The following is a 72089-nucleotide window of genomic DNA, read 5'->3' on the forward strand; positions in this document are numbered from 1 at the left end:
AGTGCAATATTTTATAGAGGGCTTCATTACCCACAGACCTGGAAGTGGTTCCCAAAGATCTGAGTTTTAGGCGAGGCTGATCCAGCCATGGAACGTTCCTGTTATGGCCTGATGAGCCCTCCTTAAAGAAGAGTGAAACTGTTGGAACATCTTTCTGCACAAGAAAATGTTCCAATACCAAATTTATGAATGTTTAAACTGGGGAATTGAATTGGTAGCTCCGTGTTTAGCATACAGTGGTCATGGCCCCCTATCACCTGCTCTATGGCATATGCAAATTAGGGTTCAGATGTGGTTACACATGCAGTGAAATCTATGGTGAGGGTTCCTCCCAAAACATTTTCCTTTCATTAAGCATCATGGTGTAGAAGCCGTTTAAGGATACAATTTAATCGTACTTCAGGTGTTATACTATTGATCTATTATACTTGAATAGTGCACCTCACACTCCATGCACAAGAGCATGAAATACGACTATATTGAGACATTGCTGGTGACAATGATTCCCTGGGATACACATTAATGACTCTGCAGCAGGTCTATGTACTGGGGATGACATGTAAGTCTTTGGTGGATCTAAGGAAATCTCAGTTGGAAAGGAAGTTAAAATACGTTGGAGGGACAGGGCAATATTTAAAGAAAATGAAGTGGCCCCTACAAAAGTAAATACTTATAGGGCAATGCTCCACATTAGGCACTGAAGTGAGTCTATGCAAAATAAGGTACACAGGTCTTCTAAAAGTAGCCATACATGATCAGATTTGGTCCCAGCTCTGCTGCTCCTCATGACTTCTTGTTACTGCAGTAAGCCTAAATTAACAAACCAATACACAATTGACTATAAACATATATGGTCTGCCATATGGTATCCATCCATTCATTCATCCATTCAGCATGTGGATCAATAAGCTGATGTACCATAGAGGTTGGTCCATGTATGGCTCCCTTTAAAGTATTTAGCCTAGTGTACATACCTTGAGAAAAAGTTTAAAAGCTTTAGCTACAGATTAGACAGAGCCATGGAGTAGTTTGCTGGCTTTTACTGTTGCATTGCTAAAATCACCTTTAATAAGTGTAGCACTGAACTTCAGCAGGGTAATGCCAATCTGAATCATATTTGCTTGAATTACCACTGTACTATATAGTATAGTATATTACCACTGTACTAACTATATATTCAGGTGATCCCATTGGTATCTAATAAAAGGGCAGCCAAGTTTGGGAGTTTTACTTTGAAAGCAGCTAGTAAGTTGCAGGTAAAACTTAGTCCCTTTGTAAAATGTATAATGAAGCAATAGAATTCTTAATGAATGAGATGAAAATTGAGCATAGGACTGGCCAGATATGGGATGACTTTGACGTAGTTGGCCAGTTTAAATATATTGCAATATATGGACAAACAATCCCTGTGTTGTTTAAAGGGTAAGGCATTTTTCAGTAGCAGTATGCACAAAATGTCTCTGTCTTAAATATATTGATATGGGTTGAATGCAGAGGACTCTTGTATTTGTATATATATATATATATATATATATATATATATATATATAATATCAAAACAGGGGGGTTGTGGGAGCACTCTAAAGGCTTTAAAGTATATATAAGTATAATAAATGCTATTGCATATGTACCCAAAACAGGGGTTATTTTGTTACAAAGTTATGATCATAAAATTGATAAGCCACCATACCACGTCAAGGTAAACCCCGAATGGCGGTCCCTAACTTGTTTTATATTTTATGTGCATTTTAGCATTACCTGTAATCAATGTCCGTTGAACGCTGTTTTATCACTAAGGGCTAAATCCTCCCCAGCCAGCAATCAGGCTTTTAAAGGAGAGATATTCCCAAAACAAACGCCCAATTTTAAAAGCATAGGATCACCACTAGTTTAAAGGGGGGGTATGGGGTGCTACAACCACTGAAGCTATGCCACAGCTCCTGGCTAAATATACAATATCAAAACAGGGGGGTTGTGGGAGCACTCTAAAGGCTTTAAAGTATATATAAGTATGATAAATGCTATTGCATATGTACCCAAAACAGGGGTTATTTTGTTACAAAGTTATGATCATAAAATTGATAAGCCACCATACCACGTCAAGGTAAACCCCGAATGGCGGTCCCTAACTTGTTTTATATTTTATGTGCATTTTAGCATTACCTGTAATCAATGTCCGTTGAACGCTGTTTTATCACTAAGGGCTAAATCCTCCCCAGCCAGCAATCAGGCTTTTAAAGGAGAGATATTCCCAAAACAAACACCCAATTTTAAAAGCATAGGATCACCACTAGTTTAAAGGGGCATAGCTTCAGTGGTTGTAGCACCCCATACCCCCCCTTTAAACTAGTGGTGATCCTATGCTTTTAAAATTGGGCGTTTGTTTTGGGAATATCTCTCCTTTAAAAGCCTGATTGCTGGCTGGGGAGGATTTAGCCCTTAGTGAAAAAAAATTTTAAAAGCATAGGATCACCACTAGTTTAAAGGGGCATAGCTTCAGTGGTTGTAGCACCCCATACCCCCCCTTTAAACTAGTGGTGATCCTATGCTTTTAAAATTGGGCGTTTGTTTTGGGAATATCTCTCCTTTAAAAGCCTGATTGCTGGCTGGGGAGGATTTAGCCCTTAGTGAAAAAACAGCGTTCAACGGACATTGATTACAGGTAATGCTAAAATGCACATAAAATATAAAACAAGTTAGGGACCGCCATTCGGGGTTTACCTTGACGTGGTATGGTGGCTTATCAATTTTATGATCATAACTTTGTAACAAAATAACCCCTGTTTTGGGTACATATGCAATAGCATTTATTATACTTATATATACTTTAAAGCCTTTAGAGTGCTCCCACAACCCCCCTGTTTTGATATTATATATATATATATATATATATATATACTCTGCACACAGCTGCTGACTCATTGCAGTCATGTTCTAGTCCACTGCGGCAGGGGCGATCCTACCCAATTTGCCGCCCGAGGCCGCCTTAGTTTTTGCCGCCCCTGGCAACAAGGGGGGGGGCGCTGCCAACTCACCTCATTGGCGGAGCGCCCCTGCACTGCGGTAAAGTGGTAGTTCAACTTTTACCATGTTACAGAATATCATATTCAAACCCTTTCAAATTCAAACCATTTCATCACACAGTCTCTCATTTAAACCACTGCCTGTTTGTAAAGACAAACAGGACCCTAGCAACCAAATAGCTGCTAAAATCCCAAACTGGAGAGCTGCCAAACATAAAGCTAAATAATTGTAAAAGCACCAAAAACTATAAAGTGATGACCAATTGTAAACTGTCTCAAAAAAATCACTCATCATACTAAAGTTAACTGTACTTACCTTTTTTTAGTCCTTTTTCTGATCACGCCTACTTCCGATGATGTCACTTCCGGTTTACAATGACAGCACTTCCTGATTCTTGAAGGTTTTGGTTGTGGATAACGTACTTGCGAGTCGGGTAGCGGGTCCTAGCGAGTAAGAATGCGGGTTGCAGGTCCGGGTTGCGTATTGCAGGTTGTGGGTACGGGTTCTAAAAACTGGACCTGCGCAGGACTGTACCCCAAGGGGAGAAATTGCAGTTAAATGAGAAGTAAAGGACATGCTCTGAAATGTACCTGTTTTCAGTGGAGCAACAATAACACTCCAGCCCCCCCCCCAAAAAATCTTTGAAGGTGTATAAAAAAACTCCCACCATGGCACTCCCTCCACCTTCTTGTCCAATGGTGTCCTCTGCTCCCAGCCCACTCGCATTGGTGTAGGTGAGAGGGGCTGGGAAGGGAGTTTCTAATGACCGTAGGGAAGCCCCCACAACCGTGTTGTCTTCTTCCTTTATAGTTACATCACTGTCTGTTTTACTATATATTTAATATATATTTACTATATAGTTAATATAATTAATATATATTTACTATATAATTAATATATATTGATCATTTGGCCCTGTTATTCCTTTTACACTCATGAGGCCCCTTCAGGGTCTGCATTCTCTATAGTTATGTCCCTCTTACAGTGTTTTAGCTCTTTATTAGAAGATTCTGCCAAGAATAATCAACCAAGAGTTGCAAGGAAATAAAGGCCCCTCCATGCAAACATGTCAAGTAGGGAACTTGCTGTTGCTGTATAACATTGTCTTCTTTAGACTAGAATTAGAACTGGCATTAGACTAGAATGTAATAAAATGATTATTGTTCTGACAGGACCTGAAAAACACCTCAACATAATAAATATGGGGAGACACATGTACTTTAATGTTAGACACATAAAACTGTAACCTCTTTAACTGTTGTATGGATTGTATTTTTATGTATTCTGTATGTTTAATATATTCTACAGAATTGTGGAATATGTTGCTTTATGAATATGAATGCTAATATCACAGCGAATATGACATTGCTCTGCTCATGGTATTCCCTAAATAGTGCCATGGGAAGCTTGTATTATATAGTGACTGACAGATCACATGGAGATGGAGAGATCACACTTCCCCCTTTCTTTAAAATCATGTGATTTTTTCTCTATTTCGTATTATGAAGTGAATAGAAAGTTTCCCACTTAACGTGGTAGCATTTTCTTCGTCAAGCGTAAAGCTTTAAGGTGTATTTTAGAATGTAATTAAATATTTGGAACATACAGTATATACTAACACTGCTTTGCTTTTCTTATGTTAATATAGGTGGGTATGTACAATATGTTCTGTGCATAATAGGTACAACAACTGATTTGTATGTAATACAGGCACACACCTTACTGCTTTGTGTATAATACATATGCATCACTACTCTGTGGATAATACAGATATACATCCTTCTCTAAGCATAATACAACTAAAAAGACCATTTAAAGGAGTAGTCTACTTTAAGTGAACTTTTAGTATGTTATAGAATGGTCTATTCTTAGCAACTTTTCAGATGGTCTTAATTTGTACCTTTTAATAGTTTCTGAATTATTTGCCTCACCCTTCTGGCTTTTCCAGCTGCCAATTTAAAATCCTTTCTGGTTTTTAGGGGAGGTCACTGACCCCTGCAGCCAAAGAAAATATTGCTCCATGAGGCTTCAATTGTTAGACTTCATTGTTACTTTTATTGACATGTCTGTCTATCTAGGACCCCCCACTTTGTCTTTCCACCCACTTTTAAACCCAAAAATGGGATCTCTTATCCAGAAACCTGTTATCCAGAAAGCTCCGAATTACAGGAAGGCCATCTCCCAAAGAGATAATTCTAACCTTAATTTCATTTTTCTCTTTAATATTAAAAAACAATACTTTGAACTTGATCCAAACTAAGATAACCCCAGGTCCCGAGCATTCTGGATAACAGCTCCCATACCTGCACCTCTTGGTATACTGGGGCCCCTGACTTGAGTGCCTTCTGTACTCCCCTGATGGCAGCCCTGCTTGTAACTTTGATTCATAACGTTGTACCTGTGTATAACCTTGATTGATGTAATTCTCTGAATAGCACACTGTTAGTTTAAATAGGCAGTGTATTCCCTGTTCAAGGTAAGATTAATATACAGGCTTGTGATAAATATAATTGTTTCTTATTGTTTAAATTAATGATTATTTATGTTACTGTCCCTCAGCACCACACCACCTGTCCTGATCAACCATATTTGTACTAAAATGAGCATTATGTGCCAGTCATATATGATATAGTTATTGGTCATTTTGTTTTATACCCTCGACAGAGGTGAGAGAGGGGGCATTAAAAATTGATTTCTGGTCACAAGCTCATGATACTCATCTGGAGGGGACATTTATGCTGAACAAATACCCAGGGATTGAGAAAGAAACCCAAATGAGCTTCAGATTCTGTTCACTGTTTATGCTAATACAGGTCATTTTCCATGTATCCATCTTCTGCAGATTAGTACAGGCTTCGTACATTGGTTTTTCACAGTCACATATTAAAGTTGTGTACAGTTTAAATATGAATGGCTGCATACATAGAAAGCACAATAGCTGTGGTGCCGATAAAAGTTAAAGATAATTACTAAAATTGCACTTCTGTACAGCAGAGGGCAGTAACGTGACTCCCAGTGTCGTAAGTGTGACTTTCCTGAGTGGAATCTCCCTTCACATCTGCTACCTTATAAAAGAGGGGGAGATGTGTCTCAGTAGATACAGGCATTTCTGTTAGCTGAGCTCTCACAGGCTAGACAGAACATAACTGGGACTTACAACCACAATTTTTATTTCATCTTGGAAGCTGGGCACCAAGAAGAAGATTTTTCTTTGCACTGAACACTTCATTACGATACAGCCACCTCTCACCTACACCAAGGATTCCAAATGGAGCCCATGACTGTCTTTGTGATGGCACTCTTCATTTCAAGTAAGGGAAGCTATTTCTGTGTAATTATTTTGGCTATTGTTGTTGTCTGTAGGGAACGTGTACATAACTGTAATAGCATCTACACAAGTTCTTATAAATTTCATTCGAATAAACAATTTAGAACATTATTCACATTTATGTTCACCATTTATAGCATTATTTCACGTATCTATAGATCGCAACATATTATTCTGGACTGTATTCAACATACAGGCTGTTATATTGAATTGTTAGATATTTTACCTGTTAATTCATTACATACTATGGGCAGATTCAGTTGTGGCAATGACATTGTTTGGGTTGCATCTTAAAGAATAATGCTATAAACAGAGGCACTTCTTTATAGGCTGCTTCAGAGTGTAATAGCAATAGAAACAAACTCTAATGCAGCTTGCTAGATTTTTTTTTCTAGGTTTTTGTTTTTAGCAATTTGTAGTTGTCATTTTCAAAAAATGCAAATTTACAATTCTTGAATACAGAAGCAATGGATCATATCTTTATCTTTGGATTTGAGCATTTAATACTATATAGGAGTGCCTCATTTTTAAGTTATTTCTATAGTTTCTATGAAATGTATAGAATGAGGCTATAGCCAATATAGCCAGTGGCTTTGCATATTTAGATTTATACCTAGAGACGGGAGTTGCATTACTGGAAACTTTAGCAGAGGCATTCCTCGCTGACTGACTGGTAAAGCAGCACCTCCTCTAATATGGTACAGTTGAAGTCTATGGAAAAAGTCTCATGTGGGGCAAGATATATGGCAACTCACATATAAGTGAAAATTTGCAAAGGAAGATTGTCCTGTGGCTGCAATAACCTATACTTCACTTTAATGCAATGTAAATGTAGAAGGTGTAGGTATAATTTCCCTAAATTGAGAAGGTGCAATTAATGAGTAACTGAATAAAAAAATGAAGCTATATTTACACAAAATATAATGTTTATATAAAATGTCCCTGGTTTTTATATCTGACCAATTGCAATGATCATATAGCCAGAATGGGTTCTACATATATGATCAGTGAGTTCCCTTATTCCCTATTGTATTCATTTTCTTAGTAACAAAGTTTCCGATGTCAGTGATTAAATTTTTGCCAATTATAATCAGGTAAATAAGTGCAATACACCTCCCAGTATTCACCAATGGCAAATGTGGGAGCAATGGAATGAATGTTTTCCCTGTTATAATGTTTCTAATTAGTCTTTCTTGTTTTTTTTTCTCTCCAAAAGTCTCCCAGGCTGATTTTCACATGTCCCTGAAACCCCCACAGAGGGTGATCTCTCTCCAGATTGGGGAGACATTTGAATTCTTATGTGAAGCATTTGACTGTCCCAATCCCACTTTTACTTGGGCTAGCCTGATGGATAAAACATTGAGTGGCACTGTAAACACAGAAGGCAGCAGGTCTATCCTAACCATGCAGGTCAGCGCTGAGAGTGAAGGCAGTTACCTGTGTAAAGTCTTCTGCAATCAACACAAAGAAGAAAAAAGTTTCACAATCAGCGTCTACTGTAAGTCTGTACCATCATGTACAAACCATACATTGATTAGTGACTAATCATTTAAAGTATTTTTTTTTTATTTCTATTGATCCAGATATTACACCATCATTAATCTTCATGTTTAAATAGGTGATTTAGATCTATATTCAATATAAGTACAATAGGTATGGATTATGTTAAAAAAAACATGTTCTGCATATATTGCTTTATGTTCTTGACACATGTAAGCTTGAAATCATGTCAGTATTGTAGGGGCCAACCAAAGGTGTAGCAATAATGGCAGCAGCCCCAGGGGTTACAGTTAACTGATTCCCAGTGCTAATATACCTGTGGGAAACAAATCATCTTCCCTAATGTTTGGAACCTGGGGGGGGGCCCTAAAAATATCTTGCTGTGGACCCCAGGAACTATGTGGATTGTGGTTCAGCCACAATATTGAAAATGAATCAGATATCTTAATGATCAATCAATTTGGAAAATGGAGAAGGTTACTGATCAATCAGACTTGTTCTTTTGGCAGCTCACCAGCAGCCGTTTAATGTTGAATTTTTGTTCTGAGGAAAACAGTATCTTGAGGTTTAAGAGCACAAACCTCAGTGCTAAAGAAGGTGCTACACATATGAGAAAAGAAGGGCTGAGAAAGTTCTCAGGCTCAGTGCTGAGTTCTGTTTCACACATACTATGTGTTATTTTTTATTCTTGTCACGTTTTGGCTGTAGTACTTCTGTGCATCATAAGAAGAAAGACTTGGGTATGTGGTTACAAAAAAAACGACTTTCTGCAAGCCTAACCCCTGGGTCCGCTTTGCACTGTAGGGTGTCTGGACATGAGATCAAGCAATGTAAAAATTGGGATGTTCAAACAGCAGCCGTCAAACTTTTAAAGAACTACATTTCTTAACCGCACCCAGCTGCTTTTCCCAGGCAGTGGGGTACTGGAATCTCTAAAGCAACAGCTTGTTGGGTGAATGTTGGACATGCCTGACAAATATTAAGGTCCTAAGCATTCTCTTGGGATTTTTTTGCATAAGGTGTTACTGAAACTAGTGAAACACAGTTAAAGGCATTACAGATCCCAATAAAACAGTTGCCATGAGTATGTATGACAAAGGGGCGCAGACAAGGGCAGATTTACTAAGCTCTAGTGAATAGTTCGAATAACAAAATATTCGAATTTCGAAGTATTTTTTTGGGTATTTCGACCTTCGAATTGGTCAAATTTGATCGAAACAAATGATTCGAACGATTCAAAGTAAAAATCATTCGACCATTCGATAATCAAAGTACTGTCTCTTTAAAAAAAACCTTTGACTTCATACTTCGCCAGATTAAAGCTACAGAAGTGCAATGTTAGCCTATGGGGACCTTCCCCAGCACTTTTCTACGTTTTTATTGATCTAATAAAAATCCTTAGATCAATCGCTTAAAATCGCTCTAATCGTTCGATTCGAACGATTTTTATTCGATCTAAGCTTTTGTGCTAAATTCGATATTCAAATTCGAAGGATTTTACTTCGAGGGTCGAATTTGAGGGTTTTTGAACCCTCAAAATTCGACCCTTGATAAATCTGCCCCGTATTGTCCTGCAAGGGAACACATCACACTAGGAGAGTGTTGCAGAGTACTTTTCTGTAACTTCTCTGTGACCTTTAATTACACGGCACTGACTTAATTTTAAAAAAAGAACAGGAAATTAAGCACAAAGGAAAAATTATTTATTTAAGTAATTTGCAGATTGGGAATGGCATTGCTAGGGATAAGGAATTTCCAGATAAAATTAATGTCATTTCTAAAAAATATTTAATCTCTAATTTTATCTTTTAGGAAGGTTTCTAACCAAGCCCCATTTCCTCTCAGAACCCAGAACAAATGCTCTAGACTTGTTTATTGAATAAAAATGCTGACCCAAACTGTACATTAAAGTAGCAGCTACTGGGTGCTGTATGGGCTGGGTGTGGGTAACATATGATATGGGTTATCAGCACAGGATTACCACGCTTGCACACCCTGGCTCTCCACAATAAGATGACCCGGTGCACGGTGATGGAGGCCTCGGCAACCTCAACAATACGAATGAAGGAAGAATTCACTGGCACACGAGGGTTCTTTCAAGCAGGTACAAGCCCTTGCTACATTTTATTTGCAGAGGTGCAACGTTTCGGGGTAAACCCCTTTATCAAGCATGCTTGATAAAGGGGTTTACCCCGAAACGTTGCACCTCTGCAAATAAAATGTAGCAAGGGCTTGTACCTGCTTGAACGAACCCTCGTGTGCCAGTGAATTCTTCCTTCATGGGTTATCAGCTCCACATGTTTAAGACCAAGCGAGCCATCGTACTGCAGAACCCAGCAGAATGCTTATTAGGGCTGGGAACATTAATTTTTTACATCCCTGTATAAGCGATTACTGTAAATATGTAACATTTATGGGCCCAACAGATGCGATTGTATAAGAGGTTTTCTAAAATTATAGTATTGCTCCCATTGATGTTGCAAAGGCTTTTGAAGTTTCATAGCAGTTTTATTTCAATGTTTGGATTTTCAGTATAACACAAGCTATTTAATGCTTTATTGCAGCTTTCCCAAGTGAACCTGTTCTACACATCTCATCTCTTGTGGCTGAGGTTCAGTCCAATATCATCTGCACAGTCCCTCTTGTGTACCCTTCTGAAATGCTGAGTTTGAGTTTACTGAAGAACAAAGAAGTGGTGTCAGAATATGACTCATCTATGGAGATAGCTCAAGATGGGGGATTCCAGTTAAGAAATGCTAGCCTATCATATGCCTGGATACCTCATGTGGAAGATGAAGGCTCGGTAATTGAGTGTGAGGCAGAAATGTCATTTGTGGATGACGAAATCAAACCAATAACCAGATCTACAAATGTGACTCTCAGTGTTGCCTGTAAGTAGTATCTCATCTCAGAGCCGCCAATCTTTATCTTTTGTGCATGTGGGTCAAATCCGCTGACGCTCCAACGAGACTTACCCAGTCTTGTGTGTTGTTAATGTTGAGTCTGTCCCAGTTTTCCCCTACAGATATTTTTTTATATATGATATCTTCATGGTTTTCACAATTATCCATATCATTTTGGTTCATTTCATTTGTCTCATGTAGACTTCTTGTTTATGGAAAATTAACACATCCCCCAATCAACCTTCCCATCTCTTCTAAATGGGGATGAGCCATATTTCTGAAGCAGGTAAAAAAGTGGGAAAAACACAGAGCCCTTCACTTTCACTGCAATGTAATCAAAAAAATGTTAATTGGCTGCCACATGCCTCTGGACTGGGAATAACATTTGTATACATTTTACATATACCAGTAGTGGCCTATGTGGTGTCAGATATCACATATCCCTATGTACTTGAACTGTTTGCATTGGGTACTGTTTGTGCAATTAGATCTTTGGAGGCTCATGTCAAATTCTTATGTAGCATTTTGCAAATGCTTGTAAATTGGGTGGTATGTCTAGTGTAATATCCAGTGTGTCGTGGCTATAGATGTAGCAGCATTTGTCCTTATTCTGTGAACCTTATAAAGCTTCTTAGAACTGAAATCTAACTTACTTTTTTCAGACCCTCCTCCGAATCCCAATATTACTGTCCAACCGTCCAAAAGTGTTCAAGCTGGTAAAGATATATCTCTGTATTGCTCGGCTGAAAGTCGGCCCCAGGCAACTGTGAGGTGGGTGAAGGAGTCTGGGAATGTGGAGAATGAGTTACCATCAGAAAATGGGCACCTGGGATTAACTGAAGTAAAGCCACAAGAATCTGGGAAGTACATCTGCTATGCAGAGAATGAAGCTGGGAGAAAATCTGCCTCTGTAGTGATCACTGTACAAGGTATTACTCCCTGTGTAAAATATCATATTGGCTAGAATAACAGACTTTTTTGTTAGCATTATACTCCTTTCATGTTTAAAGGGGTTCTCCACCTTTAAATACATTTTTAGTATGATGTAGAGAGTGATATTCTGAGACAATATGTACCTGGTGTTTATTTTTTATCATTTGTGGGTTTTCAGTTTAGCTTGGAGACTGGGATATAAATAGGAGAGGTCAGAATAGAAAGATGAGTTATAAAAAGTAGCATTAACAATACATTTATAGTATTAGTTTTTAGATGGTGTCAGATGGGCTCAGTAAAAAAAAAGTAAGAAGAAAATGGCAAAAAATGTAAACATTATAAAAAAAAGAAATAAATGAAGGCTAATTGAAACTTTGCTTAGAATTAGTCATTCTATAAGATTCTAAAAATTAAGTGTAATACTCTTCTACATATTAAATATTGTAACAATCCAGATTACCTCATAAACATTAACACAATAAATGTACATGGCTACAATACAAAGGGCTAATGGAAAATGCTAATAATGTCCCTTTTGCACAAAAATATTGTTATGGCCACAAGAAGCTCCCCATGCATAGAACTAGTGGAAAAAATAATAATTCACAGAAACACATAAAAAACACTTTCAGCACAGCTAAACTAAAGGTGCAATAAATGACTGCACAGTACTTAAGTGTAAGTAGAATCACATGCAATTGACAAGTGTTTAAGTGCACGCCCATGCCCCAACTGAGTGCTGTGATTATGCTAGAGCTTTGGGGAAATGGTGCACTGTGGATAAAACATGATATATTGGCCAATTCTTTTGCTAAGGTTAGTAAATGGGTCCTACTTTCTTGGAACTCATATGTACCAAATGGAAAACACATATTACATTAAAGTGCAACTCATGATTATATTGTTCCAAACAATATGTGCAAAAAAGTAATTACTTCTATCAACTAGTTAATGCTCCTATTACCATTTATACCTGTAACAGTTCAGTATATATATATATATATATATATATAATCCAACAATCCAAATGGAGTGGAGATTAACCCTGGTCTGTGACCTAGTCCAAAGGACAAATTATATATCAATCAAAAAAGTCCAGACAACTTGCTTTGTGATCAAGAAAAAACTTTTATCAAGCAAGTGTTTAAGTACAACGTTTCGAAGCTCCCGCTTCTTTATCAAGCAATACAGATTACAATGACATCATATCATTTTAAAGCCATGTGTATAGACCACACCCATCAAGTGGGATGTGGTTTGTCATGTGTTACCAAACGACCAATAGGTATACATATAATTTCGGTATTCTAACAGTGTCTATTAAGGCAATGATAGCATGCAAAGATTAAAGTAACAATATGCAGCTACGTACAATAAGTTATAAGTAATCATGATGTCATATTCAATTAGACCCAACAATCCACTAGTAATGTGTTACAAACATATCTTTTAATCACATGAAAGCATACAGGTCATATTCTCTGTTAAGACCTTTAGGGGACATTGTTTGCAATGTATGTATCCAAAATTTTTCTCTTTTTTGGAGTTGCAGGAGTCTATTGCCCCCCCGACGTGGGGGGGCAATAGACTCCAATACAAGAAATCTGAGGGTTGCCACAGAGTGTCGTGCAGAGTGGAAATGGGCTGGCACTGGCAGTTTCAATACCTCCTTTCTGATCGTAGATTTATGCTGACTAATGCGATCCCGTATTGGTTGGACCGTCTCCCCAATGTATGCAAGCCCGCAAGGGCACTTAAGCATGTAGACTACAAAATCCGTGTCACATGTGAAGTGGCCACGTAAATCAAACTTTTTTCCTGAGTGTGGATGGGTAAAAGCATTAGTGCGTATATATATATATATATATATATATATATATCCTCCTACTGTCTTTTTTATGCTTCCAAAGCAAAACAGTGCATGTAACTCCCTCTAAGAATGCTGTTTGAGAGCTGGAGGTTGGTTAATATCTTGCCAAACATTTATTCATAAGAGTTAGTTGCCCTTGTATACGCTACTCTCCATCTTGCTTATACTACCTCTATTTTTTATTTCATAGGTGTGCCAAGTGAACCTGAGATTTCCATCCTACCAGCAACTACAGTGATTCAGGGGCAAGCAGTTACAATTAAATGTGTGGGGCATATTAGTGACATTAATACTCAGGTGACTTTGTGGAAAGAAACCCTTATGCTGAGCAAAGAGGGGATTGTGCATATAGAGAGAGCAGATCCCATGGATACAGCAATGTACAAGTGCAAAGCATCAAATCAATATGGAGAAAGAGAGGCAATGGAATCTCTGACTGTCCAATGTAAGTGTTTTGTGATATAAGGGTACATGGCCAATGACACAAAGTATATAGGTTATAGTATAATAACGTAAAGAAATGTAAAGTAAAACTTCCACTACTTCTCATATACAGAATATCCACAAGACATGAAATAGACATATATAGCATGTCAATGCATTTTCATATGTTTCCTATATCATGAGGCTTTTTCAGGTCACAAGCAGAATAGGCACACACTTGCAGTTTATATTATTGCCTGTTTGCAAGCATCAGATTAATTAAACATCCTTATGTATTTGATTTCTCTACATTTATATGTGTCCATTTAAACTCAACAGTTCCACCTAAAAACACAAGACTCACCATTACACCCTCCGAGCTGGTGAGAGAAGGGGATCAAGTAATTATCCAATGTACGTCCGAAGCATTTCCTACCCCCACATTGATCCTTAAGGAAAAGACAGAACATGGTGAGGTGGAGCTGGAAACTACAAGAGGGATGTCCGTTATCACCTCTGCCACAGTGGAGCATTCAGGAACATATACCTGCAAATCCATTAACCCAGTTGGAAATGAAGTGGCAGAGCTCAGTCTGAGTGTGCAAGGTAGGAGATTAATTACAGCAATACAAAGTATTTATTAAAAAGCCAGCAACATCAAAAATGTTTGTATATATATATATATATTATGTACAAGCTGATTCACGTACAATCACTTTATTTCCAATGTAGTACCTCCACAAAATACCACAGTTCTGGTAAAGCCATCCAAAAATTATTTGAACAATTCAAAGTAAAAATCGTTCGACCATTCGATAATTAAAGTACTGCCTCTTTAAAAAAAACTTTGACTTCATACTTCGCCAGATTAAAGCTACAAAAGCGCAATGTTAGCCTATGGGGACCTTCCCCAGCACTGTACAAGGTATTACTCCCTGTGTAAAATATCATATTGGCTAGAATAACAGACTTTTTTGTTAGCATTATATTCCTTTCATGTTTAAAGGGGTTCTTCACCTTTAAATAAATTTTTAGTATGATGTAGAGAGTGATATTCTGAGACAATATGTAACTGGTGTTTATTTTTTATTATTCGTGGGTTTTCAGTTTAGCTTGGAGACCGGAATATAAATAGGAGAGGTCAGAATAGAAAGATGAGTAATAAAAACAATACATTTGTTGTATCCTTACGGAGTATTAGTTTTTAGATGGTGTCAGATGGGCTCAGTTAAAAAAGAGTAAGAAGAAGATGGCAAAAAATTCAAACATTATAAAAAAAAAGAAAAAAATGAAGCCTTATTAAAACTTTGTTTAGAATTAGTCATTCTATAAGATTCTAGAAATTAACGTAAAGTTGACCCACCCCTTTAAGTGTAATACTCTTCTACATATTAAATATTGTAACAATCCAGATTACCTCATAAACATTAATACAATAAATGTACATGGCTACAATACAAAGGGCTAATAGAAAATGCTAATAATGTCCCTTTTGCACAAAAATATTGTTATAACCACAAGAAGCTCCCCATGCATAGAACTAGTGGAAAAAATAATAATTCAAAGAAACACATAAAAAACACTTTCAGCACAGCTAAACTTAGGGCTCTTACACACGGCCGTTCCGACCTGCGCTCCCCTGCGTTCCGTTTTTTGGCGTTCAGCCGCAGGGGAGCGCAGGAATAGACGCAAGTCATTATTTGAAATGGGGCTGTACTCACTCAGGCGCGTGTAGGCGCCGAACGCAGGTTCAGACGCAACATGCTGCATTTTTCCTGCGTTCGGCGCCTACACGCGCCTGAGTGAGTACAGCCCCATTTCAAATAATGACTTGCGTCTATTCCTGCGCTCCCCTGCGGCTGAACGCCAAAAAACGGAACGCAGGGGAGCGCAGGTCGGAACGGCCGTGTGTAAGAGCCCTAAAGGTGCAATAAATGACTGCACAGTACTTAAGTGTAAGTAGAATCACATGCAATTGACAAGTGTTTAAGTGCACGCCCATGCCCCAACTGAGTGCTGTGATTATGCTAGAGCTTTGGGGAAATGGTGCACTGTGGGTAAAACACCTGATATATTGGCCAATTCTTTTGCTAACGTTAGTAAATGGGTCCTACTTTCTTGGAACTCCTATGTACCAAATGGAAAACACATATTACATTAAAGTGCACTGCAACGCATGATTTTATTATACCAAACAATATGTGCATACAGTTATTACTTCTATCAACTAGTTAATGCTCCTATTACCATTTATACCTGTAACAGTTCAGTATATATATATATATATATATATATATATATATATATATATATATATATATATATATATCTATATATATATATATATATATATATATATATATATATATATATATATAAGGGTACATGGCCAATGACACCAAGTATATAGGTTATAGTATAATAAAGTAAAGATATGTAAAGTAAAACATCCACTACTTCTCATATTCAGAATATCCACAAGACATGAAATAAACATATAGAGCATGTCCATGCATTTTCATGTTTCCTATTTCATGAGGCTTTTTCAGGTCACAAGCAGAATAGGCACACACTTGCAGTTTATATTATTGCCTCTTTGCAAGCATCAGATTAATTAAATATCCTTATGTATTTGATTTCTCTACATTTATATGTGTCCATTTAAACTCAACAGTTCCACCTAAAAACACAAGACTCACCATTACACCCTCCGAGCTGGTGAGAGAAGGGGATCAAGTAATTATCCAATGTACGTCCGAAGCATTTCCTACCCCCACATTGATCCTTAAGGAAAAGACAGAACATGGTGAGGTGGAGCTGGAAACTACAAGAGGGATGTACATTATCACCTCTGCCACAGTGGAGCATTCAGGAACATATACCTGCAAATCCATTAACCCAGTTGGAAATGAAGTGGCAGAGCTCAGTCTGAGTGTGCAAGGTAGGAGATTCATTACAGCAATACAAAGTATTTATTAAAAAGCCAGCAACATCAAAAATGTTTGCATATATATATATATATATTATGTACAAGCTGATTCACGTACAATCACTTTATTTCCAATGTAGTACCTCCACAAAATACCACAGTTCTGGTAAAGCCATCCAAAAATGATTTGAACAATTCAAAGTAAAAATCGTTCGACCATTCGATAATTAAAGTACTGCCTCTTTAAAAAAAACTTTGACTTCATACTTCGCCAGATTAAAGCTACAAAAGCGCAATGTTAGCCTATGGGGACCTTTCCCAGCACTGTACAAGGTATTACTCCCTGTGTAAAATATCATATTGGCTAGAATAACAGACTTTTTTGTTAGCATTATATTCCTTTCATGTTTAAAGGGGTTCTTCACCTTTAAATAAATTTTTAGTATGATGTAGAGAGTGATATTCTGAGACAATATGTAACTGGTGTTTATTTTTTATTATTTGTGGGTTTTCAGTTTAGCTTGGAGACCGGAATATAAATAGGAGAGGTCAGAAATAGAAAGATGAGTAATAAAAACAATACATTTGTTGTATCCTTACGGAGTATTAGTTTTTAGATGGTGTCAGATGGGCTCAGTTAAAAAAGAGTAAGAAGAAGATGGCAAAAAATTCAAACATTATAAAAAAAAAAGAAAAAAATGAAGCCTTATTAAAACTTTGTTTAGCATTAGTCATTCTATAAGATTCTAGAAATTAACGTAAAGTTGACCCACCCCTTTAAGTGTAATACTCTTCTACATATTAAATATTGTAACAATCCAGATTACCTCATAAACATTAATACAATAAATGTACATGGCTACAATACAAAGGGCTAATAGAAAATGCTAATAATGTCCCTTTTGCACAAAAATATTGTTATAACCACAAGAAGCTCCCCATGCATAGAACTAGTGGAAAAAATAATAATTCAAAGAAACACATAAAAAACACTTTCAGCACAGCTAAACTTAGGGCTCTTACACACGGCCGTTCCGACCTGCGCTCCCTGCGTTCCGTTTTTTGGCGTTCAGCCGCAGGGGAGCGCAGGAATAGACGCAAGTCATTATTTGAAATGGGGCTGTACTCACTCAGGCGCGTGTAGGCGCCGAACGCAGGTTCAGACGCAACATGCTGCATTTTTCCTGCGTTCGGCGCCTACACGCGCCTGAGTGAGTACAGCCCCATTTCAAATAATGACTTGCGTCTATTCCTGCGCTCCCCTGCGGCTGAACGCCAAAAAACGGAACGCAGGGGAGCGCAGGTCGGAACGGCCGTGTGTAAGAGCCCTAAAGGTGCAATAAATGACTGCACAGTACTTAAGTGTAAGTAGAATCACATGCAATTGACAAGTGTTTAAGTGCACGCCCATGCCCCAACTGAGTGCTGTGATTATGCTAGAGCTTTGGGGAAATGGTGCACTGTGGGTAAAACACCTGATATATTGGCCAATTCTTTTGCTAACGTTAGTAAATGGGTCCTACTTTCTTGGAACTCCTATGTACCAAATGGAAAACACATATTACATTAAAGTGCACTGCAACGCATGATTTTATTATACCAAACAATATGTGCATACAGTTATTACTTCTATCAACTAGTTAATGCTCCTATTACCATTTATACCTGTAACAGTTCAGTATATATATATATATATATATATATATATATATATATATATATATATATATAAGGGTACATGGCCAATGACACCAAGTATATAGGTTATAGTATAATAAAGTAAAGATATGTAAAGTAAAACATCCACTACTTCTCATATTCAGAATATCCACAAGACATGAAATAAACATATAGAGCATGTCCATGCATTTTCATATGTTTCCTATATCATGAGGCTTTTTCAGGTCACAAGCAGAATAGGCACACACTTGCAGTTTATATTCTTGCCTGTTTGCAAGCATCAGATTAATTAAACATCCTTATGTATTTGATTTCTCTACATTTATATGTGTCCATTTAAACTCAACAGTTCCACCTAAAAACACAAGACTCACCATTACACCCTCCGAGCTGGTGAGAGAAGGGGATCAAGTAATTATCCAATGTACGTCCGAAGCATTTCCTACCCCCACATTGATCCTTAAGGAAAAGACAGAACATGGTGAGGTGGAGCTGGAAACTACAAGAGGGATGTACATTATCACCTCTGCCACAGTGGAGCATTCAGGAACATATACCTGCAAATCCATTAACCCAGTTGGAAATGAAGTGGCAGAGCTCAGTCTGAGTGTGCAAGGTAGGAGATTAATTACAGCAATACAAAGTATTTATTAAAAAGCCAGCAACATCAAAAATGTTTGTATATATATATATATATTATGTACAAGCTGATTCACGTACAATCACTTTATTTCCAATGTAGTACCTCCACAAAATACCACAGTTCTTGTAAAGCCATCCAAAAATGTAATGGAAGGTGACACCGTGACCATCACCTGTGAGACACACAGCTCCCCACTTCCAACAATCCTACTGAAGAAGGTGTGCACCGGCACCGACAGTACAACACAGAGAGAAGCAGAGAACGGCACCTTCACCTTACACAATGTCACACGCAATGACACTGGAACCTATGTGATCAGCATAATTAATGAAGCAGGAAACACCACTGAGGTCATCCAGATCAATGTACAAGGTATTTTACTTAATGTGAAAATGATGTTACCCTGTCAGTGTCACGTTTAAAGGGACCCCATGGGCATAGGTAACAGTATCTTTTGTCAAAGAATGAATATAAAAAAACAAGCAAGCAAGCTCTAAGTAAATGGGTAGAAAAGGAAACTTTTACACCTGTACCTTTCTCAGGAGGGAAAATGTTAAATTGGTTGTGGATCAGTAGTGTCCATTACTTAGAGCATGGTTAAATATTTGGTAAGAAAATAAATATTTGGTTACCCTATGTAGATATTGCTATGGCCTAACAATCTGCAAAATACATTTGCTCTTAAGATATTCTGTTAGCATTATTTATCACAGACGGTACTGACCAATCCTTTGTGCTTTGCTTTTCTTGCAGCTCGATATCAAAGCCCCCAATATAGCTTTGCAACTCCAATCATAGCAACATCCTTATTTGCGGTATCAGCAGCTGTCATCGGACTGATTGTTTATCATATGAAACAAGTACGGCTACAGGGGTCATACAGCTTAGTGAACGCTTTGAGAAGCAGAGTTTGAGCTGAAATCCCAGGTAAAGGTTTTAGCTCCGGTGGTAGCAGTACTAGTAACACCATACTGTCACAGTCTGCAGTCTGGATCCAACGTCTAAGATGAAAACTTACGAATCCAATTTCAGTTTTGAAAACCTGGAATGGAAGAGCAAAGGTTTTCTGAAGCAGCTGGACCACCTGCTTCTGCTGAACAGTTCCACATGCTGAGTAAAAACATTTGCTGAGTAACTGTATAAACTGGCATTGCAAACAGAACCTTTTTTTGTTCACAATGAAATCAAGGCTATCATGCTGTGGGCCGCAGCAAAACTGAACTGAATCAAGGAGGGAAACTGAGACTCAGCATTTTTAAAACTGGAACTGGAAAGAAATAATTGTGTTAAAATCACTGCCATTTGCACTTAGTTTCAACCTGTAGATTTCTGTGTTGTATATATTTTTTTGTTTGAATGTTACAATCTGTTCAAGTGCTACAAGTGTTTTGTAATGTACTTGTAAAATCTTTATCGTTTGTCGTTACCTAAATGTGTTCCATTTCGTGCTCCGAATTTGAATCTCCAAACCCTCCTCTGTGATGGGGCGGCTATTAAAAGGGTCTTTTGTTGAGGTGGTGGAGGGGGGTGGCAGTGCAGTGTGAAAGGTTTTGGAAAGAATAAAACAGAAATTGTCACCACAGAGAAAAAGCGGCAGAGTGTTTAAAAGGATCCTTGAGAGCCGTCTAGATTAGCATAATTGTGATACATTTCTGAGCGTTCCTGAAGGCTTTGTGCTAGCTCACTTATTGTGCTAAAATGCACAAAGGATGCATTATCTTTTATCACAGTTATTACAGATTTGGGATCTATTATCTGGAGGGCCTGTGTTTTTTTTTTTTTTTGATAAGTGGTCATTCCATAATATGGCTCATCACACCTTAAGGCCACTAAAAACATTTAAACTAAACAAACAGTCTTACATTTCAGTCTGAAATGTAAGACTGTTTGTTTGAATAGAACTATTGTATTTTGATGGATTCCAGATAATGGGTTTCCAGATCATAGGACCCAAATCTTTTTATTGGGCCTGATAATTATCTAGTAATTGCCAGACCAGTTTGCCTCATATTAAAGTGGACAGTGTAGACATGGTACTAATTTCACAAATTCTTGCACATAACCCTGGAAATACCGGGACTAGCAAAAGTCTTCATCCAAAACTAGCCAGCGCCAATACACAAATGCTGAGAAGCTGCTGTATGTGCTGTCACTTTCCATTGAGAAACAATTACGATGACTTAAAAATGTTTGTGTGTGTATTGTTCATTATTTATTATTCCATTTACTCTGCAATGTGAAACACTGCAATAGTATACTTTTCTTAAAAGAACTTCTAATCTATAGGGCTACTGTCAGGGGGCACAAGTGAAAAAAATGGTGCCGTGATTTTTTTCCCCCCACAAAACTGCCACTTGACATTGGTAAATAAGCCCTCATTCGTCAATTTTCACACTTATTTGAAACAGATAGACCCCAGGACTTCATGAAAAAAACACAATGCATATCACTGGCCAGCACAAATTATTTTACACACAAATAAATTATGTAAAAGCTGGAATAAAATAATGGCATTTTAAAGCAATCAGTGAAAGAATCTGTTACAAAGAGCCAATCAGTGTATTTGTTTACACCAGACTAATTTATAAAAATGTCTTCATTATTTTAAAGAAACTCCAGACGTTCCATAATCCAGTGAAGTCGGTCTGTTAGCTATGAAGCCTTTATGGCAGCTTCTAATGAACTGTTGTTGGCCAGCAACAGATCTATTGTGTGTAAATGAGACTTTCAATATACAGGTGAAGATATGATATCACATACCTTGCCATACTTTTCCTTATACAAAAAGCACTCTCAGTTCTGTGGCCAACAACCTATGGATTTGATTGGTCTTATGGAAAAAGTAAAAAAAAACAAGTCAGAAGAGTCCGAATTTTTACTATTTCAGAAATTATCAAAGTGCCTGTTACAAAGGACAAATTCAAATACTCTGCATCAGTCATTCTATGTGCTGAAAGATCTAAATAGTCTTGGTTGTATATATTTATGTTATATTCAATAAATTTACTACACCAGATGCCAGACCTTTTATACTGAAATGGTTACACCTTTATTGATACAGTTTGTAGGAGCTTCTACAAGAATGTATTTTTATAACATTATTTGAAACATGAGCACAACTGTATATGATAGGGAAATAAACAAAACGTTGTACATGTGGTTTTTTTATATTATTCTAATGCTGGACATTGCTATAATAAATATGTTTATTTGTAATTTGCTTTTTTTCATTTTTCTATGATACATTTTGAGGTACACAATCCCCTTCCTCAGGCCGGGGCACAAGCAGCTATGATGATAATATGGTTCAATTCACTTTATAAGCTTATACAGGAAATTACTTATAAATTAGAATGGACACACAGTGACATCACATCCATGGTTTCCGAGCAACCGCACACTTACACTAAGCTATGCCAATCACAGCCAGAGTAAACACAAAGGAAAAAAATCCAACCTATTGCAAATTGTCTCAGAATAGCACTCTCTACATCATGCTAAAAGTTAATTTAAAGGTGAACAGCCCCTTAAACCACCAAATCCCATAAGTCGGATGCCTATATAAAGGATACCTATGCATGGATTCCTATATAAGTAGTGGAAGACACTCAAAATCATGGGCATCATGGTAGGCTTTCTGGAAGAGGGGCCGCAACTCAATAGTATCGGAAACACTGGGTGACACGTTGCTGTGCACCTAATCCCCAGTGCTACAGAAGGTGCCTAAGCCTACGTGCACACACTCGCGAAGGATGGGGGGATGCTCACGTATGTAGTATGTGTACAATATCTAGTAAAAGTAAATCTAGAGCAACTGGACTTGCAGAGTAATCATTGAAGACGTTTTTAATACTCATCCGAGCAGCTTCTTCAGTTCAACTGACTTGTGTGGGAAGTCCTTGGCATGTATATAATCCAATCACAGTGGTGCAATGTAACTATTCAGAGAGGTGACAATTGAAACCCACAGAGGTTGTAAATGCTGTGAGTATCACAAGGATGTGTGCTGAGGGCTCAGGGCGGTGCACCTGGGCCACTTCCTAAATGTGGTGAGTGATTACTATACTCTTCTTTGGGGACCACTACTCAACTTTATCATTACTGGGCCCCACCGCAAATTATTTTTTGCCTTAAAGGTTGACCTGTATTAACAATGTTTATTGAAATTGCACATGAATTAGGGCCACGTGGCGCCCCCATACCCCCTGCCCCCCCTGCAGCCACAAGGTCTGCTTCTTCTGTAGTTACACCCCTGATTGTTACCCAGCACCATCTGTGAACTCTTTCTACTATTTTCTTATCTGCAGCTAACGGGTTGCCCAGAGCTTTGTTTATCATCATATTTTGACTTTAGGGCAGCTCCGTTAGATACAAAATAGTACATAGATTTTTTTTTAAAAAATATTTTGGTAACACAAGAGTGCAGTAGTAAACATGTTTACTAGATCTACGCTGCAGGTTTAACTTTTTCTGACCATTGTCACAGGAAAGATACTGTAACTTTAATCATCTCAAACATACAGTGTAATTATCTTCTGTAATTATAGTAGCAAATTAACTCCCCAAAATACAGTGACTCACTAGTATAATAGAGCTTTAAACAAAGCAAATACCCAGTCATCAACAAGATGAGGCAACATCTTAAACAGCTAGGTTTTGATAATATTTCAACTTCAATTATGACACTTTACATTCTTTATAAGAAAGCTACTGTATATAAACAAGATCCTTATAGCCTCTTATACTTATAGCATTGAATTTGGCAGTCATTAATTTGGCATATTAATATCTTCTACAAAATGTTGCACTTACCAGTTACACTCCACTTGTGAATATTTGTCTTGACATTGGAAAGTTCAAGTTATGCCTCAAATGAATGCTACTGGACTCAACCCCCTGTGACAGGATACATCATATGGAGTATAGCCACTAATAAATATAAATAAATATATGCCATATACTGGATGTGTCTCAGTGTCCAAATGGCAATTGTCGGAATTCTTTAAATACAAACAAGAATTGAATTATGTAATGTGTAATATATCACAGGGAGATCAGTAATTAGCTCTTCTTTAGAAATTTCGGCATGTGATACTTCATATTACATAAGAGAGCTTGGTCTTGATAGTCACTAAAATGGGTGACTATCAATTCTCAATAAAATCTAATTCATACATGATCACCTCATATGAAGATTCAACTACTGCTGTAAAGGTACATTTATCATTAGGAACTAAAATTACAGAAGGACTCAAGTCATGTTTTATAACCATCCTAATTTGTTTACTCTAGATTCACCTACCCTCTTTGTTGAAAAGAAGAATGGAACATTGACACCATGCATTGACTATTTGAGAGCTGAATGATATTATTATAAAGAATTGTTACCCACTCCCACTTATCCCTGAACTCCTTGATAGATTATGCTCAGCAAAAATTGCCAAGGAGATGAATGGAGAAACGGCCTTCTGTACTTGCTATACCCTCTGTGAATATTTGGCGATGCCATTTAACCTCGACAATGCTCCTGCCACCTTCCAGCACTTTGTAAATGGTGTTTTGCAAGTCTTATGGGCTATTTTGTAGTGACATTCTTGAACAAAATCTTAATTGCACATCCAAAACAAGTTTGATTCATATTGGAAAAATCACCAATTATATATTAAAACAGAATAATGTGGATTTGAGGTAATACACACTCAGTTTCTAGGATATCTTATCTCCCCAGAACATTAAAAATGAGTGTCTTGGGTTGAACATTAAACATTTTTTGGGCTTTGTAAATTTTTATACGTTTAAATGGATAAATGTGTTGCATCAAGTTAGGGCAGTATGGAAAGGATGACTTTAAAGTAGTTGGCCAGCTTAAATATATTGCAATATATGGACAAACAATCCCTGTTTTGTTTAAAGGGTAAGGCATTTTTCAGAAGCAGGATGCACAAAATGTCTCTGTCTTAAATATATTGATAATGGGTTGAGTGCAGAGGACTCTTGTATGTGTCTATACGTATTTGGTGGCACAGCCTCATTGCACCCCTTCCTAATGTTTTTAAAAAATAGTGGTGAGCACAACTTTCCCGTGTTTGTTATAGTTTATACAGGAGCAGTGACCAGCTCCATGTTGTAGCTCCCACCCTTCCCAGCTATAGTCAGGTGATCCCACTGGTGTCTAATAAAAGGGCAGCCAAGTTTGGGAGTTTTACTTTGAAAGCAGCAAGTAAGTTGCAGGTAAAACTTAGTCCCTTTGTAAAATGTATAATGAAGCAATAGAATTCTTAATGAATCAGATAAAACTGAGCGTAGGACTGGCCAGATATGGGATGACTTTGACGTAGTTGGCCAGCTTAAATATATTGCAATATATGGACAAACAATCCCTGTTTTGTTTAAAGGGTAAGGAATTTTTCAGTAGCAGTATGCACAAAATGTCTGTCTTAAATATATTGATAATGGGTTGAGTGCAGAGGACTCTTGTATTTGTCTATATGTATTTTGTGGTCACAGCCTCATTGCACCCCCGCCTAATGTTTTTAAAAAATAGTGGTGAGCACAACTTTCCCTTGTTTGTTACAGTATGGAAAGGGATTGTATGGTATGCATCCATTCATCACACGAGCCAACAGGTTGGCCTGTGTATAGTTACCTTTGTAGACTTTAGCCTATTGTATAGACCTCTTACAGCTTTGATGTATAGTCTGAAAGTGTAACCTAGAGATAAGACAGGCAGCATTGGTGCAATAATAACATCAGAAGAGTTTGCTGGCATTTACTTGTACAGATATGAAAGTAGTTATCCAGAAAGCTCTGAATTACGGAAAGGCAGTCTTCCATAGACTCCATTTTATCTAAATAATTAAAATTTTTAAAAATTGTTCATTTTTCTCTGTAATAAAGGTAAAAGAACATTGTGCTTGAGCCAAACCAAAATAGAATTAATCCTTATTGGAAGCAAAACCAGCCTATTGGGTTTATTTAATGTTTACATGATTTTCTAGTAGACTTAAGGTATGAAGATCCAAATTACAGAAAGATCCATTATCCAGAAAACTCCAGGTCCCAAGCATTCTGGATAACAGGTCCCATACCTGATAAATTCCTATCACCTTTCTGGCACTGGAAATGCCCGCCCACCTCTGTGTAATGCCAGTCATATTTGCCTGAATTACCACTACATTAGCAGTCTGCAACCTCCTCTACTCAGGACACACTGACCCATAGCTCAAGCACTTGTTTTCGATTTCACTGCGTTAAAGTGGTAGTTCGCCTTTAAGCTAACTTTTAGCATGTTACACAATAGTCTATTGTTGGCAATGGTTCGATTCATCATTTGTATTGTTATTTTTAGTTTGTATTACTTATCTTTCCATTCAAGCCAAATCCTCTTCATCCTCCAGTCTCTCGTTCTAACCACTGTCTAGCTGCTAGGACAAATACGGCCATAGCAACCAGATAGCTTCTAAATACCAAATTGGAGAGCTGCTGAACAAAGAACTGAATAATTAAAAAACACCAAAAAAAACAAAAAAAAAAACAGCAAAGTTACCATTAGGCATATACAATTGTAACCTCTCTTGAGCAGGGTCATCTTTACCTGTACTATGTGTTGTATTTTTTGCACAATCTGTATGCTCAGTGTATACACCTATTTATTGTACAGTTCTGTAGAATATGTTGGCAGTTTATTAACATGCATTATTAATAATAATAATAATAATAATAATAATAATAATAACAACAACAGTATTTTACTGCTGCTAAAATAACACAGATTTGGAACATGACATTGCTCTGCTCAGGTTATTCCCTAAATAGTGCCATGGGAAGCTTGCAATACATGGTGAATGACAGATCACATAGCAAAATCAAATGTCCTCTTTTCCTTAAGATCATGTGATCTTATTTGTATTGTGTATTATGGAGTGATCGCAAAGTTTCTGCTTTTTCATTCTGTTTTTGTGTGTGTATATTGATGGGTATATACAATATGGTCTGTGTATAATATAGATACACCCACTGCTTTGCACGTCATACAGGTACACCCTATTGCTCTGCGTATAATACAAATGCAACACTTTTCTGTATATAATACAACTATGTATAATATATTTATAAATGCCATTTAAATCATAGGTATTAAGATCCGAAAAACCCCAGGTCCCAAGCATTCTGGATAAGAGGTACCACGCCTATACCCATGTTTTCTGTCACCTACACAGTTAATTCTATTACCATTAATAACTGTAACTATTCAGTTACAGGTATATATATAGTGAATAAAGTATCCGCTCTTGTAAAATATAAGGTTATTATAAGTTACAGAAGAGTTCCATGACCATATGAAAACAGAAATATTTTTATACAGGTCATGGAACTTCTCATATTTTCCAACAGGGGGTACTTTATTTATTATAATACACAAGTTTCAGTGAGTCATGTGACAGAAATGACATCAAGCTCCGATTGTAACTGATGACATCACTAAGCACTGTTTATAAGGAAATCATTTATTGGATATTCATGGCTCTTGTGTATTATATAGTAAATAAAGTACCCCCTATTGTAAAATAAAAGGATATTATAAGTGACAGAGGAGTGACCATATAAAAGCACGAGACCGAAGTCTGAGTGCTTTTATACAGTTCATGGAACTCTGAGGTTACTTCTAATATCCTCATATTTTCCAACATGGGGTACTTTATTTATTATAATACACAAGTTTTAGTGAGTCGTGTGACAAAAATGACATCACTACTCACCGTTTATAACTGATGGCATCACTACTCACCGTTTATATTGATATCATTTACAAGATATTCATGGCTTTGGAGGAATGAATACCGTTTAGGGCTGACATGGGGTTAGGCGGGGCCCCCCTTCCCCCCAGGTGTAGCCTAACCTCTCACTCCCCAGCCCTGAGGTAAGAACAATGGAGGGGGCTAACAGTGGAGGGAAAAGAGGGGCGGGTTAGGGGAGGAAGCAAGGGTTTTTGAGGCGATGTACAGTAAAAGAATTCAGACTTACTTGTGGTAAGAGAGGTATGAGATGGGAACAGCAGAGAGGTATGTCCTTTGTGGCATCATGCTGCAATCCCATAAATTTGTTAATTGTACACATGGGGGGAACAACCTTACGTCACATAAGACCCCAGCCCTTTATTGAGGCCATGAGGGCCGACTTAAGAGATATGTTAAGGAGCGGAAGAGTCAGGTGTATAGCATCAACAGATATAATACAAAGGAGCAATTGGCGGGGGGGCATTTCCGCCTAGGGCATAGAGGAGGCCAGGAAGAAAGTTAACAGGGCCATGCAGAAATTCATAAGTGCATAAGAGGGAAGTTTGGGTTTGTTCATTGGGAACATCAAGGTTTTCCTTGAGGATTGGTGGAGGTCACAGGCCAAGTAGATGGGCCATTGGAAAAGGATACAGTAGGTGTCACTACCTTATTTGAGTCGTAAGTGTGCATCAGATTTGGACTGCACGGTCTTGTCTGAGGCATGCAAGAGACTGAGTTAGCGCCAATATGCACAATGAGGGAGCAGGGGGTGGGCTTAAAAGCGGTCACGGAGGGCGCTCGGCCCCATGATCCCTGCTTCATGTTTGACCAACTTTTGGGCAGTGAGCCCACATTTTTTGAGAATACAATTTTTTGGGCAATGAGCCCACATGTGGAGAATAAGAGCCGCAGCTGGGGTCAGGGTGTACCTAGTCTGTTAAATAAAGCCTGTGACCTCCATGAATTTTTGCCAAAATACGTCTCTGTGTTTTAATTGAATGGTAGTGACACATCCTGGGGGGATAGGGGGTTCCTTGGCCTATGTGTATTATATATATATATATATATATATATATATATATATATATATATATATATATATATATATATATATAAAAAATAGTGGTGAGCACAACTTTCCCTTGTTTGTTATAGTTATACAGGAGCAGTGACCAGCTCCATGTTGTAGCTCCCACCCCTCCCAGCTATAGTCAGGTGATCCCACTGGTGTCTAATAAAAGGGCAGCCAAGTTTGGGAGTTTTACTTTGAAAGCAGCTATTAAGTTGCAGGTAAAACGTATTCGTCCCTTTTATAAAATGTATAATTAAACCATAGAATTCTTAATGAATGAGATGAAAATTAAGCGTAGGACTGGCCAGATATGGGATGACTTTGACGTAGTTGGCCAGCTTAAATATATTGCAATATATGGACAAACAATCCCTGTGTTGTTTAAAGGGTAAGGCATTTTTTAGTAGCAGTATGCACAAAATGTCGCTGTCTTAAATATATTGATAATGGGTTGAGTGCAGAGGACCTCTTGTAGTTGACTATATATATATATATATATATATATATATATATATATATATATATATATATATATATATCCACCTTTTTTTTTATTCATCCAGTGCATAACTCCCTCTAATACTCTGTACTGCACATCCTATTGTTTTGCAAGTATATTTGGCCTAATTTACCCATAAATGACATTGTGTTATCACAGAGTGTTGTTCTGAACAATGAGAATGATAGCTCTCCTGCAGCTAGAGGGACACACTTTAAAGCATTATTTCTTGTTTTTTGTCTGGTGAGGCTAGGAGCTTGAGGACCATTAGTTGGTTAACTCTGCCCTACATTTTGCAAGGCATCTTATTATAAGTTAGTTGCCCTTGAATATGCTCCCATGCATCTTGTTCTTTTCTAGACTAACTCTCTTTTTTATTTCATAGATGTGTCAAGTGAACCTGTGATCTCCATCCTACCAGCAACTACAGTGATACAGGCGCAAGCAGTTACAATTAAATGTATGGGGCATAGAAACAGCAATATTCAGGTGAGTTTGTGTATCAGAAGAAAACTTTATGCTGAGCAGAGAGGGGATTGTGAATATAGAGAAAGCAGATCCCATGGATACCAGGAGTGTACAAATGCAAAGCATCAAGTCAATATGGAGGAAGAGAGGCAATGGAATCTCTGACTATGAGCAGTGGTGTCCCAGTCCGACACTGACTATGCGCAAAGTGTTTTATGACAGTAGGGTACATGTTTCATGTTTTTCAGTTTGAAGTTTTAAAGGTTAATTTAAAGGTTAATTCAGGACTGTAAAGGGAGGTGATGCTAGGAGAACAAGGGGCAGGCATATAGTTTAATCATTTTTGTGAAAATCTGCTGGAGTAAGAACTTATACAGAGTAACACAGAACCTTCTGGATCCAGATAAGATCTACTGCACAATTATTCAGGGGGACTGTGAAATGGAGCAACCATTTGAAATTACCTTAATCTTCTCTCCACAGACCTGGCCAATTTATCTCTCCTAATGCAAGCGATGTTCTAGGTAGACAGATTTCAATGTCTGTATATTGAAGCCCAGAAGAAATACTTTCCTTACTACTGGTTGTCACTTATTTGTGCAGGAGGAAGGTACAAACTACAAGAGGGACAAGTGTAGGGTTGCCACCTTTTAAAAAAAAATTACCGGCCATGGGGCGGAATGGGCTGAGCCATGGGGGAGTAGCATCATAAAAGGGGAGGGGCCACCACCCGAAGCCGACAAAAATGTATGTTTTCATCGGCGGGCAGGGGATTTTGTAAGTGGTAGTACAAATTACCGGCAGCTACATTGCCGGTAAATTTGTAATACTGGCCCCGGCCCTGGCAGGTGTTTTACCGGCTAGGCCGGTAAAATACCGGCCGGGTGGCAACCCTAGACAAGTGCCACCCCTCATCTCTAGTTATGGATGATCTCAGAGCCCCCGATATAGCTTTGCAACTCCAATCATAGCAACACCCTAATTTGTGGTATCAGCAGTTGTCATTAGACTGATTGTTTATCATATGAAACAAGCACGGCTACAGGGGTTATACAGCTTAGTGAATGCTCTGAGGAGCAGGGTTTGCGCTAAACTGAGCTAAAACAATAGTATAATTGTGCTTCAAAATCTGCATCTGTTGGTAAATGCAAGTTCTAAGATACAAATAATTTTTCAGTTTTAAAAAACCCAGTGCAGAGGGTTTCTAACAGGGAGCAACAGGAAGACCACGTTACTTGGCAGTTCCATATGCAGAGTAAAAACATTTGCTGAGTAACTGTATAAACTGCCATTACAAACAGAACCTTTTTGTTTACAATGAAATCGAGAAAGGAAACTGAGAAGCAGCATTTCTATAACTGTAACTGGAAATTTCCATTTGCCATTTAGTTTCCACCTGTAGATTTCTGTGTTGTAATGTGTTATAATGTATTTTTCCAGAATGATCACATAGCACAAGTGTTTATAATGTACTTGTAAAATATTGATGTTTGTTGATATTAAAAAAGTTCTATTTGGTGCTGATGGGGTGGCTATTAAAAAGATATTTTGTTCAGGTGGTGATGACAGTGTGGAAGGGAAATCTCTGGACTTTCCGTCACAGAACAAGACTGTAAAATTTTTTTTGACATGTCTTCCTTTCTAGCCCCTAATTTGCATATGCTAATTACGGTTCCGATTCAGGGCGAATCTTTCACTAAGGGTTTAGCCAAATCCAAATAGCGGATTCAGTGCATCCCTAATTAAAAATTTGGATTTTTTGGATAAAATGGAGTCTATGGGAGACAGCCTCTGAACACTACTCAACCCCCCTAGACTTCCACCACCCTCCCTCCACACTCCCCAGTCCCTCCTGTGCTCCTTCACCCCTGTCACTGATGAGGAAGTCTCAAAGCTTCTGGCCTCTTCTCACCTTACCACCTGCCCGCTTGATCCAATTCCCTCAAAACTTCTCCGCAATACCAATCCTTGTCTAATCAAAGCCTTAACTCACCTATTTAATCTTTCCCTCTCAACTGGACTGTTTCCTTCTCAACTAAAACATGCTCTTGTCACCCCCATTCTGAAAAAACCCTCTCTTGATCCCTCCAATCTTGACAACCTCCGACCTATCTCTCTGCTCCCTTTCATCTCTAAACTACTTGAGTGCCTAGTCTACAACCGACTTACCTCATTCCTCTCTGACAATAACCTGCTGGACCCCCTACAATCTGGTTTTAAGCCACAACACTCCACGGAAACTGCCCTGACTCGACTGACTAATGACCTTTTAACCGCTAAAGCCAACAATCACTTCTCACTACTAATACTGCTTGATCTCTCAGCCGCATTTGACACTGTAGATCACCCTCTCCTCCTCCAGTCCCTCCAGTCACTTGGCCTTCGTGACACAGCCCTGTCCTGGTTCTCTTCTTACATCACCAATCGTTCCTTCAGTGTCTCCTACAATGGAGTAGCATCTTCTCCCCTACCTCTTTCTGTTGGAGTTCCCCAAGGCTCTGTCCTGGGACCATTACTATTCTCCCTCTATACTTCCTCCCTTGGCAAATTAATAAATTCTTATGGTTTCCACTACCACCTCTATGCCGACGATACTCAGATCTATCTCTCATCTCCTGATCTCAACCCCGAACTCCTAACTCGCGTCTCCTCCTGCCTGTCCGCTATCTCTACCTGGATGTCACAACGCTACCTTAAATTAAACCTCTCTAAAACTGAAATGGTTCTCTTTCCTCCAACTAACACCAGTAGCATCCCCGAAGTATCCATTATAGTTAACAATTCCACTATCACCCCCTCTCCCCAGGCCCGGTGCCTTGGGGTTATCCTAGATTCTGCCCTGTCATTCACTCCTCATATCCAGTCACTTATTAAATCTTGTCACTTCCACCTAAGGAACATATCCAAAATACGATCATTTATCACCCAAGACGCTGCCAAAATTCTTATTCACTCTCTCATCATATCGCGTCTAGACTACTGTAACTCTCTTTTAATTGGCCTCCCCCTCCAGAGACTGTCACCTCTCCAGTCCATAATGAACACTGCTGCGAGGCTCATACACCTCAGCAACCGCTCCTCCTCTGCCTCGCCATTCTGTCAATCCCTGCACTGGCTTCCGTTACCTTTCAGAATCAAATTCAAATTAATGACACTGACTTTCAAAGCACTTCATAACTCTGCCCCACCCTACATCTCTGAACTCATCTCTATATACTCACCCACTCGCTTACTACGCTCCTCTACTGACCTGCTACTCAACTCTTCTCTCATTACCTCCTCACATGCTCGCATTCAAGACTTTGCAAGGGCTGCACCCCTCCTCTGGAACGCTCTCCCACGGTCTGTCCGACTTTCTCCCAACCTTTCTACTTTCAAGAAATCTCTGAAAACGCACTTCTTTCAAGAAGCCTACCCTCACTCTGCTTAACTACCAAACGCAATACCACATTTCTCACCCACTTAATTCGATCTTGCCCACTCCCACACCTTGTGTATTACTCCCTTCCCTTTAGACTGTATGCCTATGCATAGGGCCTTCCTCACCTTTTTGTACCTGTATTGATTGTGATGTTTGTTACTCCATATATTCTATGTATGTAATTCATGTGATGTAGTTGTATAATCACATTTACTTTACAGTGCTACGCAATATGTTGGCGCTATATAAATACATGTTAATAATAATAATAATACCACTCTCAGCGCGGCAAAATTTTTTGACCATGCCCACTTTTAGACCAGTATAATTACTACAGAAAAATCAGCATATTAACCACAGCTGTGCCAGTATAATCACTGTAGTAATAGCTATTAAGCACTCCATTAATTCGAGACAAGTCAGTACGAGTATTAAAAAATGGTCAATAAACATTCTATTAACTCCCTGTAGATCACTGGAAAATAGCCAATAAGCTCTCCGTTAACTCCATAACACATGCCACATGCCAGCCAGTAAGATTACTGGCAAATAGCTAATGAGCACTCTCAGGTCTGGACTGGATTGGCCCTGGAATTTCAGGTACACAGAGGCCCAAACAGCCAACACAGAGGCACAAACAGCCAACACAAGCCCAATAAATAGTGACGGTCTATGGCAACTTACAGCAACCTCTCTGGCATTTGCCAGAAACCACAGAATCTGGGCCTGAGCACTCCCAGGAAAATGGCCCATGAGCACTCCATTATCTCCATGGTGCTCAGAAAACCAACTGCATGATATGATCTGGTGACCACAATAATGAATAGTTTATATAAAATTAACATTTATTAACAATTAATGAAAGTATTTTTAAAAATAGTCGACATATAGCATAAGTAACCCCCCTAATTTTGTAGGCAGTAATGAATATTATCTGGTGCTTTAAAAAATATCCCCTTATTGGAGCTACCTATAGATTCCCTGTCCATGTTTCAAATGAGGGGTGGGCATGTTCGTATGGTCCTTGCCTGATGCACAGTAGGAGGGGGATAACTAATCACTGCGCTGCAGTCACACAAGCAAAAACAGGCTTCAGTTCCCTATCAGGTCAGCTGAGCTGCTGATTGGTTCCTATCCTACAGTGCAGTGTGCTGAGTGCCACCAGCTCCCCTGTATAGTCTGGAAAAGGAGGCAGCAGCAAGTGGAATAGAGAGGTGGAGACATTTTCAATAAATCAGCCTGAAACACATTTTTAAAGTACATTTCTTCTATAGTTATTTCTTCTATAGTTAAAGTGGAGCATAATGCACTGGCACATTCTTGTTATATACATGGTATGTCTCCTTTAATTATGGACAAAAAAGTAATACTAGTAATCGACTATTTACACATTATATTAATTAATATAAATTAATTCACTAATACATTTATAAGCATCATTCTTCTCTTAAGGACTCATTTTTGCTTCTTGTGTTAACAAAAACTGACAGCAAATCTCTCCCACTGGACAATTTCTGGTGTGTTTGTACATAACGCATATTCACACACATAGTTACATTAAATGAAGTACAGAGAAGGTCAAGGGCTCTAACGGTCAGGCCTCTTAAAGAGTGAGTTTTAAATCCTTTGTTGCTCAGGGAACTTTAAGAGGAACTGCACTGATATACTTGCAAAGCAATACTTGAAAACTTTCACAGTCATCACAGCACTTGTATGGCTGAAGCATTCCAGCTCTAAAATATTTATGTATTGTTGGGATGTGTCCTTCATATGAACTCACACTCTTCACCTTCCACCCTTCCAGTACTGTACATAGACTATACTCTTGGCACTTACTAATCTTATCACTGCTCTCCTGGTATCTGTGGCTGCAAGAGAAGGAGATCTTACACAGGAGCACATTCCTGGCTGTTCTCTGTAGTTTTATGGTTATGTAGGCTAATGACAGTCTGGAGGGTCTTCTAGATACTCCATATTTACACTCTAATCTCTTCAGCAGACATCATTTTTGCCGTTGGAATACTGCTTCATAAGGCAATGTTCAAAGGCAAATATCTATACAATGATATCATGAAACTCAAGGTCTTGCTCAGGGCTAGGCCAAGGTAGTTTTACACCCTAGGCAAGGGCTTCAATTAGCGCCCCCCCCCCGTCGAGCATTACCATTTCCCACCCAAATATGTATATGCAGCCAATCAAACTGCCCCCCTGTACCTGTGCCAGCAGCCATCCATCATACTGCCCCCTGTACCTGGCACACAAGCCCATCAGCCATCACATTGCCCCTGGCCCCAATCTTTACCTGTGCCAGCAGCAGCCAAAAATAAATCAAATCATACTGCCTCACCCACCTTACCTGGCACAAACACCTGGGCACTAACCAACGCTGAGTTGATACCTCGACTGCATACCCCACTGAGATTTGGCATGGTGGACTTGGCACCCCAACGGCAACTGACAGTACTGGGTGTTGGCAATCGCAAAAGCACTGGTGGATGTAGTGAGAAATGGCACTCCCCTGTGCCCAGAGCAGGCACCTCCATTGATGCAGAGTTTTCACTTCTCTAAAACCTAGAACCTGCCTGGCACTGAGAGGATGGTACCCAAGCTAACACTAACAGTTGATCCCCGAGCTGTACTGACAGCTGCCATCTGACTGAAAGTGAACATCCCCTCCCTGGCATTGAGAGGTGGCACCCTAGCAGTACTGAGAGCCGGCGTCTTACTGTAAATGAGCACCCCCTGGAATTGAGAGGTGGCATCTGAGTACTGGAGAATTCTGCCTGATTCTGCCTGATTATCCTATATTTTATGACTGCACCCAGGCACTTTGATTCTTTTTGTAACGTGACTGCCGGCTAATTTTCATGTGTTATATAAATATAGTGAATAAAGTACCCCCTCTTGTAAAATATAAGGATATAATAAATTATTGAGAAGCTCCATGACCATATAAAACACAAGGCCTAAGGCTCATCTGAGATGACTAATATCCTCATATTTAGCAACAGGGGGTACTTTATTATAATACAGATGACATCACTAAGCACCATTTATAAGGATATAATTTACAGGATATTCATGGCTCTTGTGTATATATATAGTTTCTGGTTTCATATTAAAGCAGAGACCTAGACTTGTGTTCCAGAGCCACATATATGTATTATGAGCATACTGTATTTCATTTAAGATACATTTGTATTTAGTGCACTTATTCTTATGCTTAAAGGAGAACTAAAACGTAACTACAGAAGTAGGGCAGAAATGTAGTACATTATGTTTTGGGCTTCTGTACCAGCCCAGTTAACCACAGCTATTTAGCAGTAGAGATCTGTGTCTCCAAAGATCTTCCTATCTTCTTTTCTGCTGATTCACTGCACATGCTCTCTGCTGCTGTCACTGTATGGAGAATATAAATGTATGATATAAGACTGATTAGTAATTAATTCAGATTATTGATACATGGCAGCGCTGAAACCTGTTCAATTAGCATGGGAATTTAACAATTAGCCCTGTAGCATCAGTTTGTATTACAGGCAAACCTCATTTTCTGCTTGAAACAGCTTCTCAACAGCTACTTAGATCACACTGAGCATGACACCTCAACAGAATCCAAGATGGGGAGCTCCTGTGACAACTGTAAAGGCCTGGGCCATTATTTTTATAGATATTCTGAACCCTTACGCTGGTGTAATATACTCAGTATGTAAAATATTGCATTTCTAGCCATATTGATTCTTAGGGTGTAGTTCTCCTTTAAAAAAAACTCATGAGGCGCATGCGCGTGGCTGACCTGGCATGACGTGCTAGTGACCGCTCCGCTCCTGAACTGCAGCATTTAGCAGACATCAGCAGTCAAAAGCACCGGAATACACCCGAAACTTTGCTTACTAGCACCGGAACACCCTAGGACTCACAGGATGGGGCCACCGGCGACGAAGAAGAAGGCACAGCTACAAACGCCGCCAATATTCCAGAGGCGCACGGCTGACACAGCACGGCCGCCATCTTTATCCCCCCGCATCGAACAAACGGAGGATCCCGAACCCCAGGCCTGTGGTTCCGATACCCACGCGGCACTACAAGCTGTACAACTTCTGTTCAAAACTGAGCTCTCGGCTGCTGTGGCCGAATTTGCCAAGCAATTGCGGGACCTGGGTTACAGAGTGGACACTCTGGAACAGCATTCCGACGCAAATTCTATGTCGTTACAGGACGACCAGGTCCAACTAAACTTGCACCTCCTCACTCTACAAAACAAAGTTGAGGATCTGGAGAACAGATCAAGGAGAGGGAACCTGCGGCTACGCGCAGGGTCGGACTGGACATGGCGGGGCCCACCGGGTAACTATAGTCCGGCCCCCCGTGCGCATGCGCGAACGTCTCGGCGCATGAAAGCGAGCATGCGCGAACGGGTCGCCGCACACCAGCGTGCATGCGCAAACGTCTCTGCGCGCGCTGGTGTGCATGCAAACGCCGGTGCGCATGCGTGAACACCAAAGCGCATGCGATACCGGCGCAACGATTAATTTTTATTTGGGTGCCAGAACATTGGGGGAGGGGGCTGGGCCGGCGGGGGCCCATGAAGGCCGGGGGCCCACCGGGTATTTTCCCGGTTTCCCGCCGGCCCAGTCTGACGCTGGCTACGTGGAGTGCCTGAAACCGTAAGTGACTTACCCAAAATGGCGGAGGGACTCCTCCGTCTTCTATTGCCTGACCTCCCTGACGCACACCTACATATAGAAAGGATGCATAGAGCCCTGGGGCGCCCAAGAAACAACCTGCCAAGGGATTTTGTTATGAAACTCCACCATGTTGAAGTGAGGGATATGGCCTTACAGGCAGCACGCAGGCTACCTAGGGAATCCCTCCAGCATGGCATGCAGCTGTTCGCTGATCTAGCGCCAACTACCCTCTTGAAGAGGAAACAGATGCAACCTGTTACTGCAATTCTACTTAAACAAAAGATAAAATACAAATGGGGTTTTCCCTTTTCCCTCATGTTCCCCTGGGAAGGCAAGCAATGTACTATTCGTACCCTGGAAGAGGGCCTTTCACTCCTGGAAGGGACACGCACTCCAACTTCGCACCTCAGCCATTCCCCATCTGCTTCGTCACGGCAAGGTCCCTACTGGACCCAGACGCCAAAGACTAAGCAGCAAAGGGACCTATCACCCCAAACTCAATGGCACACACGGCCAAGACCCGAGAGTGTTCCCCCTGCAACCTGAACCACAGTTGCCAGGCAGAAAAATCCGCCTATGCGGGGCCAAACAGATACTATTGCTACCCCATGACCTCTGCGAAGACTGTCAATGCAGTATTCCACCTTGATGAGAAGACACAACTTTGAAAGATAAAAAAAAAAACAATACAAAAATTAGAAAATTGAAAAAATGAAAATTCTACAAAATAAAGAAAAAAGAAAAAAAAAAAATACAAAAATAATAAAAAAGAAAAAAAAAAAGCAATAAGGAAATAAAAAAAAACAAAAAAAAACAAACAAACAAACAAAAAAAAAAAAAAAACCAGATCCTGCAGAACCAGGACTTTGCTGCCTCACTCCGAGCAAACTCCCCCATCCCCCCACACGTTGTATGTGACGGAGTCTTGTGGGGAAATCATGCTCAACGTTGAACTTGTTACTCAAGTTGATTGTTTGTTTCTATTTTTTTTCCTGTTCTTCTACAACACAAGCCGTACAGCTGGACAACCTGGATATAGATCCATCATAACTTATTCCCTGATGCAAACTGCAGCACTCCCACTAGTGTTCCCGAATGGATAACACAACTCTACAAACGATCAAAATAGTCGCACAATGCACAGGGCCTCAACTCCCCCAGCAAAAGAAGAGCCGCATTCCAGGCTTATCACCGACTCTCCCCACATATCCTATGCCTCCAAGAGACTCACTTTACGCAAAGGTCGTTTCCAAAATTTTTTCACAAACAATACCCTAATTTTTACCTCTCTTCGGCCTCCAGCAAACACAGAGGCGTGGCTATCTTTTTACACAAAAACTTTCCCTTAGTTCCGACGATCATTGCGACTGATCGAGAGGGGCAATATGCAATCCTACAAGGCACACTCTATGATGATTCCTACACAATTATATGCTCCTACGCACCAACGGATGCTCCGTTCAAATTCTTTCAAAACTTGGCCAGCAAACAATCATCTATACATTCTGACAGACTGATATGGGCCGGCGACTTCAATCTCCCTTTCAACTCAACATTGGATAGATTGCATAAAACGCCTAATCTCACACATTCCAAAGCGTCCACAAAAATTGAACACCTTTTACAAACTAATGGACTGATAGACACCTGGAGAGAAGTGCATGGGAACAGACGTGACTACACTTTCTATTCACACCCTCACAACAGCTACTCCAGGATTGACTACATTCTAACTAAATCAAAAGACGCCACAGTTCTAAGGGTCTCCCGGATTCTACAGTGTGCATGGTCTGACCATGACATGGTACAAACAGAACTGTCACTCCAGATACCTTCCACTCGCCCTACATAGAAGCTAAACGACAGGCTACTAGCAGACCCTGAATGCATACAATACATATCCCAGATACCTGGAACGGCCTCGACCTGGGCATGGGTTGCACACAAAGCATATATCAGGGGCTGCCTAATCCGATACGCTTCCCGCAAGAAACAGGAAAGATTGGCACTGCAACACCAACTAGAACTAACGAATCTGGAACTTACGAACCGAGCAACCCCCAACATTAACATACGCCGCCAAATCGACGAAACCCGACAGAAACTGAGAGCTTGCCTGTTAGAGAAAGCCGAGGAGGCCATACGCAAAACAAATCACAGATTCTACCTCTATGCGAACAAACCTGACAAAATGTTAGCTAACCTTTTACGCAACCGCCAACAAACAGTATATAAAATTAGAACATCAGATGGAAGAATCTCCTCCAACCCGGATACAATTGCCAAGACGTTCGCCAACTATTACCAGAAACTCTACACAGCCACAAATCCCAGGAAAAAGGAATCCCAATTTCTCCAGAGATGAGGCAAATGCTGGACGAGGATATCACCTGCCAAGAGATAGAAGATTCCATTAAGCGTCTCAAAAGAGGCAAAGCTCCAGGACCAGATGGCTACACTGGCCTTTATTATAAAAAATTTCAAAACCAACTTCTCCCTCATCTTCTCCAAGTTTTTAAACACGTCACCCAAGGCTTACCCTTGCCGCCAGAAATGAACGAAGCGAAGATTTCTGTGATCCCCAAGCCGAACCGAGACCCTCTCTCCACGAAGAACTTTCGACCTATCTCCCTACTCAATGTAGACATAAAAATCTTGGCATCAATAATGGCCTTGAGGCTTAACAGAGTTCTAACCACGACGATCCATAGAGATCAAATCGGCTTTATTCCATCTCGTCAAGCACCAGACAATATAAGGAAAATCCTCAACATCATTGACCAAGCCAACCGATCCAACACACCCACGTGTCTGCTCGCCTTAGATATAGAGAAGGCATTTGACACACTGAGTTGGCCCTATCTATTCTCTGTCATTGACAAGATGGAACTTGGCACTAACATAAGCAATATGGTGAAAATCTACTATCTCCACCCGACGGCCCACCTCACTCTGCCTACCACCTCTTTGCCCGATATCATAAAAATTCAACGGGGCACGAGGCAGGGATGCCCGCTCTCTCCTGCTTTGTTCGCCTTAGCCATGGAGCCACTGGCGAGAGCCATCAGACAGAATCCCGACATCAAGGGCTCTGTAGTGAAAGGAAAAGAATACAAACTATCGCTTTTTGCAGATGACCTCTTGGTTAACCTTACCAACCCCCTGCTATCCTTGCCTAACCTTCTTAAAACATTACAGGACTTTGCGAAAATATCAGGCCTTAACATCAACACTGAAAAGTCTGAAATGCTACCCTGCAATATGTCTGCACATACAGTAAAACTAATAGAACTGAATTTTGGCTTCACAATACAAAAAGAATACCTTAAATATTTGGGAATTAAACTAACGGCAACCCTACCGTCACTATACCGAGCCAACTTTCCCCCATTGATAAAATCCCTACAACAAGATCTCCTAACATGGGACAAACACAAAATGTCATGGATCGGAAGAATCCACTGCATTAAAATGGTGCTCCTACCGAAAATACTCTATTTATTCAGGTCTCTACCCATTCCCATCATCTTGAAGGACCTCCAGAAGCTTCAAATTAAAATTAACAACTTCATCTGGAACAACAAACACCCCAGAATCTCACGACAGATAATGTATGTGACCAAAGCAAATGGAGGACTGGCAGTCCCAAATCTGACAAAATATTATTGGGCGGCAAGGATAGCACAGCTCGCCCCAGCCCACGCAACAGACGCAACACCGCTATGGGTACAAATTGAAAACGACCTGATCTACCCCAAACTGCTACACCAGGTCCTATGGCTCCCGAATATTGGTACCAAAGACCTGATCAACGCCTCACCCTTAACGCTGGAATCAATCAAACTCTGGACGAGGTTACGAACGAAACACAATCTAATCTCCTCTCCATCTCCACTATGCTCCATACTGAATAACCCCAATTTCCAACCGGGTCTCTATCACCGTCCCTTTACGTGGTGGATTGCCAATGGAATAACTACTCTAAAAGCCTTAACTAGCTTTGGAAAACTGATGACACTTTCACTACTTCGGGATAAATACCAATTACTCACTGAAGAAATATATAGAGCAAACCAGATTCTACACTTTGCCAACCTCAGATTGAAAAACAATGAACACAAAACGATCACTGCATCCAGCTTTGAAACTTTTTGCATGCAATCACCGTTAGCACCTGGACTGATTTCCCTTCTTTACAAATCACTGATTCACCCCGACAAGCATAACCTAAAACTCCCCTATATGCTAAAATGGGAAGCTGACCTGGGAACATCACTTACGACAAAGCAATGGGCAATATGCAGTCTAACAGCTAACAAAGGCAGTACCTGTGTCTCGATTCGAGAGACTTCTATCAAATTGCTTCATAGAACGTACCTAGTACCAGCACGTCTCCATAAAATTTACCCTTCCTGCGATCCAAACTGCTTCAGGGGAAGCTCTGCCAAGGGAACAATGGAACACACTTGGTGGTCCTGCCCCACAGTTTCGAAATTTTGGGACTCAGTGGTTCAGCTCATTTCTAGGGTACTACATACCACATTCCCCAAGGACCCATCTACTTTGCTACTAGGGAAGAAACCAAACAAATTTAATTAAATTGCTAGCCAATGGAAAAAACCTACACTCTCTTTAGCAACCTTGAGAGCTAAAATAATGTACATCGCAGCAAACGAAAAACTTACACATTTGCTTAAAGAAGACATGGAAGCTTTCGATGCAATTTGGCTACCCTGGCTGGCCCACGAACATGATCCACAATTATTATTGGCTCTACACGTCTAACTCCGACTAGGGGGGAACCCTCACTTCATAGGCACGCCTCAACAAATTGAAGAATGAATCTTCTAAGTCCCCTCGCCATAGATATATGATGGACACTTTCACTTATGGACTCTCTTTTTTGAATACAGGACCTGCAGCCAAACTGCTTGTGTTTTTCTCCAACTGTATATCTACAGTCTTTTTACTTTACCCCCCTTCCCTTCACCCTTCTTTTTCTTTTCCCCCCTTCCCATTCCTCCTATTTTCATACTATATATACCCACATACGTATGTGATGTTGCATATATGAAACTGCTTAATAAAACTTTCAGTTTAAAAAAAAAAAAAAAACTCATATAGAAAAAATGCACAAGGAAACTCCCCAGATATACCACATACTCATAAACCCTATAATGTACTAAATATGTAAATAATCTTTACAATAAAATGAATAAAATACAAGCCACGGCAACACAACATTTAACTTTCCATTTCCTGCAAATATTTTAATACATATTCCCTTTATTAACACCTACCTTGAGCACCAGTAAGAAGAGGGCCCCCAATGTGCCCACATGCTGCAACTTACACCAGCCTCCACACAAAGATTTGTGCCTGACTGCAGCCTCCATGGAGGCAAGTTGCAATATCAGCAAAAAACATGGCACTTTAGGTAAACTGTTGGTTTGTCTCAGAAACTTATTGGGTTCTTTTTTCTAGTATTATTTTAAGGGACAGCAGAATTGGTGCTACACACCTATGTAAATGGGAGTTCTCTTTCTAAACAGCCAGCATTGTTGATGGGGAGGTTTTCCTTTCTGGATAGCAATTAACAGATTTTAATCAAATAGTCTTTATGTCCCATATAAAAGGGTTGGAGATTGTAATGGAAATGCGTTAGTTCTTAGCATTGCTGGTGGAGCAGACATGTGAGCAGACATCTGGCTGAAGAAATATCTGTCTCAACCCCCCAAGACTAAGCTTCAGATTTATATGCATATCAGGTTCCTCACTGCCCAACACATCCTTTCTCTGGGAGATTCCTTCAAACCAAACACTAAGGAAAGGAAGAGGGGTGTCCTAGTCTACACTGCACTGCAGGCACAAAGAGATTAACAGTGTACAGGCTATCCAATAATACAAAAGATTTAGTGAATCAGGACAATTACAAAATCCCTTTCAAATCAAATATTTTCTATTGGACTGTGTAGTTCTTTTGAAGTCTTTGGAAGTATATAAACTCATTTCCATAGTATTATGGGTATTTTTTCTGTTTTTTTTTTTTTGCTCCTATAAGAAATGTTCTAAAACACAAATTATTCTTAAATATTTAACCCTCAATTTCTTCAGTGCTCACGGTAAAGAGTGTACCGTATAATACACAGTCAAAACATCTCGAGCAGGACTACCACCAAAAATCGCTACCCATACTACAAAGACTACACGCTCTATTGCTGTCACTGAAATATATAATCTAGGTAGATTAAGGGCAGATCCATCAAAATCTGAGTTTAGAATTCAATAAATATAAACTCGCCCATGTTCTATTCATTCCTATGAGATTTTTAGCAGTGTATTTATCAATGGATGAAAGTTAGCACTCACCATTTGATAAATATAGTTCTGAAACCCCCATAGGAATGAATAGAACATGGTTGACTTTTTATTTATTAAGTTCTAAACTCCAATTTTGATAAATCTGCCCCTATATGTAGAAAAACTCAAAGGATAAAACTTCCACCTGCCTGGTAGGCAGTAGTAAAGGGTAAATTTGACCATCTCTAACACCACTCTGTGGCAATTTATATTTTACCCAACTTTCGGTGATATGTAATAAATGATGTAAGTGGAAAAAATATTAGCAAAAACAGGAATCACATTTTGCAATGTAATAACACAAATAGCAAATTAGCTCCTATGGTGACTGAGTCAGCCCATGTGCCGACATATGGAATGTATTTTGGAACCAAAATTATAAAGTATACGTTTTGGTGCTGAAATCCACTCTGTCTGCCTTCACGCAAGACAATGCAGTGGCTCCAAAAGTGTCTGTGTATGCATTATGTAATTAGGCTTGCTCATCAACTTCTAGTCAAGAAACATAAAAAGGTATACATACAAACAGCAGCATAAATAAATGTAACTGGGCAGTGGCGTAACTAATGATCCCCCTCCCGCTAAGTGTGTGCCCCTTGCACTGTGATTGCACCCTTCGGTAGTTACACTGCTGTTACTGGGCCCAACAGCAAATTCATTTTAGGCCCTCCAACATATCCAGAGATTATTTTTTCACAAATATGTTGAAAGGGATCATTAATTAGGACTTCCTATACCCCCTGGGCCCCCCCTGCAGCTGCAGAATCTGCTTTCTCTGTATTTACTCCCCCGCATACAGATCAGTATCCCTGCAGGCAAGACTTCCAGCTTATTAGGTATTTTTATTTTCATTTTATAAAAAATCTTTGCTGTCCTTTAGTTACAGTAAATCAGTATGATATTCCTAGCCAGTCATATACCCCCACAGTTAATACAAACAATGGAATTTGCTGAGAAGTAAAATCCCGCCCTGTAGTTCAGCTCCTTTCCTCACTATGCAGCCCCCCTTCCCATTCTGAGAGTTCAGTCATGCCACAATGTGCAAATCATTTCCCTGCACATATTCACATGACTTCTCTGAAATACAGATATTTATCCGAAATATCAACATCCAATTCAGCTACGTTTACTCAAATCATTGCCAAATGTTCCTACGTGACCCATGACTATTTACTGTATTGTTAAGACAATTTATGTGCATTAAATGATTATAAAAATTATCTTTTTAGCTTAGCACAAGAAACCGAAGTCCTAAATATTCTGTCCCAATGTGTTTTATCAAATTGCTAATTAATAATTGCAATTGTACGTTTGTTAAGGTTTTCTTAACAGTTTAAGGCGTTAACATTAGTGATGAGTGAATTTGTCCGGTTTCTGCGAAAAATTAGCGAAATCTCGAAAAAATTCGCAAAACAGAAAAAAATTCAATAGGCGACAACATTTTTTCATAAAGGTGACTATTTGTTCTCTGCGACTTTTTTTGCTGCAACTACTTTTTGTCACATCAAATTTTTGTCACTGTTTCACGAAAAACATTTCAGCAGTATTTCATTGCGAATCCATGCCTGGCTAAAAAAATCGCTCATCCCTAGTTAGATTTAAGATTTTCAGATTTTGTTTTTTTAAGATCATTTTTTTTATTGGAGGGGATAAAAAATGCACTATATATATATATATATATATATATATATATATATATATATATATATATAGCAGTCCACGAAAGTACTCACGGCCACGATCCTCACGTATATATATCAAAAAGGTTTTATTCGTACATGGTGTATCAATGCGTTTCGGCTCACAAAGAGCCGTCGTCAGGAGTCGAAACGCGTTGATACACCATGTACGAATAAAAACTTTTTAATATATACGTGAGGACAGTGCCTGTGAGTGCTTTTGTGGACTGCTATTGGTTAGCACCCGGCAAATGGTGAATGGTGAGTGCCGATGAACTCTGTATGTGTGTGTATATATAAGAGACACTGGGGCAGATTTACTAAAGGGCAAACTGTCGCCAGCGACCATTTTGCACCCATCTCTATACTTTGGCAGGTGCAAATGCTCTCAGACTACACTAATTCACTAAAATGCAGAGTTTCATAGTGGGCGCCGAACACTGGCGATTCGCTGTCGTTACTTCGGCAATGCGAACATTTGATAGTTCTGCCTAGTGAAACTTCACTAGAGATCTTGCGCTCAGGTCAATTTGCATAGGGCGGGAAATTTAAAGTTGTATGGACGTCTTAATGTTAAATGTTGGTGCATATACTTACAAATTACACTTTTTAATACACATGTCCAGGGAACCTTAAAGGGATACTGTCATGGGAAAAAAATTTTTTTCAAAATGAATCAGTTAATAGTGCTGCTCCAGCATAATTCTGCACTGAAATCCATTTCTCAAAAGAGCAAACAGATTTTTTTATATTCAATTTTGAAATCTGACATGGGGCTAGACATTTTGTCAATTTCCCAGCTGCCCCAAGTCATGTGACTTGTGCTCTGATAAACTTCAGTCACTCTTTACTGCTGTACTGCAAGTTGGAGTGATATCACCCTCCTCCCTTTCATCAGCAGCAGCCAAACAAAAGAACAATGGGAAAGTAACCAGATAACAGCTCCCTAACACAAGATAACAGCTGCCTGGTAGATCTAAGAACAACACTCAATAGTAAAAACCCATGTCCCACTGAGACACATTCAGTTACATTGAGAAGGAAAAACAGCAGCCTGCCAGAAAGCATTTCTCTCCTGAAGTGCAGGCACAAGTCACATGACTATGGGCAGCTGGGAAATTGACAAAATGTCTAGCCCCATGTCAGATTTCAAAATTGAATATAAAAAAATCTGTTTGCTCTTTTGAGAAATGGATTTCAGTGCAGAATTCTGCTGGAGCAGCACTATTAACTGATTCATTTTGAAAAAATTTTTTTTTCCCATGACAGTATCCCTTTAATAAAGACAATAGAGTTATTATAATACACAAAACCCATGAATATCCTGTAAATTATATCCTTATAAACGGTGAGTTCTGATGTCATCTGTTATAAACGGTGAGTTCTGATGTAATTTCTGTCACATGACTCATTGAAACTTGTGTATTATAATAAATAAAGTACCCCAGTTGTAAAATATGAGGATATTAGAAGTTACCTCGGAGTTCCATGACCTGAATAAAAACACTCGGCCTTCGGCCTCGTGTTTTTATATGGTCATGAAACTCCTCGGTAACTTATAATATCCTTATATTTTACAAAAGGGGGTACTTTATTCACTATATAATGCCCTACACATGTGCCCACTGTAAAATTAATGTTCCATATATTAGAAAATGTATGGGGGAAAAAAGTTTAAAAGGCAATCAGGATGAAAAAAAGGAAAAAGACGCCAGCGTTTTTTGGACTTTGGTGCATTTTCGGCACACAGAATATAATGTAAGTGACAGAAGATTGAGGAAGATCTAGCTACTTTAATGCACTTTGCCTGGTCTGAGGTGGCAAAGGCAACCCTGGCAAAAAAGGTAACCTTCATTAAAATCTGCATTTTAGTGAATTTGTGAAGTAGCATCTATTCGCCAAATCAAAAAGTCGCCTGGCGATAGAGTGCCCGTTGGTCTTGTTATCCAAACAAGTGTCCTCATAATTCTTCTTTGTTGCACTTTCTTTGCTGCTCTGCACATTCTTTCAATTCTCTCTCAACACATGGGAGTATGCTGAATTATCACCCTTTATTAAACGGGATAGGAATGTTATACCAAGCAAAATATATTGTGTCTGTTTATTATTCTCAGCCTTCCAGTGTTATCATTTAGTCTCTATTCCTTAATTATCCTGCTAATCCTTAACACTGCTGAGATGATATGAAAAAATGAGTTGAGCATATCCTTTGGTATCTGTTTCTGCTGTATATGTATGGAAAAGTGGTAAAAGCTGTGTCCATTGAAGCAAATAATTTTACATTTTTCAAATGTTTTTCTTTTTTTCCATAATAATAAAACAGTACCTTGTACTACTGATCTTGACAATCCACACACACTAAGTGTCTCAAAGCCCCTTTTCCTTTTAGACTGTAAACTAATGAGCAGCATCCTCTTTGCCGTTTGTATTGATTACTATCTGAATGCAGGTATGGGATCCGTTATCTGGAAACCTGTTATCCAGAAAGCTCTGAATTAGAAGAAGGCCATCTCCCAAAGACTTAATTTTATCCAAATAATTCACATTTTCTTTTTCTCTGTAATAATAAAACAGTACCTTCTACTTGATCTAAATTAATATATAATTAATCCTTATTGGAAGCAAAACCAGCCTATCTGGTTACTTCATGTTTAAATAATTTTTTAGTAGACAAGGTATGAAGATCCAAATTACAGGAAGAGCCAATATCCAGAAAAACACAGATTTCAAGCATTCTGCATAACAGATCCCATACCTGTATAACTTGCATGTCTGATGTATACACCCTTGTAAAATTGCAGAATTAAAAATGTGATATTATAATTATTATTAATATTATTATTATTATTTCTGTCCTCTACATCTATTCATTTACTACAACTGTTGGCTTTTGCCCAATTAATGGCATTTTCCATTTTTTCAGATCAGTTGTTTTCAGATTGTTCACCAGAAATAAAGACTTGTTTTCAGTTGTTTTCCATGTTTTATTTTTGACCATTTTCCCAAAACTAAAATTTAAATTTGAATGTACCTGTCGGTGTTTCACTCTGGCAGCTCAATAATCCAGGTGCAGATTCTGAACTACTACAATTTGCTACATTAGTTGATCCATTTCTCAGCAACATCTGTGGAATATTAGCAACTATTGTATCAGTTCTAACAAAGGGGTTGTTCAACTTCCAAGTTGTTTTCAGATTGGTCACCAGAAATACAGACTTTTTTTCAATTACATTCCATCACTTATTTTTTTTTTACAGTTTTTCCAAAATTTAAGTTTAAGTTTTAATGTTCCTGTTTCTGGTGTTTTAGTCTGGCAGCTCAGTAATTCAGATGCAGTTTCTGAACTGTTATAATCTGCTACATTAGTTGATACATTTCTCAGCAGCCTCTGTGGAATATTGTATCAATTCTAACAGCTGCATTTAATGAAACTCAGGGATTCTGCTCAGCAGGGACAAAGATAAGAAATGTATCAACTAAATGTATCTATTAGATGTATAAAAAATTAACTTTACTCTTCAATATTAGAAAAATTATCATAAATAGAAAGTCTTTCTTTCCGGTGAACTATCCGAAAACAAGCTCCATTCTCCTGAGTTTCATGCTGCTGAGTTACATGCTTCTAAGTTCTATGCTCCTTAGTTCTATGTGCCTAGCTTCCATGCTTCTGAGTTCCATCCAACAGAGTTTCTTGCTCCTAAGTGACATGCTCTTGAGTTACATACTCCTAAATTCCATGCTCATGAGTTCCATGTGCCTAAGTTCCATGCACCTGAGTTTCATGCTCCTGAGTAACATACTCCTAAATTCCATGCTCCTGAGTTATAGACTCCTAAATTCTATGCTTCTAAGTTCCATGCACTTGAGTTCCATGTTTCTGAATTCCATTCACATAAGATTAATTCTATTGAGTTCCATCCGTCTACGTTCCATGCTTCTGAGTTCCATGCACTTCAGTTTCATACTCCTAAGTTCCATGCTCCTGAGTTCCATGTGCCTAAGGCTCTATGCATCTGAGTTACATGCACCTGAGTTTCATGCTCCTGAGTTCTATGTGCTTAAGTTCCAGGCTTCTGAGTTCCATGCAACTTAGTTTTAATGTTCTTAAATGTCATGCTCCTGAGCAGTGGCAAAACTAGACCCCTAAGGGCCCTGGTATGGAAATTTAAAACTGGGCCCACCTAACCTCCCCCCACCCCCCCACATTGGGCTGGAATACAGCCTTACCGGATTGGGAGAGCAAGTAGTAGGGCGAGGATTAGCGTTGCAGGTGCTCGGTCAGCTCCATTCTATGGAGTCCTGTTCTGTAAAGAAGGACTTGGTGGCATTGCTCAGAGTACCATCTCAGAGGCACCATTTCTCCCTACTATACCAGATATCCTACAGTCACAGTCCCTTCCCAGAGGCTATTATCCCACTGCTACTATAGGCACCATCTCTACCTACTAAACCAGCTATCCCACAGACACAGTCCCTTCCCAGAGGCTATTATCCCACTGCTACTATAGGCACCATCTCTCCCAACTATATCTGCTATCCCACAGCCACTGTCCCTTCCCAGAGACTATCCCCACTGCTACTATAGGCACCATCTCTCCCTACTATACCTGCTATCCCATAGCCACGGTCCCTTCCCAGAGACTATTATCCCACTGTTACTATAGGCACCATCTCTCCCTACTATACCTGCTATGCCACAGCCACACTCCCTTCCCAGAGACTATTATCCCACTGTTACTTTAGACACCATCTCTCCCTACTATACCTGCTATCCCACAGCCACGCTCCCTTCCCAGAGACTATTATCCCACTGTTACTATGGACACCATCTCTCCCTACTATACCTGCTATGCCACAGCCACACTCCCTTCCCAGAGACTATTATCCCACTGTTACTATAGGCACCATCTCTCCCAACTATACCTGCTACCCCACATTCACACTCCCTTCCCAGAGACTATTATCCCACTGTTACTTTAGACACCATCTCTCCCTACTATACCTGCTATCCCACAGCCACACTCCCTTCCCAGAGATTGTTATCCCACTGTTACTATAGGCACCATCTCTCCCTACTATACCTGCTATCCCACAGTCACACTCCCTTCCAAGAGACTGTTATCCACTGTTACTATAGGCACCATCTTTCCCTAATATACCTGCTATCCCACAGCCACTGTCCCTTCCCAGAGACTATTATCCCCACTGTTACTATAGGCACCATCTCTCCCTACTATACCTGCTATCCCACAGTCACACTCCCTTCCCAGAGACTATTATCCCAATGTTGCTATAGGCACCATCTCTCTACTATACCTGCTATCCCACAGTCACACTCCCTTCCCAGAGACTATTATCCCACTGCTACTATAGGCACCACCTCTCCTTACTATACCTGCTATCCCACAGTCACACTCCCTTCTCAGAGGCTATTATCCCACTGTTACTATAGACACCATCTCTCCCTACTATACCTGCTACCCCACAGTCACACTCTGTTCCCAGAGACTATTATCCCACTGTTACTTTAGACACCATCTCTCCTACTATACCTGCTATCCCACAGCCACACTCCCTTCCCAGAGACTATTATCCCACTGTTACTATAGGCACCATCTCTCCCAACTATACCTGCTATCCCACAGTCACACTCCCTTCCCAGAGACTATTATCCCAATGTTGCGATAGGCACCATCTCTCTACTATACCTGCTATCCCACAGTCACACTCCCTTCCCAGAGACTATTATCCCACTGTTACTTTAGACACCATCTCTCCCTACTATACCTGCTATCCCACAGCCTTGCTCCCTTCCCAGAGACTATTATCCCACTGTTACTATAGGCACCATCTCTCCAAACTATACCTGCTACCCCACATTCACACTCCCTTCCCAGAGACTATTATCCCACTGTTACTTTAGACACCATCTCTCCCTACTATACCTGCTATCCCACAGCCACACTCCCTTCCCAGAGATTGTTATCCCACTGTTACTATAGGCACCATCTCTCCCTACTATACCTGCTATCCCACAGTCACACTCCCTTCCAAGAGACTGTTATCCACTGTTACTATAGGCACCATCTTTCCCTAATATACCTGCTATCCCACAGCCACTGTCCCTTCCCAGAGACTATTATCCCACTGTTACTATAGGCACCATCTCTCCCTATTATGCAGCTACATCAGACAGAGCATATGCGAGATCTATAAAGAAACCAAAATATTCTTCTCCCAACATTTGCCAGAACCCACAGATTGCCAGTCCGGGCCTGCTATAGACACCATCTCTCCCTACTATACCTGCTACCCCACAGTCACACTCCCTTCCCAGAGACTATTATCCCACTGTTACTTTAGACACCATCTCTCCTACTATACCTGCTATCCCACAGCCACACTCCCTTCCCAGAAACTATTATCCCACTGTTACTATAGGCACCATCTCTCCCAACTATACCTGCTATCCCACAGTCACACTCCCTTCCCAGAGACTATTATCCCAATGTTGCTATAGGCACCATCTCTCTACTATACTTGCTATCCCACAGTCACACTCCCATCCCAGAAACTATTATCCCACTGCTACTATAGGCACCACCTCTCCTTACTATACCTGCTATCCCACAGTCACACTCCCTTCCCAGAGACTATTATCCCACTGTTACTTTAGACACCATCTCTCCCTACTATACCAGCTATCCCACAGTCACATTCCCTTCTCAGAGGCTATTATCCCACTGTTACTATAGACCCCCATCTCTACCTACTATACCTGCTATCCCACAGTCACACTCCCTTCTATTATTCCACTGTTACTGCTGCCTGTATATTCCCTGGGGCCCTTTAAGATTTTGCCCCCCTCCCCGTCCGCATTGCGGGGGCCTTATTTACGCTACTGACCTGCCTGACGACGTGGTTGGCGCAGGTGAGACAGAGACCTGGGAAGTGAAGGTTTGGAGGGACGGATGTGCGCCACTCCTCAAGTCTTTGTTCTTTTCTGGACTTCCACAGACGGTGGCAGGTGGGGCTTCCTTTCCCTCACCACTTCCTAGGGAGGGCGGTGGTGCAAAGTGGATTGGATGGGGGAGGCCGCCCTGCCAGCCCAGCCAGTCAGCCAGCCAGACACACACACCAGCGCAAAAAAATTGTAAAAGAAAAAAAGTCAGTGGAGGAGGAAAATTCTGGGGAGGCACGGCAGGCCCCGAGGGAGAGCGGACCTTGGTGCAACTGCTCCTGAGTTACATACTCCTAAATTCCATGCTCCTGAGTTACATACTCTACTCCTAAATTCCATGCTCCTGTGTTCCATGTGCCTAAGTTCCATACTTCTGAGTTTCATGCTCCTGAGTAACATACTCCTAAATTCCATGCTCCTGAGGTACATACTCCTAAATTCCATGCTCCTGTGTTCCATGTGCCTAAGTTCCATACTTCTGAGTTTCGTGCTCCTGAGTAACAATACTCCTAAATCGCATGCTCCACAGTTACATAGTCCTAAATTCCATGCTCTTGAGTTACATAATACTATATAACATGCACCTGAGTTACATACTTCTAAATTCCATGCTCCCGAGTTCCATGTGCCTAAGTTCCATGCTTCTGAGTTCCATGCACTTGAGTTTCACTCTCCTGAGATCCATACTCCTAAGTTCCATGCTTCTGAGTTCCATGTTCGTAAGTTCCATGCTTCTGTATATACAGTATATGGACTTGGTGTTGTTTGCCACCAGCACTGATGTTCAGCCTGTTTACAGACCTGTTTGTTTATCTTCATCCGTTATCTTATTAAAATGTTCATTGTGCACAGATACCTTCTCCTGTTTCACCTGAATATGTTCACATGAGGGTATCCAGTCAGTCACATATTTGTGGCTGAACATGATAATAATAATTGCAAATGGAGTGTTACAAAGTAGGATTAGTTTCCACTCTGCAATGCTCAAGTTAACCAGTTCAGATGACAGACAAAATCAATACAGTAAAACTTGACTTTTATTTACTTTGCACTAAAACCACGCTGCCAAATACTCAAGATTTACTACTAACATATCTCATGAGTAGTGCTGGACCGTGTCCATAAAACAACAAATACTAAAAACGCATAGAGTGGATCGGCGGAATGAGTAAATATCTATAACCTGATACAGTTCCAGTTAGATAAGTTTGTTAATTCTATAAAAAAATAGGGTGTAGTTTGTTCACCCCTCCCTTCTATATATTCCCCTTATGGTCGCCACCCATCAAAGGGGCAGATTCACTAAGCGGCGAATTTGCGCTAGCATCCACTTCACTCACATCGAGACACTTCGCCAGGCGTAAATTCGCTAGGACAAAACTAATTCACTAAAATCCGCTGAACACTGGTGAAGTAGCGCTAGCGTTACTGCAGCAACCGAAGTTAGCTAGTGTTGCCTAATTTGCATACGGCAGGAGGTTAAAGTTGAATGGACATATAAGTTGCAGCCAATACATTACACTACACAAGCCCGTGAAACCTTAATAAAATAAGATAAAGTTGTTATATTGCCCTATACATGAGCCCAGTGTATAGTTTATGTGCCATATGTTAGGAAATGTAGGGGGGGAGCCGGGTACCCCAGAAATTTTTTTACGATCTTTTGCAGCCCATCACCCTGAAAAATGAAGTCGCCAGCATTTTTTGGGACTTTTTTTGAGGAAGTCCTATATACTCGATTGCACTTCATCTGGTCTGAGATGGCGAAGGCAAGTCTGGCACAAGAGGTAACTTTCATTAAAATCTGCATCTTAGTAAATTTGCGTAGTTACATCCCATCCACAGAATGCAACTTCAACAGGCATAAGGGAGCAAATTACCGCTAGAGTCCATCTCCTTCGCTAGCGAAGTTACGCCTGCGCCCATTAGTAAATTGGCGAAGTAGTGAAATGACATCACTCTGGCGAATTTTCGTTAGTCACTTCACCCTTTAGTAAATCTGCCCTAAGGTGGGAAAGTAGAAGGAGCCACTACCCCCACCAAGTGTTAATGCTCTTAAGGTAAATAGGTGGCAATATAAATTATAAATCACCAAGTTTACATAATAGCTCAATAGCAGAAGTAAGTTGCCAGTGCCCCCCTTCCCCTCCCTTCCATTAACCCCCGCCCCACGTTATTTCTACCTATCTACGTGGGGAGCGAGTGGGAGCTATTACAATGTGTCCTACTTTGTAACACTCCATTTGCAATTATTTTTGGACACATTCATTTAACCTGCAGGTGTTTTGAGACATTTAATGGTCTAATACTCCAATATTGGCGACTGAACATGATAATAACCTTGAGCAGCCTTTGATAGCCAAAGGCTGAGAGTTTTAGTTAAGTGATAGTGGGACCCCACTATATATGTTTTGCCATGTCTTCACGGATGGTAGCTCTGGACATTAAAACAGGGAAATTCCCCTTTATTCATTGGGGTAGCTAATCTCACTGTTGATTGTTTCGTGAACACACTTGGGAAATTCCGGTGGTTCATTTAAACATTCTCAGCACACAGTGGAAAACAGAAATATTTCCTTCCAGAAACATTCCAGCTTCCATCCATCACTGGGGGATATAGGAAATACAATGTAATTTCCCGTGTATGAAAACGAAAACAGATTAACTTTGTACTTGTGATCCAAAGTAATAATAAACTGACATAAAAGTGCCTCTTTCCATTGTAGGTGCTATTAAGTAAAAATCCTGATCATTTCTGTTGGCACTCAAGTATTTCTGAGGATTAGTGCCAATGAATAAAGCACCGATTATTTAGAGTTTATCTCGATTTATAACATTTTCAGATGTTCCTGATGCACTCACTAAAGTACAGTGATATTAGAAGTGTTGTTGATGTAGTAATATGCTATTGAAATAATTTTATTGGCTTTGAACAGATTACTAAAAATTTCAGGAACTCATTCTCTTCCTTTACTAACAGAATTTCTTCGTCCTTCCATATGAACTGATGGGGTATGGCTAGATCTAAGTTACAGCAATCATTTTAATGCTTTTAAAACTGATTAAAGTAAATATTGCACTTCTTTATAATTTATATTTGGCATACATAACATCGCTTTTGTGCCAATCTCTGGTATGGAGGAGCAAATATTTCAGCCCAACTGTAAATTCTGTGTTAGCATGTGAAATGTTTGGGGCCTGTTGGAAATACAAAGTGAATCAGCCCACTGAATGTAAGAATGGTGCCACTTATCACCCCATCAGTGATGAGCATAGTAAAGAAGATGTCACTAGTGTTGACAGGATAGTGACATCACTGAAGGGAATTGAAATATGTGAGTGATGTCACCAGATGAGAAGAGAAGATAAGTCAACCACCCATGTCTAGAGCAGTTTGTTGTACCTAAAAGTGATGTAGGACCTGCAGGCTTACCAATAGGTGGAGCAGGTTTGGCTGGACCAGTGAATCACTGGTCCACAAGAAAAAAAGCCAGAGACTTGGAGGCACGTTTATCAAGGATCGAATTTCAAATTCATGTGAGTTTTTTTTAAAACTCACATAAACTCAAAATTTGACAAATCTAAATGTATTAATAAAATCTAACTCCGATGAATAGGATCGACCCGCAAACTCGAATCGAATTTGAATCTAATTTGATTCGAATTTGAATCTAATTCGATTCGAATTTAAAAAACTTGAATGTCAGGAGGGCTAAAAAACATCTCCAAATTGATCCCTGAACCTTTTAGGTGGCGAATAGTTGAATTTGAGTTCTTAAAGGGCCAGAGTATGATAAATCTCAAAAATCAATTTTTTTTAAAAAACTCGAATTGAATTTCAATAACTCCCTAGTCGAATTTTACAGTTTTTGACCATAAAAAAAACTCGAATTTTCGAACGTGAATTTTCAATTCGACCCTTGATAAATCTGCCCCATAGTGTTTCTCTCAAAACAAAGTGAATTGGTTTCTGAGACAGGTTGGGAATAGACTAGGAGATGAACTAGGAGTATCTGAAAAGTGACATAATAAATTGTGATCTTTAATTAGAGAGGGTATGAAGACAGACTTTTCTAAAATGGAAGCCATGTTATAAAAAATGCATAAATGTAAATAGAAATATAACATACTATCGATATAACTGCATATAAAAGGGCCTAGGACAGGCATGGACAAGTTGCAGCTCTAATCAGACTGTGTTGCACTGCCGACATAAGACATGTGAAAGCAAGGTTAGCTAAACATAAAGTAGATGATATTCTGGTGGCCTATCTAAGCTGCTATATCTCAACTGAACTGTATTTTAAAAAGACAACATAACCTTTGAGATCAAAAAAGTCGTTTCTAAATCTCTAACCATTTTTGGCAATTTAGCAGCACATGTAGAGCTTGAATGTAAGTTAAAGGCATTCAATATTTCTGTTCTCCTGTTCAAAACAGACAGTTGTTTCCTATAATTGTTTTATGTTCTGTCACAAGGGGAAAGGAAGGGACTAATCATAAGTTTGGGAAACTTTCTCATTGTACAGGTAAAAACAGGATTCTACACAGCACAGCCTCATTGGATTTTCCCTATCTGATATAGCCTTCAGGCAGGGCTGGTCCTATCAAATGTGGGGCCCAATTGGGACCATGTTGGCGGGGCCCCTAGACAAAGTTTTGCTGGCTCCCGACACACCAAGTATTTAGGAAAATAAGGGCATACAGGCACAAAATAGAAAGGAAAGGGGCAGACAAGGTAAGAGAGTGAGAGGAGTTGGGGGCAGGCCAGGCAGCATCATGTGCTGGGGGAAATATTACCTGTGCTGCCCTCTGGTGCGGGGCCCCCAGAGGCGCGGGGCCCAATTGGGCCCAATTGGTCCAATAGGCCTAAGGCCGGCCCTGCCTTCAGCCATTAATGGATCACTGCCATGCTAAATGCAAAGCTTTTGTAAAACTGATATAGTTAGTTAGTAAGTCTAAAAGCTAAGGTAGTCATTCACTATGGCCCCAGACAGAAGTGCACCCAGTACTAACCCCTCATGAATACAGCACTGTCAAATGCAGGAGTGCAAAGACCCACAGCAATGTTAATTTCACACCCTGGCCTGCACATGATAAATGAAGTCTTTATGCTCTTGAGTAGATTGGGGGACACAAAAATCATTGAAGGGACACATTTGCCCTCCAGTGTGCTCCTAATCATAGTAGATATGAACTTTATCAGGGAGTGATGTGGTATTTGGTTTTTAGAGAACTTCACACTCATGTTAAGTATAAGAACACCCTTTGCTTCACCTGTCTGTAAGAGGATGCCAACCCAGTTACTTACCCCAGCCTAGTGTGTATCAAAATATAATACAGATAATAAAGTTCCTTAAAGAGCTGTATTTTGAGGATGCAAGCAGCAGCCTGCCTTGATCTGCTGATCCATGACCAGATATTGGTCAGGCAGGTCTTTGCTTTGTCCCCATACAATATTTCACGGACTCCATCTAGTGGGGTCTGCTGACTCTCATATGGAGGATGTCTAATCCAATCAAATACTCTCTCCACCCTATCCTGCCATATTCCTAGGCCTGCACCCCCCCAGCAGTAATTACTATGTGTTAGAATACTTTAGGCACCTGAGGGATGCCCCCCTATTTAAACATGAGTTCAGTGAATAGGACTTGTGCTGAAAACCCTGTTTGTCTATTGTTTTAAGCATGAACAATCTATTATTTTTATTCTTTTTTTTTCAATTTAACTTTTTGATTGATTTTCATTTCCAGCTTTTCTTGAGCTAAACAGGGAGACTGAAGCTAATCCATGCAGATAGACTATGAATATACAGTACATCCCCCTCTTTTCACCCTTTGTTGTGTGTGTGTGTGTCTCCGTCCCCATGTAGGTTATGCCCATGTATGTACAGAATCTGGTTTCCATTGCAGGGATAACATGCACAATAATGATCATGCACTTCCAGAAATTGACAATTTTTTTTTATAAATGTGTATGTGGTCAGCTTTAATAAAGAGAGCTTCTAAATGAATAACAATGGATGATGTTGGTAGCCTGAAACACAGCTATGGATTATTAATATGAATATAAGGAATAGGATAGGTCATAGCTGTCCCATGGTATCTCCAGTATTTCCATTTTCAGTATTATTTTTGCAAACTCAGAGTGAAAAATATCTGACAGGCATGAATATTGAGTTGGTAAAACATTTTCCAGAATTTCTGAGCAGTATGTATTTAGTGATAAGTATGATGTGGTATAACGGTCAATTAACGGTAGCTTGAGTTGTTGACATCTGTAATTGAAAGACCATATTCTGAATTGGGATAAGACCTTTTCTTACCACAAACCTGAGCTGCTATAGAGAGATAGCAAGTGAGTGCTGAAACCCAGTCTGTACAATACTGCCCCATACTGGCTAAATATGCAACTCCCCTACACTTCCTTGCAGCCTGTACAGACAGAGACCCATAAAAACAGCCTTATTTCTCCTTGTGCTTAACACAACCCAGTGTGAAATTTAAGTGTATAGCAGTCTTTTAATGTTTAAATAAAAACACAGCTTTATTTTGTTTTTTAGTTAACTGGAAAACAATTAAGCAGCATTAAATTGCTATCCGTAAAAGAGAACTTATGAAACAAACAAAAAAAAACCCCTAAATATAATATTACACTTCTTGATCTTAGTGATTTAACCAGATACAAATAGCAAGCATCTTCCTGAATCCAGCTCAATATATTTGATCACAAACTGAATAAACCAATAAGATGTCAGCCTTTCACATGCCAAAGTCTAAGTATTAGTATCTTTTAAGAGTTTGTGAGACCCAAATGCTATCAGTAATTTATGAATGTACACATTATGGGGGTTATTTATCAAGGTCCGAATTAATCTCAGTATTTCTAAAATCCAACTCCAACATAAACATCCAACCTTATTTATGAAGAAAAAAGCCTATTGACTTATACAAGACCTCGAGAGCTTTTAGATGCCGGGGTTTCGGACTCAGAGTTTTTAGATCATCGGACTTCAATAAATCTTGAAATATTTGCAGTTTGTTTTTTTTCCTCCAAAAACGACGAATTATTCGAGGTTCGGATATTCCGAGCTTGATAAATAACTCCCTATATCTTAGATTTGTGGTTGGCATAGTTGGGGAAGCCGAACTGTGAGATCATAATGCTGGAATATTTCAAGGGCATTGTGCCGTAAATCTCAGCCAGCTTGTTCAAGCAATAGGATCTCTGCAGGAGATGTTCTGCTCTGTGCCACATCCCTGTATATCCACTTCCTGCTTCTTTTTCCAGGTTTCTCATATCTGTAGGTTTGACAAGTACCCCGGACGCCTTCCCCAAGTGATTGGCCACCATGAAATTCATAGTGATATCATCACAGTTCTGTGTTTGATCTATCATGTTATGGATGGAGGCAGGCAGCTGCTCGAAGAGACGGAGATAGTCGGAGTGGAAAAAAGCAGCCCCAATGAGTATCATAGAGTACATATCCCCAGTTTCTGTATGTGGTGCCTTTAGCTCAAAGCTACCGTAGCTATATATACCTGAGGGTGAGGACACATGTTTCCTGGGCACAAACCCCACAATGCGGTCAGGAAATTGCTGAAAAAGAACATTGTAAAGATAACATTATAAAATGCTGTAAATAAAGGAATGGGCATAGATAATTCAACCAATAGATGTGCTTTTTCTCTAGATGACATACAAATTTGGGGAAGTCAATCTTTTAGAAACACCCTAGCAATGTTATACAACCCAATCGTATCCTTCTGCTCATTAGGTGCTGGCAGGGTGAAATGCAACTCTACTTAGGGTGACACAGGGCAGTGGGATTATGGGATCTAAGAAACAGGAGACCAACAATGACCAGCAGCACTATAAATGCAGACTGGAATGTAAAAATAGAGAACAAACATTTCAGTGACACTAAAGCAATGCACATAAGCTTGCATATATTTAAACCAGCCATGTAGAAATATGATCGTTGACAGGGTTTGGCAACATTTCTGTTCCAGGGTTACCAGAGAGAGTAAGGAGTGTTTAGAGATAGAGTTATACAGCAGCAGTCTGTGAGCCAGAATATTAATTACAAGAAAAAGGCACTCATAGGGGCCCATTTACTAAGTTCGAGTGAAGGAATAGAGGAAAAATAGTTCGAATTTCGAATGGTCGAATATGGCTACTTTGACCTTCGACTACGACCTTCGACTCCGAATTGAACGATTCGAACTAAAAATCGTTCGACCATTCGATAGTCGAAGTACTGTCTCTTTAAACATTTCTTCGACCCCCTAGTTAGCCACCTAAAACCTACCAAGGCCAATGTTAGCCTATGGGGAAGGTCCCCATAGGCTTCCTAACAATTTCCCGATCGAAGGAATATCCTTTGATCGATGGATTAAAATCCTTAGATTCGATTTAATCGTTCGATCGAATGATTATTGCTTCAATCGTTCGATCGTAGGAATATCGCAAAATCCTTCGACATTCAAAGTCAAAGGATTTTACTTCGACGGTCAAATATCGAGGGTTGATTAACCCTCGATATACAACCCTAGGTAAATGTGCCCCATAGAGTTAAACTTAAAATTGGCCTGTTCCAAGAAATCCTTAAGATAAAAATAAGTTTAAGATACAATAAAAATTAAACCAAACGAATAATGTTTTTAAAGTTGTAAGTTGCTTTTACAAATAATAAAACTAAATATATAAACAAAATATAGTAACTAAACCTGAATTCCAACATATTTGAAAAACAGTGTAGACAATGCCTTTCATTTGTACGTTTCCTTTAACGTACTGTAAATACGATTTGTTCTTTTGCCAAATATATGCCTTCAGGCATTTTGATAGTGGGCTCAGACGTTTGAAAGATGCTCTTTCTTGAACTCCTTATCAATCAAGAACATATATGGTTGCGGCAATATCTCACTGGTAAATGCATATAGATGAATGCTTTTTAAAAGCAAACAGCTATTTTTGTTCATGTAAGTCATGAAAAAAAATCATAATCTGTAGCAAAATGTCCCATAATTTAATTATATGCAATTTTTACATGCCGGCACAGTTTGACACACTGGAATCCCATATTTTGGACCTCAGCCTTTGGATAAACTCTAAGGCAGGGGTCCCCAAACGTTTTTTTACCCCGTGAGACACATTGAAATGTTAAAAAAAAGTTGCAAAGCAAGACAAGCATTAAAAAAAAGTTCCTTGGGATGCCAAATAAGGAGTGTGATTGGCTATTTGTAGCCCCTATGTTGTCTTGCAGACTACAGGAGGCTCTGCTTGGTACACCTGGTTTTTAAAAAACTAAAAACTTGCCTCCAAGGAAATTAAAATAAACATCTGCTTTTAGGGTCAGTTCACAGTTCACACGAGGAGATTCGGGGAGATTTTGTCGTCTGGCGTGAAGCAACTTCGGACGACTACGGAAAACGCAGCACTGCGTGTGTTTAGCGCAGGCGACTTTTCATTATAGCCTATGGGAAGACACGCTGAGGCAGTTCGGGGAGATTGTCGCCCAGAAGAAGAGGCGATTAGTCGCCAGGCGACAAAATCTCCCCAAATCTCCTTGTGTGAACTAACCCTTAGGCCACTGGGAACAATATGGTGAACACCATGTTGCTCGTGAGCCACTGGTTGGGAATCACTGCTCTAAGGGAAACCATCTCCCTAACAGCTAAACAGTAGACTATATGCTAACTTGCTGGCTTCAGTTCCATCACCCTTAACCAAGCATTTGAGAAGTGGAAGAAAGACTTTCCAACATTGTCCGGGGGAATCATGGGAGGAAGGTACAATTCTTAATAAAAACTAGGGATAGATTGGTTCAATGAAATTCCTGCATATTATATATATTAAAGGGCAAGTCAACCATAAAATAAAAATTTGCCTTATAAAAGAAAATGTAATTGTGAGAAACTGTGCAATTCTTTAAAAAATTTCAATTGTTTTTAAGTTATTGTATATATATATATATATATATATATATATATATATATATATATATATATATATATATATATATATATATATATATATATATATATATATAAAATAGCACTATATTGCTATTGAAAGCTGTGTCTGTCCCTTTCTGTTCTCTGCCCTGGTGGCTCAGACTGTTGATACAATGTAAGACAATGCAGCTGATTAAAAGAACTGTCTTTGCTGGTGAAATAAGACTTTTGCAATATTGTTTAAAAAGAAACAACTAGGAGTTGAGCAAATGCTGCTTTCAATAGCAATTGTTTTTACAAATAACTTTAAATAACTTTAAAAGCACTGAAAATTAGGGATGCACCGAATCCAGGATTCGGTTCGGGATTCGGGCTGGATTCAGCCTTTTTCAGCAGGATTCGGATTCGGCTGAATCCTTCTGCCTGGCATATGCTAATTAGGGGCGGGGATGGAAATTGCGTGACTTTTTGTCAGAAAACAAGAAAGTAAAAAATGTTTTCCCCTTCCCACCCCTAATTTGCATATGCAAATTAGGGTTCGGATTTGGTTCGGTATTCGGCCAAATTTTTTCGTGAAGGATTCGGGGGTTTGGCCGAATCCAAAAAAGTGGATTCGGTGCATCCCTACTGAAAATGTTTAATAAATGTATACAGGAAAGTAGCCCCCCCCTTCTAGGCTACTCTGGGCCCAGATGCGTGCAGACCCAGGCAAGTGTGTTTCCGAAGTGCTTTACGGTGAATCAGGTTTGAGACGTCATCACTGGATCTGCACAAATCCGGATACACATACGCGCCTTGCCTTTGTCTCCCAAAAAGAGTGCTTGACCAGAAGAAAAGAAAATCTATAATTGAAAAAAGCTAGATGGGCTCCTGATCACACTGGGCTATAGCCTAAGGAAGCTTGTGCATTAATCTGCCCCTGCATGCTGCAACCATCAGAAGTTGTATGTAAGTACATATATATTCACACATGCAGTAAAGAACACATTTAATTACCTGCCAGACAGAGAAGGCAAATGAAACATCATAAGCGCTGACTAGGGTGTCATCATCCATCATTAAAACAGCTGTAAGAAAACACAAAGTACATTCAAAATGGTTGTGTGACATATTGCACCTAGACAGCCCAAAAGTCCCGATTTAGTTCATACAAGACCATTGTTAATTATCAATGTATAGACATTTAGCAGCATGATGTAGAGTGGCATCTCCATGCCATTGTGCAGATACTATAAATAATGGGAAAAGTGAACATAGTTGATTAGCAGCATTATATTTTAATTGGAATACCACCCCCACACCCACGTGTAAGCAAAGCTGTTTCCTTAGTGGTGTATAATAGATTCATTTGTATCTTTTCATTATTTCTACTTATAACTGGAAAATATTGATAAAATTGATATGTTACTGTGACCCCAAATACAATGTATTTTATTTATCTGTATATAATGCAAGGCATAACTGAAACCATGCAATGTCACTGTACCCTACAACATGTTCATACCAAACCATACTTTACTCATCCATAATAATATTATCATATTAATATAATATAAATGGCATCATTACAGCCCCGCTTTTGTCTAGAAATCTAACTGCAAAAACTATTAAGTATTAAGTATTGCTGACCCTGGGTTTGAATCTCTGGGAAGCTCTGCAGTCTATTTCTCATGAGATTGACCTTCTGCATTTTGAAGGTGACAGGTACTGGATGAGGCCCAAAAGATTCCCACAGCTCGCGAGGGGTTTCTTGGCCAACATTATTCCATACCACTATCACATGGCTAAGGCCTGGCATGGCTTGATAATGATTGAGCATCTTCAACAGTAGGTCTGTCCTGTTATACGTCTGCATGATGAGTGTAAAGGAGTCTTTGGGAGACACATCAGAGAGGGGAATTTCACGACGGACACCCATCATAGCGTCTTCATTTGTAGCAGGGAGTAAAGCACTCAGAGCCCCCAAAAAGAGTAGGAGGAGGACCAGGACAATACAGAACATACGTAGCATTCTTAATTTCACTATCCTCCTCAACCACCTGCACACAGTGTAAAGAAATATCAATTATTTAGAGTAGAAAACAACATATCACTGGCACAAGCATGGTAGGTTTTTTTATTGTTAGTTTTCACAATTTTGGCACTTTGGTGCTACTTAAAATGCCCTGCTTAATGTGCCTGGCATTAAAGGATATTGCTATAAATATCAAGTCTCTATTTCTGTCAAGAAACAGTTCTATCTGGCTTAATGGCACACATTCTAGATACAACTATCTGGTAAGACAAATGACAGGATGAATCCCATATTATCTGAAAGGTATTTATTTTATTGCTAACTGGAGATGCCCTTGGCCGATTTAGTCATAATACTGCCACAATGTGTGATTAAGAGAGAGTGAAACCCTTTTTACATATATAACATATAAACCTAAAATCGACTAAATCTCGTGATGACACTATGCTGAAATTAGAGGGAAAGTCTGATTAAAAACTGCCCAATTTTAATAGTCATGGGACGTTTAGGCTATTTCAGAAACAATGCAGAATTTTTAATTGATTATATTTAGTAATTTTCTTAGTTCAGTATGCTGAAGCTTATATTCAATTTTCATTTTTGTGATATTTCCTATGTAACAAGCATACACTTCTGACCCAGGGTACAAGGCATGCACAATGCAGTGCTTATGAACGCCCCAGAAGCTTGCAGAAAAAATGGCTGCACCAGACGATAACAAAAGCTAAGTCTGTAAGTGCATAGCACTGCTGGCTGTAAGAAAGGGCACTGCACCTATGATTATTAAAATGTGGCAATTTTTAATCAGGCCTTAAGTTGCCCTTTAGGTATGTGTAGAACTATATGTTTACCTCATGTCCTTTTGAAGAGAGAAGCTCTGTCATTGAATCCTTGCTGAAAAAGAGAACAAAGACTTATGTTTATGATATAGAACCAATGTCACAAGAAAGTCATACCTCAAAAAAGATTTTTTAGAAAGTGATTCACACATTTTTGTCTATCTCTATTAGGGCAATGTTCTACCATTGTTTCTGAGTGATAAGTGTGCACTAGATCCATGAGATTATCATTCAGATCAGTGGCGGGGCAATTATGAGTGCTTTGGTGCCTGCAGAGCTGGAAATTCTATGGGGCTGAAAATCCAGCAGTCACCAATGGAATGGGAAGGTTTCTTTTTGGGTTACATTTACAGCATTCTGTAGTCAGAACCAACTGATATTTGGTCGCAATGGGTTAGTCCACTTGGGTAATTTCACCCAGAGAATAATCACTGGGGGAGTTGCCCAACAACTTGGCACCCTCCCAGTCATTTTACATTTCCTTCTCCTTTATTTGTTTTCATTGCACTTGCATAATATGACATATTACTGGGGCCCACAGAAAAATATTATACAGGTATGGGACCTGTTATCCAGAATGCTTGGGACCTGGGGGTTTCTGGATAAAGTGTCTTTCTGTAATTTGGATCTCCGTACCTTAAGTCTACTAAAAAATAACAGTAATTAAACCCAATAGGGTTGTTTGCCTCCAATAAGGAATAATTATATCTTAGTTGGGAATCAGTACAAGGTATTGTTTTCATATTACAGAGAAAAAGGAAATCATATTAAAAAAATTTAATTATTTGATTTATAATGGAGTCTATGGGAGATGGCCTTCCCGTAATTCTGAGCTTTCTGGATAACAAGTTTTTGGATAACGGATCCCATACCTGTATATGTTCAGGAACATTGCAATGAGAGCATGTAAAAATAAACATAAAATAACTCCAGCACACGTAGCATGCTCAAGGGATTGCTCCCGTGTTTAATGTCAATCCAACAATACAACGTTTCGGGGGCGTGCCCCTTCGTCAGGTGCTCAAAACCACCACCCACCTTCCTTAAATTAGGTAATTGAAGTTAACCACTCCTCCAAACATGTAAAAAAGTTAAATAGTAATACACGTAGAGAAAGAGTCCAAATAATACAAAAAGTTCGTTTTTACAGTCCAGACGTAAGATTCGTTCGGTATGAAACCTGAGTGCTGAAAAAAAATTACTCACATTGATCAAATTACCAAGCAGAGAGTTATAGTTCAGCCATTATATTAAACAATCAAAATGATCAAATTACCAAGCAGGGAGTTGAAGTTCAGCCATTATATTAAACAATCAAGGCCTATTTGAATGAGGTCTTAGCGAAAAGGAAGTAAAATAAGCCATACCTTCCCCTGCTACTAGATTCTAATCGATACAATTAGGAGAATCTGTAAAGAATAAGGAAACAAATTAGAAACATTGAAATTAGAAACTGTTACAAATAGCTAGTCAGACTGAATTCCTCATTTAACCCTCTTGGAGTCTGTGTTTGTAACAACCTTGTCTCAACTGCGGCCACTGTACGGGCATCACTAAAGGGGATTATGTGATGCATCCACAAAAAGGCACAAAGCATTTTACAAAGGGTTTTCATACATGTGATTCTAAGGGCGTAATTTATTGCCTAAAATGTCCGTGTGGTTTGGCCTATATTGGGCAAACTAGTAGACCTGTAAAAATACGCCTAAATGAGCATAAAGCGGCCATTCGAAACTACAAACCACCCCCTAAAGAAACAAAAAAAGAAACTGACAAGAAAAAGAATAAACAGGAAACTTTTTTATACAAACATTTTTTTGATAAAGGGCATAGAACTTCCCAGTTAAGGTGGCAGATACTGGAAAAGGTAACGACGGATTATAATTTGAAATTAAAATTAAACCAGCTGGAAAGTTACTGGATTTGGTTGTTACAAACACAGACTCCAGAGGGTTAAATGAGGAATTCAGTCTGACTAGCTATTTGTAACAGTCTCTAACTTTCAATGTTTCTAATTTGTTTCCTTATTCTTTACAGATTCTCCTAATTGTATCGATTAGAATCTAGTAGCAGGGGAAGGTATGGCTTATTTTACTTCCTTTTCGCTAAGACCTCATTCAAATAGGCCTTGATTGTTTAATATAATGGCTGAACTTCAACTCCCTGCTTGGTAATTTGATCATTTTGATTGTTTAATATAATGGCTGAACTATAACTCGCTGCTTGGTAATTTGATCAATGTGAGTAATTTTTTTTCAGCACTCAGGTTTCATACCGAACGAATCTTACGTCTGGACTGTAAAAACGAACTTTTTGTATTATTTGGACTCTTTCTCTACGTGTATTACTATTTAACTTTTTTACATGTTTGGAGGAGTGGTTAACTTCAATTACCTAATTTAAGGAAGGTGGGTGGTGGTTTTGAGCACCTGACGAAGGGGCACGCCCCCGAAACGTTGTATTGTTGGATTGACATTAAACACGGGAGCAATCCCTTGAGCATGCTACGTGTGCTGGAGTTATTTTATGTTCATTAATGTTGGAGGGGCCGTCCTCCTATACCCCAGGCACCCTACGTAATTATTGGGAGAGGCCAGGTGTGCGTGTGCAACTCCTTTGCCTAAGCATGTAAAAATAACCAACAGAAATAAGCAAAAAGGAGTTATTTGTATCATTTTAAAATTGATACTCCTGCTGTTGCAAAAATCAGACTTTTTCTGCCATCTAGTGGTTGTCCCTGGTAGTACAGGTATTTGATGTGAATATTTAATCACAGAGGAAGCAACTCAAAAATCTGAAGCCCTGTTAAACAGCGTATATAATATATTAGCAGCTTTTAAAACACTTATTTTACATGCTAAACTGTTGTTACATATATCTGCAACCTGTATCTGTTTTGTAGTGATGGGCGAATTTATTCGGCAGGCGCAAATTTGCGGCAAAAATTCACCCATTTTGGCGTCGTCAAAATTGCTGTTTCGCGAAATTCGTGGCGAAGCAAAATGGGACAAATTCGCCCATCACTACTGTTTCGTTAAAGCGATACTGACAAGTTCCTATAAAAATCATAGGAACGTGTCAGTATAAAGTAAATGCTGCACCCGTAATCGTTCCCCGCAAAGCCGCCTCCAGCCCGGCTAACCTTTGTGCTGCCGACACACTGACACTACTAACAGATCTTTCAGGTTGCTTCAGTGACGCTGGGCTGGGTGCAGAGCGATCCTTCCATAGGCTGAATTCCTGTTTTCATTCATAATCAGCCTATGGAAGGATCGAGCTGCCCCCAGCCCAGCGTCACTGAAAGGCTCAGAAGGTCATTTAGCTTTTTAGCTGTGTCGGAGGGTTGGGTGAATGCAGGTTTGCGGGGGGCTTTGAGAACGATTTCGGGTGCAGCATTGTGTTGATACTGACACGTTCCTATGATGATACAGGAGAAAAATTGTAATAGAGTTGTACATCCAAAGCAACTGATGTATAACATAATTAGGTACAGTTGTATGTGACTATGCCCTCAAACAACTGCCCAAAAGGAGCAGAAACAGATGTTTGTGCTACATCATTTCTAAGCACTACATAAATATTTAATGATGGAACAGTGTTCATCATTTTGTGCCAGTATGTTAGCCTCCCATCCACTTAGACTGTAAGCTCTGCGGAGCAGGGACCTCCTTCCCACTATGTATCTTACCACAAAGCACTTAAGCTCTTTATCCTGATATGAATTCTGTGTATATTTATTATGTAATTTGTGTTCCCTGTGTATACTTTTATATATACTGTATATTGTACTTTAATGCATTGTACAGTGCTGCTGCTTAGCGGAAAAGTATACCCCTCAAACAATGTAGGTCTCTATAAAGATATATTGCTTAAACAGCTCATATGTAAAACCTTGCTTCATGTTAATAAACCATTTTCATAATAATATACTTTTCTAGTAGTATGTGCCATTGGGTAATCATGAATAGAAAATTGCCCTTTTAAAAAACAAGGGCCGCCCCCTGGGATCGTACGATTCACTGTGCACACAAACATACCAAACAAACTATATATGTTAGGTCACATGAGCCAATTAACAGACATAGTTCTGCCTTTTGCTTCCACACGTCTTCCTGTTACAGTTAGAGCTGTAGTATTTCTGGTCAGGTGATCTCTGAGGCAGCACACAGACCATCACAAAATGGTGGCTCAAGGCAAGAGATGTAAAAGGGCAACATTTACTTAAATATATATGTCGTATGACAAGATTCTTTAATATGCCACATTAATTTTCCTTTAACAGCGCTTTACAAATAAAGTTATACACACATACATATATTCATACATACAAATGGTATGACACAATAAAGTTAACACACCAGTGAACTTTGGTAAGTGCTGGGTTCCCTTCTTTCCATATGAACTACATTGACTGACAAAGCTTCCATATATACAGAGGGAATGCTCTCTATTCCAAAATCTGGTTGCATTTAATATACACAGCACAGCGGTAATGGAAAGTGCACATCTGGGGCCATTAATGACAACAGGGGCAATAAACGTAACTTTTCATTTATTTCCTATTGATGTTATAAAGTCCAGAGTTAATCGATAATACATTTGAAAATGTGTTCATCGTAACAATAATGTTAGAGGTGAGTGTTTGTTTGTGCAGGAGTTTGAGTAAGAAAGAAACAGTGTAGGGGTAAGTGAGACTGTGAGAGCAGGTGGGGTAGTGAAAACTAGAATGTGTAATATGATAATGAATGAATATGATAAGAGAAAGTCACTACAGTTTGGGGCTGATTCACTAAGGGTCAAATATCGAGGGTTAATTATTCGACTAGGAAATTGCATTTCCACACAATAAACGAGCAGGGTGCCCCCTGCAACGGTAATGCCTTGTGTGCCGATATCTTCTTCCTAGTTCACAAAGACCCAATTCTGTATGAAACATAAAGCAATATTGTACATTTAATAGCTTGTATATGCAGACATTCTAATGGCCTTCTTTGCGCTGGCAGAATTTGAGTGGGAACAGCTACCCCCTTCCATGCTGTCAGTAAGTGCAGGGCTATGGCACTTGCTACTATAAGCAACCCTCTAGAGCTATAGACACCTCTGAATCCCCCACAAGAGTTGTTGCCAGCATTGTGCCACTGAATGCTGAACTGATGGGGGGTTCAAATCTTTACAACAGAGCCGTGTACAGATTGCATCTGCCATATAACTCTACACCAAGCTATAATCACCAGCTATTACATACAGCTCTGTGCAGTGCATGGAAATCATGGAACTTTACAGACTCCAGAGATAAGAGATCTGTCCCTGGCATTCTAAGCAGTGATCAGAGAACTGGTTTTATCTGCTGCAACTTAAAATGACACCTGCAACGTTAAGAAACTGCGGCTATTGTAGAACTACAACTCCCAGTATTCCTCCTGGGCAGAGCTGAAAGTTTCCCTTCTGCAACAGCAAATGTTTTCTCTAAATTACAATGTCATTGCCTTAATGATACTTCCCTTTCTAAAGGCATGTCACTGATATCTGCTTTAAATGAAAAAAAAACTTATTTTGTTAGTGGCTCGTTCAGTGGCTTGTGTTAGTGGCTGTATTAACCAGCAGGTTATGCCCTGGCACCACAACCTCTATTTCACTTTCCAGTACACATTGTCATATTACGAGTTGTTGCTTCTGTAGCTTTGGACAAACTTCCTTACCCTGCAGCTTCCCAGCCGGTCAAACAGTAGGAGGAGTCAGCTGGAAAGCACACAAAACATCCCAGGAAGTTGGGAACATTCAACCAAACGAGGTTGTTTGCGGAAAGCTGGTTACTCTCTCATGTTTCCTGATGATCGTTTCCCAGAATGCACCAGTTCCTGCTGTAAATGAGTTCCCCACAGGCAGCAGACTGCACTGCTAACATCTGCACCACAATTTCCACATATCACAGCAACAGTAGATAAAAGCTGTTAAAAAAATCTCTGCTGCTGTGAGAAATGTCCCTGCTGAAAATACATGTTTCCTGCATTTTGGAGAATCTCTGCAACCCCCCCGCCAACTCCTTCCTTTCCTGCATGGTGGGCTCCGAATGGCTAATGTGGCGAGTGCAACTGCACTCTCCGGCAATAGCCAAATTTATG

General features: G+C 39.5%; 2 protein-coding genes across 3 annotated transcripts; one reads left to right on the plus strand and one right to left on the minus strand.

Moving 5' to 3' along the window:
- Positions 1-6032: 6032 nt before the first annotated feature.
- On the plus strand, positions 6033-22449 carry vcam1.L (vascular cell adhesion molecule 1 L homeolog). The gene is made up of 10 exons (XM_041590573.1): positions 6033-6335; positions 7569-7850; positions 10417-10743; positions 11418-11684; positions 13749-14003; positions 14321-14587; positions 16656-16922; positions 18940-19206; positions 19333-19605; positions 19987-22449. Exons 1-10 carry the CDS (start codon positions 6293-6295, stop codon positions 20145-20147), a joined length of 2409 nt encoding a protein of 802 aa, XP_041446507.1. The 5' UTR covers positions 6033-6292; the 3' UTR covers positions 20148-22449.
- Positions 22450-59674: 37225 nt separating this feature from the next.
- On the minus strand, positions 59675-71851 carry extl2.L (exostosin-like glycosyltransferase 2 L homeolog). 2 transcript variants are annotated; one of them, XM_018256692.2, is made up of 6 exons: positions 71667-71851; positions 67335-67376; positions 65980-66022; positions 64744-65153; positions 64111-64181; positions 59683-60754 (listed from the first exon to the last, which is right to left on the minus strand). In XM_018256692.2, the coding sequence occupies exons 3-6, from the start codon at positions 65982-65984 to the stop codon at positions 60263-60265; spliced, it is 978 nt and encodes a 325-aa protein (XP_018112181.1). In that variant the 5' UTR covers positions 65985-66022; positions 67335-67376; positions 71667-71851; the 3' UTR covers positions 59683-60262.
- Positions 71852-72089: the final 238 nt, after the last annotated feature.

The sequence above is a fragment of the Xenopus laevis genome, chromosome 4L (genome assembly GCF_017654675.1).
Source record: "Xenopus laevis strain J_2021 chromosome 4L, Xenopus_laevis_v10.1, whole genome shotgun sequence".
Taxonomy (NCBI): Eukaryota; Metazoa; Chordata; class Amphibia; order Anura; family Pipidae; genus Xenopus; species Xenopus laevis.

What these genes read in the sequence shown, in the direction of transcription:
- vcam1.L (XM_041590573.1), top strand. Translation starts at nt 6,293, where the DNA reads ATGGAGCCCATGACTGTCTTTGTGATGGCACTCTTCATTTCAA. An exon ending in TTTCACAATCAGCGTCTACT is followed by an intron (nt 7,851 to 10,416) that starts GTAAGTCTGTAC and finishes GCTTTATTGCAG; the next exon opens with CTTTCCCAAGTGAACCTGTT. An exon ending in GCTCAGTCTGAGTGTGCAAG is followed by an intron (nt 16,923 to 18,939) that starts GTAGGAGATTCA and finishes TAAACTCAACAG; the next exon opens with TTCCACCTAAAAACACAAGA.
- extl2.L (XM_018256692.2), bottom strand. An exon ending in CCCAGAGATTCAAACCCAGG is followed by an intron (nt 64,182 to 64,743) that starts GTCAGCAATACT and finishes GTTTTCTTACAG; the next exon opens with CTGTTTTAATGATGGATGAT. An exon ending in TTGCCTTCTCTGTCTGGCAG is followed by an intron (nt 60,755 to 64,110) that starts GTAATTAAATGT and finishes GTTCTTTTTCAG; the next exon opens with CAATTTCCTGACCGCATTGT.